Source organism: Vigna angularis, chromosome 5 (genome assembly GCF_016808095.1).
Source record: "Vigna angularis cultivar LongXiaoDou No.4 chromosome 5, ASM1680809v1, whole genome shotgun sequence".
Classification (NCBI taxonomy): domain Eukaryota; kingdom Viridiplantae; phylum Streptophyta; class Magnoliopsida; order Fabales; family Fabaceae; genus Vigna; species Vigna angularis.
Window position 1 is genome coordinate 31,056,648 of NC_068974.1, and position 72,089 is coordinate 31,128,736.

Here is a 72,089-nt window from a genome sequence, read left to right on the forward strand (position 1 = left end):
GCGACCACCTTGACGCTGAATGCTGAAATTGTTGTGAGAAGGGACAGAAACAGCTTCTAGAACCAACCTTCCATTGTCACGGCGTGAACGCATGTGAAGTGAAGGACCAGCTTGTTGATGAGAGAGTGAAGGGAGTGGAGGAGGGAAAGCACGTGTTGGTGATGAAGCCTTCTTTGTAGCCACCACTGAAGCATAATTGTTCAAATCTTCTTCTTCTTCTTCTTCTTGGATTGTTGGTTCTACAACTTTCTCTTCTTCCTCTGTATTCCCTGTCTCAGAAGAAGAGTAAGAAGAGACCAACCCATCAGAGCCGGTCTCGGATCCGAGACTCTCTGTGCAGATTTGGAGGCTCTTCTCACTCAAACAACTCTTGGACCTTTTCACAAGAGGATGAACATAAGGTGACGCAGGAAGAGATTTCGAGATTTCATCTTTTCCTTTCAGGGATATGATTGAGTTCCACGTATCAAATGACCCTGATTTCTCTTGCTCCTCCTTCTTGTTCCGTTGGATGGAACTCCAAATCTCGAGCCTCTCTCTTTCAGCTTCATCGTCAAGCTCCTTGTTATTGCTCTCATCATCTTCCGAGTGAGCAATGGTTTTGGCATGCACGAGTTCTTCGGAAGGAGCAATGGTTTGAGAGAGCCAATTCTTTGAGGACATGTCTGCCGAGAGAGTTCTTCGCAGAGAAGAAGCAGAAGAAATTGTGTCTGTGTTTGAGTCCAAAATGGTGATGATGCCCTGCTTCTGCATGATCGTATCTTCTTCTCTCCTCACAGAGGAAGAAGAAGAATATAGCAGGCTTTGGCCTTGGAGCTTGTTGTTGACATTGTTGATGTTGTCGTTGTTGGTCATGGCAATAGAAGGTGCTGAGGTGTGCAATATAAAGAGCTGCTTACTTAGCTAGCTGCACATAAAAGTCACAAGAATTTAGAACAAAACGCCAAGTAGCAATAACATCATAAACACTTCCCTAGAAGTGTACGTGATGATAACTATAAAGTAGTGAAGTAAAAACAATAAAGTTTTCAAGTTTCAAAGTGGAGTCAAATAGGCAACATGCATGAGGTGTGGGGAAAATACATGCACAAAACTTATATACATTTTCTAAGTGATTTTAGTGTTGTTTTCTTTTCAGAAATGAAGTTTTATCTTCAATATGACTAGAAAAAGACAACAAAATATGAGTTAAAAAATTGTATATAAATTTTGTACGAGAATTGAATTAAGAAATATACCTTGAAGGAAGCAAGGCAACAGCTTCCAACAGAGGTCTCTTAAGAGAGACCACTGTGAGAGGAAGTTGCAAGGATGAGGGTTGGAGAGTGTGAGTGTTGTGGTGGTTGAATGGAATTGAATGGTATGATTTGGTTTGTGGTTGATGATGATAAGAATGGAGGGAGGGGAGAATGAGGGTATTTATAGGGAGGTGAAGGAGAATATTTTACAAGTTATTACTTAGAATAATTTAAGTAACAATTTATATAGTTTCAATCGATTGGAAATTAATTATAAGATGTTATTAAAATAATATTAGTATTTTTATAATTAGATGAATAAAGTTATATTCTAAGAAAAATATTCTACAAATTTTACAGGACATACGGTGGATCATCGGCCCGCTAGAAAGGCCGGATCTTTTAAAGGCAGTGGCCCCCAAACAATATATTGCCTCATGTTAATAACTCTTTTAACTTTTAAGACTATTTTGTGAGAAAAAATAATTACTCACATATGAAATTAATTTATATAATAATCTTTTCAATCAATAAAAATTCCTATTTTTCTACAACCAAGACTATTATTATTGGCCTTATTTGACTGTTTGTACACTTACTCGGATGTTGGTCATACTTTTTTTAATGTGTTAGTTTTTTCTTGTTTTATTATATTTTCCTCTTTATTTCAACCCTTTATTACAATATTTTCGGCATTTAAATAATAAATATGATTTTTGACTAAGGAGGGAATGAAATTTTATGTAGAGCTCAACTAGACTTACTTTCTTTATTCTTTTTCCATTTTCTATTGGAATAAAAATAGAAAGTGACAATGCTTCATCCTAGTCATTTGAGAGAGAATGAATACACATAGATGATAAAACTTCCGCGGAATTTTTCTTATGCGTGGATATATAAAACTTAAACATCAATTACTTTTACCAAAAGGCTAGCTGCAAATTTTTTATAAAAAAAAAGGAAAAAAAAATCTCATATTCAAATACTTAAATAGAAAAAAAAAGAATTTTGAAGTTGTTTTGATTTTCTGTTTTCAAATTGCTATTGTTTATTTTCTTTCTTATCCTTCCTATTTTTTAGAATTAAAAAAAGATATTTTATAAGTTGAAACGTAGACAAGCAGAATCAAATTAAACTTAAAATATGTATAACTGAATACGTGACAGTTAAGTTGTTGAGTTATACATGTACCAAAGTTGATGAAAGAAAGAGATGTATGTAGAATGGAGGAATAATTCATTGATGCATGCATGCATATGCATGATGTATGTGATATGATATATATGTGGTTGGAGGAATATATATAGAAATAGAGTATATGTCACTGAAAAGTTTAACATGCAAGGATATATACGTACGTCCACTCATTTACGTTAGACTACGACCACTTTTGCTAAGCAGCTGAAAGAAGCAACATGTGAAGCAATGTTAATGTTAATGTTAATGTTATTGTTAATGTTAGTGGGATGGATTGACTAATATTTAGCTTACGTACGACAATTCTATTTGTTGTATTTCCACAGCTTTATCCAAAAAGGTGGCCGACATTAAGAATGAATGCTCCTCAAAGCCTTTTAAGTGTTTTTTCTTTTCGGGGTAAAAACATATACTTCATTTAGTTACCCAACCCTAGTTCGTATAATACTATATTTATAAATGCGTCAAATTATTGAAAAGAAGGGAAAAATAAACAGGAGCGAACAAAAATTAGTGGCTCCAACAAAACATTATCTACACGTGCTGCTCTATTTTCCATCCAATATTATATACGGAAAATTTCCTTCAACACTATATATCCTTCTTACGTTCTATGTTGGTGGCAAAATCTAACAAAATCTTCTCCTATTATCACATCTCTTCTTTCATTCACTCCACACAAAAATAAATGTCAATCAACCAAAACGTTGATCCATTTCACGTTAAACGGGAATTCATCGTCATCGTCCAACTTTAAACTGCTTTAAATAAATAACTTTTAACGTTTTTAGGGACTAAACGGTATATTTATTATTTTTTATATCTAATTTATCAAAAAATTTGAATAAAAGAAAAGAAAAGGACAGTGGCCTAATGGTGTGAGTAAATTTGAGATGGGTGGAAAGTTGTGAAAGATATGGATGGGGTGGTGGGGGAAGCAAACAGAGAGATTTGTGAGTGGATACTTGTCTTCTATGGTTGGCCCATTAACGTTTGTTGTCATACTGTTTGAGTCATTAACAGAAATTCTTTGTATCTAGGCTCACTGTCTAAATTAATTCCGTAAAATCTGTCGGTTCGCCAATTTTCATGCATCGTGTCAAGCGACACAAATTATAAAATACTTTATTTTGTGAGTAACTATTATGTTAGATTCATTTTCTTTTTGTAATAATGCTTAACTCATTTTTAAGAATAGAAAACACCTTCAAGCTAGCAAAATGATGAGCGAGCACAATCTTATGTTCGCCGAATTGCAATTCTTGTGCTATTTATTGCATTCAATTTATTAAGGGCGAGAAAAGTATAAATTGTGAAATTAAATTCGTAATAATTCAAATTTATATAGTATATTTAAATGAATTTATCTCCTATTCAAATATATATTTTTGAAGTTTAGGTCCAATCCATTTGATTGGATTTGGATAATGCTTTAAATTTTACAAATTTAAAATTAAGATGCATTTAAAGTTCAGACAAAACAATTTAAAACTTGGTTGAGAGAAATTAGTTCAAGTTAAAGGACAAATTAAATCAATTCAAGCTAAAAGATAGTAGGCTTAGGTCAAACGTTGAGTCAAGATGGCTTAGGTTAAACGAAGTTCGAGCTAAAGAATCGAGTTGAGTTAATGTAGGCCTAGACACAACCCAAGTCAAAGGTCAAATTAATTTCACTCAGATAGTAAAGCTAAGCAGACTTGGGCTTAAAATCGAGTTGATTTAGCCAAGATGAAGGTTGAGGCGAGTCGGCTTAGGTCAAAAGGTTAATCCAAGTCATCTTGGACCTAGGGTTGAGCTGAATCGATCCAAGTGAAGAATTGTGTCAAATCATCCCAAGTCATACCAAGTCTACTCGTTCTTAAAGTCAAATGAGTTGGCTTGAGGCGAAGCTAGAGTTAAGGCGACCAATTCTAAAGTTCTACCTAAGTTGGTACAAATACAAATCCACTCAAGTCAACCAAAATCTAAGTCAAACCCACGCACAAACTCTAGTAGAGTCTAGTAAATATGGGTCAAGGTCGAATTAAGTGAGTTTGAACCTAGGTCGAATCAAATCAACTCTTGCTAAGATTGAGGTGAAGTAGTACAAAACCAAGTCAAGCCAAGTGAAACAAATCTAAGTCGATACGAGTCAGTATGAATTTACGTTAGGTTAGTTAGCGTAAGACAAAAGTCAAGCGAAGATGATTTGAGATAAACTTCAAGTCGAGTCAACCCAAGACAAAGGTTGGATCGGGTTAGTCCAAGCCAAAGGTCAAGCTCAATCAGGTTGAACCCACCCATAGTAAGCCAAGTTGACATGAGTTCATGTCTAATCAAGTCTGCCTTGCCCATGTCTAATAAACAGGTCTACTAGGTCAATCTCAATGGACTTAATGTAATTAACATACTAGATTTAATCCAACTTAGATTGGATTGAAAAAACTCAAATCTAATTATTAAAATAGATATGGATTATAAATTCAATCTATTTTATTAAATCTAAATTGAACCTATAATGAATTTTGAAAAATTCAATCCAAAATTGCATTTATAATTTATCCATTTTATTATTGTTTATAGAGTTCAATATGTTTTTGGTTCTTTAACTTTCACCAAAAATTGGAATTAGTTCCTATTTAAAAATTTTAAGCAACTTAATTTCCCAACTTTAGAAATGAATGGATTTATTCTCAAAATAAAACCACGTTAAAATTTTGTTGAGCAATCTAACGACCATGGAATATAATGTTTAGACACGTCATTATACATGTGTCAAATGATTTTTTTTCAAGTGAATTAAATGAAAAAAAAAGAAATCCAAAACAAAAACCGCAAAGAGGATTCCTCCCTTGCATAGACCCATTGATGGTTAGGGCATCGCTAGGCATTGCTAGGGGATTTCTCTGATCACCACGTCGTTCCATTCCTTCGTGTCTCTTTTTGTGCTCAAGAGAGAAGCAATACCATCCCCTACATTGCATTTCCTCCATTGTTGGTCAAGGCTATCACGAAACAATGCCTAATACTAACCTTCATGGTCATGTCGATCCTCTTCAATAACAATGTTTGCAGATTGAGTCTCCTACCCTTTTCTCAAATTTTTGAATCAAGGTTTTTTCATAGGTGCCTTTTCTCTTTTTCAGTTGCATTTTTCTAGTGATGTTGTTTGGTTAGGTGAATGATGGTATTGTGGAGGACAAAGAGATAAAGATGACAAATGAGCTACTGTGACCATGGTTTTGTGCAATAATGGAAAGGTATGGAACGACGACGATGCTCCAAATGGTGACTGACGTCGTTTGCATTGCCCTAACCAACCATAAGGTGGCACGACAATAGTTGTACCAAAAGGGTAGGGGGTTTCTGCCTTTAAATCTTTTTGTTGAATTCACTAGAAAAAAAAATCAATTTAACACATGTATAATGGCTTGTCAAAACAATATATTTTATAGTAGAACACCATTAAACAACTCAACAAAATTTTAATGTCGTTTCACTTTTATGGCTAAATTCACTCATTTATGAAGTTAGAGGATTAAATTGTCTTAGACTAATTCTAATTTTTTTATAAAAGTTAAGGATCAAAATTATATTTAATTATTTTCGGTACAATGATCAACTCTATAAAAAAAACAATTTTCACTCTAATTAAAAAAAATCGTTTATTTCTTTCAATTTTTCACCGTTGGGTTTCAACTTGTGACTCGTTGTTCCCCTTGTTTTGGGCCCAAGCTATTGTATGCTTAAGCCATTGACGAGCCTACATCCAATAACATATGAAAAGAGTTTGGTCAAACGTAAACTCTACGACCATGAGTTTTCATTTGTTTTTTAGTTGAATATTTTTCAACCTATGTGGTTTTGGGTACAAGTTCCATTGGGCTGACTCTATTATGGCCATTCATTCTACAAAGAAGGCCGAATCATCTTGTTTATCATGAACATGCCAATTTATGATATGATATTGATGGGAGAGTTGAGATCAAGAGTTGACTTCATTAAGTTTATTGATTATTCATGGAACCCTAGCTAGTATTCTAAACTATTTTAAACATCTTAGTGTTAAGAGTTTATGATTTAGATAGAAATAGAGGAAAATTTATTTTATTTTATATTAAAATAAAATATAATTAAATATATTATTAAAATGAATGCAAAAATATCATTTTTATACCATATTAAAAAATAAAAAATAACAATAAATTTATGAAAACAAAATATATTTTTATATAAAGGTGATAACTATATATAATAACAAAACATATTAACAAAATAAATAAAAATAATAATACAAATATTTAAAAACTGAATAATTAATTATATATAATATTTTATTCTAATACTCTAAGAATTGAAATAAAAAGAAAACATTGAGTATCATCGTCTGATCCATTCATAGTAAAAATATGTTTAATAATTAATAGTTATTGAATTGAAATATTAAATAGTGGACATTTTTTAAAGTCGTGAGTAATACGTTAACAACTCTAATATATTGACGGATAGTTAATTGAATATTAAATTATGTGGAAAATTTGATAATCAAGTAACGTAATTGCGTTTCTTTAGTAACCCGGTCAAATGTAAGGTGGTAATAACGACTTTCTACAAATTTATTTAAATTTGGATCTTACGCTAATTTTATCTTCATTAACTGTCACTTTTAGAAAGGTTTTTTGATAATCACAATCTTAACCTAAAAAATTAATACACATTATCCTTGAACATGCAAAAGCAACTGGGTTATTACACTTCAATCACGAAGCTATGTCAAAGAAAATGGGTCACAGAAACACTCATAATTGTATTACTTTTAAAAACATATTTAAAATATGTTCATGGGTGTTTCCAAAAGTAGGTCAAGCAACAAAATTGATTTTAAGCTTACATCAATGGCCCTTTGTCTTTATATCAGTACCAAGTGGATTAGGTAAAACTAATACTTCAACATTGAAACATCATGTATAGCTAAAAGCTCAGCACAACCAACCAAAATCAATCTCACCTTTTCTGTGGGTCAAAGCATATGAAAGAATGCACATGACAATCCAGTGAAAACTTAATTACAGTTCTTGAGCTTGATGTTCACAAACATGGATACTGGGATTCATTTTCCATTCACAACGCTTGAGAGGTTCATTGACATATATATAATTCCACGATAAACAGCAGAAAACATCATGGACAAGAACAAACATATATTTCAATACTTTAACCTTGATAAATGACAAAGCCATGAGATCATGGATAAGATGCAAGCAAAGGAAGAGGAATGCATGTGGAGCTCCTCCAGACTAGAGAGTGCAATTTGAGTGTCTCCTTTGCCCTTTCTTTGGCCTTGAAACAACCCTCCACTTGAAGCACCAAGCACAACTTTGACACTGCTCCAAACAGCAGCATTTCATGAAGAACTCTTGGGGTGGCTGAATACCTACAAATGGAGGTCAAAATTTTCACCCCTCTATCACTTGCCACTTGTGAAACCCTCAGAATTTTCTTTGCCACAACAGCAATTCCAGCTCCATGGTTCACCAATTCAGCCCTTCCTTCTGCACAACCACATAGTTTGTCCAAAGCTATCAACATGAGTTCACATGCTCTCCTATCAGACACGTCAACAAGTAGCTCAACGATGACTAAAACTCCACCACTCTCAACTGCTTTGATCTTGTTCCTGCCCCATGAACACAACTCCACCAGAAGTTTCAAAGCTGCCTTTGAAGCCTCTCGTGAAATCTGATCCCTCAACACTCTAATTATCTCCAGAAACAGCTCTGTGGTGACATTGTTCAATTGGGTTGGACTAGCCACCTTAAGTGCTGACTTCAATAAAAAAATCGTATAACTTCGAGATTGGCACTTTCCAAGCTTCAAGACATGAAGCAAAGACTCAACAAACTGAATCCCTTCGTTGTTCATCAGGTTTTTAAGCTGAGATTCAGAAGGGTTTAGGTGAAACATGATTTTTATAGCTGCTTCACTCATACCGGTTGAATTTATCATCATGGTGGAAGCCAAGAAATCTATTGCCCCTGCAGACTCCAAACAGATTTTGTTACTTTCACTTTCAAGAGCAATATATTGAAGCCTACTAAGACACTTGAGCTGTTTTTCTGGGAACTTCTTTGCCTCTAAGAGAAGTTTGACAATCTCGGTTTGATCAATGGTTGGGTTTGGAGATGAAAAGGTTTCATGTCCAAGGCAGGCATTGTGGTCGCACCAAGCTTGGATCAAACGTCGGAGAGTGTGGTTTGGAGTAAGATCTGTGTGTGACAGTGATTGCCTAGTGACAGGGCAGGTTTTGTTGTTCTTGCATGAAAATAACCATCTCTCTATGTTTTGTCTGTCATATGTGATTCCTGTGCACACTGTCACGGGGTCTCTCATAAGCTGCAATGAAACTGGACAGAGGAAAAGAGCAGGAACCTCCATTTCATCTATTTTTGGTTGGATTGAACTGAGTTCTACCTAAAAAGAAATGACATGAAAGAAATAGTGTTAGCTTTGGTCTTCCTTTGAATTCTATTATGGAAGAGTCAGAGAAAGGAACAATAAATAAATGACAACCATAAATTAGCTACAAAATAAGATGAATACTATAAATATATTATATCAACTCTAAAGTATACGAATTCACATTTTAATATATTTTCAATTTTATGATTACAATTTCAACATATCACGTTATTTTTTATAACAAAATAATGTTGTTTGAGTTAAGGAAGATTATTTATAAACAAGGAAAAGATAAAAATAATTAATTAATGTAGTTATGTACTAAAAACTTAAGTTAAAAAATACCAACTAAATTAGAATAACGTATTTTTTATTGTTTATTATTATTAAAATTCGTGAAAATGCATAGATAATATATACATATATATTTTATGGTCCTATTTAGTGGAAATTGAGTAATTTTAGCACACAATATAGTGAAAGTATAAAAAGTGTGTTTGATAAATCAAGATTTTCGCTTCACTCCCCGTATGGAAACTAACTCAATATTTAAGACAATAATATGGAATAAACATAAATATACTTATTTAATATTTATTTTATCAATAGATGGAGTCACTGATATTAATATTATAATTAAAGTAAGTAGAAGTTCATAGCTAAAACTCATAAACCAATTTGGCACATCATAGACTTGAGACGAGTTAGATTAAAAAAATTATAAATTTTAATATGGTCCAAAATTAAATTTAGTTCACCAAGAATCTGATTTACGTGAGTGTTCGTGGTTAGTCACCAATTCATTATAAAAAAGTATTGAAAACAAACATCCTAACACTGTCGAACAACAACCAACATAATTTGAAAAAAAAAATGGATGGAAGATATACATGATCAACGAATCCTCTCCTTTCCATTTCTGATTCTTCCTAATTTCTTTATTCTTAAAATCAAAATCAAAATCAAAATCTCAATGCATTTAATATGATGTTTCTTTTTTTCATAATCATTTCACTAATTTGAAATTTAGATCAATTAGAAAAAAATTGATCAAAGGAAAAATAATAAAGCTAAAATACTATAATAAGTCCTTTTTACCTGTTTTAGTAACTCTAGTTTATACAAAATTTATTTTATAGTTATAGAGTAGACATTGCAAGAAAACAATATTTTTTTTATCATTTGATTAAATTTATTGTTAAATCTATTAACTTATTCTTTATCAACATTTAATAATATACGCAAGAGATTTTATCCAATAATAAAAATAATTAAAAGAATGCAAAAATATTGTATTAGCCTTTTTTTAATATATGTAGCATATGTGGTACATAAGGTAGGAATATCTTATACAAGTTGTTGTGAATGATAAGGTCAACACATGGAAATTAAAAGGAAGAGATGGTGATGGTGAAAGTTAAGAGCTTTAACGTGGGAGATAGCATATTAAATGATGAAATATAAAGACCTTCGTTTTTTCTTTATTACTATACCAGCTCCCGTTGCAAATTGCAATTGCAATTAAGCCCTATTTTGACTTCTGTTTAATTATTCTCTTTTCTTTTTTTTCAATTTTGAATGAAAATAAATTGGAGTTTGGTATTCTTTCATCTCTGCTTATTACTGCTCAGACCTCAATGCCTCCATTCCATCAATGCTTTCTTTCATTGTTTATGAATATATTTTTTACTTTGCTTTTATATACATTACATTTTTCTACACGTTTTCTTTTGTTACATTTTATTAAATTTTTATGCTGTATCAAATAAATATGAAAATTTTATGTGTATTAAAGTATTATTCTGTTTTAAATTTAAGATACCTTTTGAAGGAAAATTACATGGGCTGGGATGTTGTCCAGAAGGTAATACAATAATTTCTCAGGATATTTAATTAATCATGGGAAAAATATAAAAAAATAAAACAAATAAATGTGTGTGAAGTCCGAATAGCAACAAATTTAAGTCAAAGAGACGCAGATGTTAAAAAAAGAAAGAAAAAATAAATAAAGTGGGTTTGACTAAGGACTTTTCTATCTACAACAACACTTGGGTACCCGTGTCATGAGGAATTTGTATATTTCTTCTTTTATAATGTTTGTTATACTTAATAATTGGTATTAATATCTCCATTTATATTACACCCTCATAAAAGAATATAAATATTTTGAAATTTTTTTTATCAAAAGTGATGTTATTTTAATATATTTCCACTAATTATATTTTCTTTTTATCATGTTTTTTTACCCTCTTTATAATGTTTTATATTTGGCGTTAGTATCATTACAGTATTTTAAAATATTATTGTATCAACATATTAGTACTTCTTTTATAAGTATTATCTATATTTCGTTAGTATAGGTATCGCTAATTCTTATACATATTTTGAAGATGATTATATAATATAATATATATCACTTATTGTTATTAATATTTTTTTCTTAAACTACAAAATACTTCTTAATATTTACATCAATAAAATTTATTATCATTATTATTATTATTATTATTATTATTATTGAATTTTAAACATTTTTACAGCATTTTAATACTATTTATTTTTATAATATTTTAATACTGTTGTCAGAGTCCTTTAAATTACTTTTTCATTAGTGAGATCTAATTTTAGAGCCAATAATAGTTAGGGATTATTATATTTTTAGGAGATTTTTATTTTCAATTCGCATTTCAAAGTGTTTTTTTTGTGTGTATTTTTTGAAGTAAATACAATCCCGTTCTTTTTTCTTGTCTGTCAAAATATTTTAATATATCAATTTTTAATATACTTTTTAAAGTATTATAAATGATGACATTCTCGGACAACTTTATTAGTTTTTCATACATACCACTAGACTATAATTTTATTTTTTATTTTTATCAATCATATTATATTAGTTGTTAGTATTTATTTGTAAAAAGAGTTGAATCGGATCATTTTTTATTTTTCTTCAAAATAATTAAGTGTCAGTTTTTACAAATAAGATAAGAAATTAATATTTAGCGACTGATAATTTATTTTTATTTAAAAATTATCAACGTGTCAAAATAATTATATTATTTAATGAGTTTTGTCTGAAGAACTATTAGTATAAAATATTACTAGAAAATAAATACAATACTTTAGATGTTGATAAATTTCTAATTCCATGAGCCAATAAAAAAATATGGAAGAATTGGGGGATAAAACACGTTCGGCGGCGTGATGTTTTAGAAAAATGATGGAATGAAAAGATTACAACAATATTATGAATGTGAAGAAATTTAGACGATTTTAATTTAAAATACTTTTGAAGTTAAATCATAGTAATGTGACACAATTATAATTTAGAGTATTTTAAATTAAAATTATGTCTGATATGATTTTCATTAAATTTGAACCAAAATTATATTATCCTAACATATTTTCAGTTAAAAATATATTAAACCAAAGTTACGTTACATTAACAATACTTCAACTTAAAAATATGTTATACTAAAATTATATTACTTTAACATAAACTTTTTCTTAACAAAGTAATGTCATGAGTTATTTATACTCTTAATTTTTTCAAATATAAGTAATTTAAAAAAATTGAAGAATTAGGAGAGATAATAATTTGTATCCCAATTAAATGAAACGACTTTGTTTGATCTATTTTTCCTTAAAAAAACAAAATAAAATTATATATATATATATCTATATATTTACTATTTCTTCGATTTTGTTATTTTTCATTCCAAAATTGAGATAAGGGGTGCTCCTATGACGCGCTTTGATAGTTACAGGACACTGGAAACCGACAGTTAAAGTATGGTAAGAGATTAGAAACAGTCAAAAGTGCAACGAAAAATGGGAAAGCATTTAATGCATATGTGGCGCATTGCTGTCACTCAGAAATTCTCAAAACATCAAAAAACTGGATTGGACTTCACATACAGTTATAACTTTTTTATTTAAGAAAACTATTATGAACATACATTATCGTTTGTGGAAAAACTGAAGTTCCCAAGAATGTCTTTTCGTTTCATATTCTTTTATTATTTTTTTTATTTAATCTTTTATTTAAAGTTAAAAGAATGATTGATTCAGGTACTAGTATTCATTTTGTTTTTTTTTTTTAATTTTAGATATATGTATCAATAAAACCCTTTCAATAATACTGTTTTTTAAAATATTAATTATTGTAAAAATGTTTGTACAAGACATTCAATATTTGTATATATCTTAAATAAAGTTTTCAACTTTTAAGTAACAATATTTTTTTAATACTTCACTTTTAATTTTCATCTTCATAATAAGTTTAGAATTCTTTTTTACTTCACTGTTCAAGATGCATAAATAATTATTTGATACATTATACAATGATATTTAGGAGTTTTCTGTTAAGCCTATTATACTAATATTAACTTTTTAATCGGATGTTTTCTTCAAACATAAATTTGAAGTTACTAATATTATAATTTTTTTTTCAAATGATTAAAATATACTTTGCGACTAAGGTTAAGTGTTTTTGTCTAACAATTAAAAAAAATTGTTCTTATTGATTTTTTTAGTTGAGTAAGACAATCTCCATCAATTTTCTCCATGGACAAAACTCCAAGAGAAAATATCAATATGTATTAAATCTGATTGAAGCTTTATTTTTACAATTCAAGTTATCAATTCAACTATGACAAGTGTGTGTCCAAATATTACATAGTGTGTCTAAATCTGAATATCTCGGATGTTTGGCTTATACAATGTTGTCTTATTTCAAAATCAAATTAACTCATTTGTGTCATTTTATCAATTTACTTTTCAATACTATAACACAATTCATCGAGTTCTATGGATCCAGACTTAATTATTAGTTGCTTCTACAGGACCAATCGAGTGCACACAGCTTCAGGAAGATAATTCCTTACTTTCCTTTTCTCTTATTCGTTTGGTCTTGTCCTAGGTCTTATTATATGTTCATTTGTCTCAAACTGCTCAGATAGTACTTGTAAAAGGTACTTCAGATCTTAAGTCAGAATGCGGTCCAAACGCTTAGGTATTAAATGCAATAATTAATGTTATCAATTACCTTAGTTGGACCTTCTATTTATACAAATTATAACGGGCTTTTAATTACCATAGTATTAATTATGGCTCTGTCTCACACTAATCCTAATTACAAAGCTGATTTGTTCTAATATATGCATATGCTTTCGTGAAGATGGTGCGATTTTATTTGTCTCAGTAATTGTTCTGTTGAATCGGTTTGATTGCCCTATTTCAAGGTTAACACGACCGATCTACATTGAACTAACCAAACTTGTACCATACACAAGTCTTATAAGCTCGAGCGGTCGAGGATTGGCTACAATGAGATGAATGTTCTCTAGAAGTAATTTGGTAGTATTGCTAAGTATTAGAATTTTATCGGATGTATTTGAAAAGGTTATTGAGGGCTCGAAGAGTTGTGACGCCTCGTGTCACGTGCTATCAGCTTTGACGCAAGATATAAAGTGTAATGTGTTTTTAACCATTAGATGTGTCTAGGTTTAACGATCCAAATTACGCGACGGTTCTCGCATTTCATTTTCAGATTTCTTCCTACGAGATTCTACATGTATCAATTGATCTTCACATTTTTTCTTCTCTTAAGGTAAAAAAGTTTACTGTGGGTATTTCTTCTTCAAGAGAGTTCTCTGGTCGAAACGGTTAAGGGTATACCCCGTCGTCATCATCACCGCTTGGGTCATCATTAGGGAGCCAAGCATTAATCGAACAAATTGTTTCATCAGTTAACACCATCAAACATATTTGAATATTGTTGGCAATAAGGAACAAACATGAAGGGGTTTGCCCATAATGCAACCAGTGGGGTCAAAATTGATGTGCCGGTGGAGAGGGCTGAGTCGAACCTACCAGAGATTCTGGGTTACGGATGGGTGTCCCATGATGTTCATGAACATAACTTTCAGTACCCGTCGGGAAGTGTTCGGACGAGACATTTGTTCAAGGCGACACATTTGTTCCCTTAGTTGAGGGTATTTTTGGTATTGAGTTGAAACTCAGTAAAAAAGGTATCCTTTAATTTTATTTAATTCAGAAGAAATTGATAAAGGGTCTCTTGGCGGTCGACGCATGGGATGCTTTAGTCGAGCTAAGCGTCGACCGACCTTGCTTAGCAAGCGAATCGCTCTCGACAAAAACTAGTTTAAGGTTACCCGATTAGAGAAGGTTTTGAATGACTCATAGGCGAATATAGATGTCTCCCTTAAAGCCATTTCCATTTTGATCGCACACGGTTAAAAGACGCGAATGCTGCTCAAGCTAGTTTGGTGCAACTATCATCCATTACATCTCTCACCTTCTTTTCACTCTTTTCTTACTTTTACTTTCATTCATTATGTATTTTATCCCATTCATGGAGGGCTAAGTTTCTGGGGTTGGTTCCACTATAATTTCATTATGGATTTTGAGATTAGATTAAAATAATATTTTTATTCTTTCGATTATTATTTTAGGTTATTTTTTATATACATCTTTTATCTCTCTATCACATAAAAAGTAATGATTTTTACATCATAGCTATTAGTGAGGTGTTTTAATCTATATGCATGTTGATCATATGAGTCTAAATGTTTTTAATTTTGATTGTGAATATACTTTGATTAAAGTTAGGAATTTTCATATAATTGAATTGGTTTTTAGTATCAATTGAGAATGTACTTTGATTACTGATAAAAACTTTAAGAATAATCAGTGAAGAGTGTACTTTAATTAATTAACCCTTAACTTGATAATAGATATGATTAAACATAATGTGATTTAATTAAGAATGTACTTTTGTTAAATTTATTATGAATAATCTAAAAAAGTATTCTTTTATTTGAGAATATACTTTAAGATCGCCAACAAATTAATTAAGAAATTACTTTAATTAATTTAAAATAAAAATAATCAATTGAACCATAATTTATGGATAATCGATACTTAATTTTGAAAAAACATTACATTTAACTCTTTTACGGTAATCATTTTAAGGTCTTCTATTAATTTGATATTTTATTAAATTCATATATATCGATCTTTAATATTAGTTCTAATATGATAAATTTTTATTTTTATTTGTTAGCATTTGCATTTACATTGTGTTTTATTAATATTTTGTATAAGATTTCGCAAGAGTCAATTATTGAAAAACAATTTCGTATTTATTAAAATACAATTCAAAATTAACTTAATCATATCTAATTAGTTAACTGTTAATACTAAAGTTGTCTTAATTAAGTAGTAATAATTTAACAGTATAAACAACATATCAAATCTAATACTTAACTAACTTGTATATATTAGTGAAACTTTTCATTACATTTACTGTATTTATATTTCCAAAATTATTAGATATGATGAAGTAACCTTAAGAAAAACTTGGAAATTTTTAAATACTTTCTAAATCTACGTATTTTCATACATAAATTCGACATGCTCGTATTGATTCTTAAACTAATATTTTAAATGTAAACAGTCCAATTTTTCCTGTCATTAAAGACACAGTCTAAGACTTAATAACAATAGCTTTCTTCTTCATAAATGGTGACGGGCTGAGTATTTATGTGGCGTTAGGAACCATATCAACTTGAAGTTAGCGGTTTGGAAAGTAAACTTATGTCTATCACATGTATGGGGAGAGTCCAACTCATTAACCAAACGGAAAAATTGCTCAGAAACCGTGTATGGCCTGAAATATATGAATTACAAAGGTGTTTCATTCAACACAAAATTATCCTTTTTCTATTCAATTCATCATCTTCTATAACATAAAAATGAACCTGTTAAGTTTGTCCACTAACACTTGCCTAAAACTATTCTAAAACTATTATATAATTGCCTAATTTAACGAAATAATAGATTATTTGAATTATAACTTCATAATTATTAAATTTTATTAGTTGATTAAATTATAACAAACAAGTTTCATAATTAGTTTGAAAGGGACATTCTTATAAAAATATCAATTTTCAAAATATAGAACGTACGTGTGTTTAATACTTAAGGGTTTTATATAGCAATTATCTAAAACATATGTTGCCCCAATGCTGTAAAGCCCGATATGAAACTGGACCATAGGAATTTCTTCCTGCACACCCATAATTTCTGCCCGGACTCCCATAAATTTGGAATTCCAAATTTACTCTCTTGTATAGGATTTTCACTTTCGATTTTGGATTGGGTAATCCGAAGACGTATCCAGTGTTAACCATCAATATTTTTATGTTTCGGAATCTATATTTTGAAATATAAAATAAAATATATATATTCCGAATTACAACATTCATATTATATTTTATAATAAGGTAATATATTTGGATTAATTTAAAAGGCACTTTTTTATTTAAAATTGTATTCTGGGTTATACATTCTAAAAACTTAATCAATCTGGAATAAACATATACAACAATGACAACCAAAAATGTCACAAAAACTAATCTCTTCAACCAACATGGTAGAGCAACGAGTGTACAAGAGAGTTCTTGACAACGGCAAAGGATTTCGAAGTGGATCTGAAACATAAATTTAAGGAGAAATAGGGAAAATAAGATGCACAACTGGTGTAGGACGAAGAAGAAGATGAAGTGGAAACTATAAGGACAACCTAATCATTTTATACACGGGATCCAGATTGAAATTGTGGGGAATTTTGACCGCAGTCTATGGTTCAATGTTGTAATCCAAGACTCATCTATAAATAATACAAATCTATGGAACATAACAGGCAATTTTTTACACATGTCACAACCACAAAAATTTTAGGTTTAATAATTTCAGTTGTATCTATTTTTAGTTGAAAGTTTCATATCACTTCCTCAATTTTTGTCTCAATTAAATTTCTACTTTAAAAAAATTGAAGCAATGAGATCCTTTTCGTTAATATATTACTAACACATTTAAATATTTTTAATTATTTTTATTTTATTTTTTATATATATTTTTTTAAAGATGAAAATTTTTTATGTGTCAAACTGACATTGTGTCACGTGCCTATGACATGATAGTGGCAGTGTCACATGTCACTATCATTCCATTCATCTCAATTTGGTCATGTATTTTTATTTTGTAGGTCAATTTTGTCTTATTTTCTTTTAAAATTAAACTATTTTGTTCATTTCCAAATTAAAACGAAATTTAGTTTGTATATAAATGTTATACAAATATTTTTATTAAAATTCATATTTTTGTTAAATATTTTTAACAAGATTAAGTTTATTTATATTTTACATTGAGTTAATTGTATTAATGTGAATTATGTTTTTAAAATATGCCTATGAGAGTTAAAAAAACAGTAACGTGACATGCTGGTGTGAATTTTTCAAATTATGTGATTCAACGACATAAAATTTCAATTTTCTAAAATAAAATATTGGAGAAAATTCCGTAGAAATCATAATTAAACGTTGTTTGTGCTACTTCTTTTTTTTCTTCCATACTCTTCCACACTCTTTCACATTTTATTTCAACTCTTACTTTTACCAATCAAATCATTTTAACTCTTATAGGTATATTTAAAGAACAGAATTAACATTTATATAATTAACTATATATAAATATAAATAAACTTAATCTTATTAAAAATATAATAAAAATATCAATTTTAGTAAAATTATTTGTATAACATTTGTATACAAATTAAATTTTGTTTTAATTTGGGGAGGGAATTTTTTTTTTTAATTTTAAAAAAATTAGCATTAAATTGAAACAAAATAAAAAAATACAAAGACTAAATTGAAACAAATGCAATTACATATATCATGGTAGTGACAAGTGACATTAGCATTACCACATCACACTGTAATTGTCATGTAACACAATGTGAGTTTAACACGTGACAATTTTGTTTATAACAATAAAAATAAAAATATTTAACAAAATAAAAAAATCACGAATTGACACATGATACCCTACTTAACGATGTTAGTATTGTATTAAAGGAAATGACCTAATTACTTTAATTTTTCAAAAATAAGAACCCAATTGAGATAAAAAAATAATTTAGGGACCAATATGCAACTTTCAATTTCAACCAAAAATGGAGACTGCAGGAATGATTAAACCTAAAACTTAATTAAAAAAGGGAAAGAAATATAAGTAGTTTAGTACCTTTTAATTTGAAATTTAAACACCAATAAATAGATGACTCCTTCTTATTATATTCTTTTTATTTTCCTACAAACAACCTTTTCTCATTTCTTGCTAAACCCTGCCGTTTCAAATCATATTTCTCTCACTTTTATCCTCTTATAACATTCAGAAGACAATTTTCTCCATTCCTCTCTCTCATTTCCCTAGTTTTCTTTGATAGTCTATCTCTTAGTATTAGTTTCTCGCTTTGTTGATGTCTCTCTTGGTCTCACTCTCTCTCATTTTAGGTCTCATTCCTCACTATCAAAGGCTACCTTTTCTACTATCTTCCCCCATTATTCTAGGTACTACAACCCTAGATATCAATACATATTTTATTTTCTTTTGTGTGTATAGTTTTATTTAATGTTGTTTTTGTTTAGATCTATTTTTAGTACAAATGGAAACCTGAGAATGATGCAGAGATCTAAGAAGTTGTTGAAAGAGAAGAAATGAGAAAGGAGAGGAAGATGCAATGAACACCAAAGAATGGTAACTATGAAGGAATCAAGATTTATGTTTTTTTTAGGTAGATGACATTTTTTTTTATCCAAGTGTTTTTTAAGGTAGATGACATTTTTTTTTATCCAAGTGTTCTTTATGTTTTTTTTTTAGATATAAATGTTTTTCTGAGTCTTCTTTTAATACAAAGGTTATGTGATGTCTTCTTCTAAATGTTCTTTGGGAAAGATGATTATCTGAATATTAATAGATTAGGGTTTCAAATCGTATCAATGTTCCTATTTTTGGTGTAAGATATAAATAGTTGAGTGTTTGGTTGATCAGTCTTTGAAATTTTATTTAACTTTATTGTTTTTTATATGTTTTTTTTTCATTCTTTTTTCAAATTTGTTATTGATTTGGCCAAACTCTTCTTCACCCACTAGTGTTTAGTCTTGAATAAAGGGGTAGGGGCATTGCAATCTCCAATTGATCCACTCATGTTTTGCAGGCACATTTTTCTCATTTTTTTTGGCTATTCATATTCTTTATTTAATCCTTAATTTCATTTTCTTGGTACTCGAAAAGTGCCTAAAATAATTTAATTTTGATGTCAATTTGGCCTTTATCTTGTTTTGATTATGTTAAATATTTGTCGAAATCATCCTGATTTGTTTTGCAGATGTTGATGACAATAGAGTCAATGGAAAAAAAATCAAGAAAATGAAGGAATTCTAAGCAATTGCAAAACTAACTTTGGCGCGACTGAAGTGAGAATCTTGAGGCTTGAGCCACACTAAAAAACTCACCTTTGAGGGAAACCTCAAGCATTGAACCTGAGGCTAAGCCGCGAAGACTCTTTCTCAAAGAAGTTATCTTAGGGACTAGAACACTAAAAGCATAAGGCTTGAGCCACAAAGGAACCCACCTTAGAAGGAAACCTTTGTAGCTGAATCCACGCTTTCACCGTTAAAGTCACACATTTGCTCCTCTATTTTGAGAGACTTCACACATATCTTAGAGAGAGACTTTTAGAGAGTTTCTCATACACTTTCCTCTATACTTTAAAGAATATTATTAGAGGTTGAGGAGATGATGTCTTTTCTTTGTATGAATTTTGTCTATCCATTATGAGGAGCTAATTCTCCTAAAGTGTTTAAGAAGGATGTAACCCTTTGAAACTCTCTTGTAATTGATACTATTTTATTAATGAAAGTATGGTTTTATTTACATGTTTATGAATCAATTTGTACTTGTTGTTGGATAAATTGATCACTCATCTTATTTCACTAGCTTGGGATTGAGTGGAAATTAGTTCCAATTTGTGGTCCAACTGATTCTCCTCATACTTTTAGATGCATGGAATAAATATAAGGCTCTAGCTGGTTATAGAGTCCTGATTTTAATACATGTGATCCATTCAAGTATTCACTATAAAATCGTATTGAAGTTTGGTAATCTTAGATTCTAGGTGTCATAAATGGATCTTGAATTACATTCAAAGAGAATTATCAGAACATGATTGACATCTTTATAACTAGTGATTGAAAAATAGGACAAATTGGTGAAATCTAGCTTCAACATGTTTTTATCATCTTGAAGTCAATCTTTTTCAACTCCAAACTGTTTTACAATGCATTTTACTACTAAAATGGTTATGTTTTCATAAATTAATCCTATTTTATACTTTATATACAATCCTTTTATTGTTTTATTCACAGTCAAGCTAGTTAGAACGTTGTATTTTCTATCAAATCCTTGTTGATGCAACATTTGTTATACATATACTATAAACTATCCAATATACTTGTTAAAAAAGTTTGATTGCTTTGTAGCATCAAACAATACCATCTTCTTCAATTCCTTCATTTCTTTGTATGTTTTGGTAAAATACATTTAAGTATTTAATTTAATTCATTAGTAACAAAAGACACAAATGACGATATTAAACTAAGGGATTAATATGAAGACATGTTGTTGCATCAATATTATTAGTGAAAGTTTTTCTTAGACTAAGTGTCGTGGATTTTTCTTTTTATTTTTATTATTGTTTGATAACCTTTTGCAATTATACCAAATCGTTCCTAGTAAAGAGTAAGTTCAGAGCATCGTTCTCCCAAGGGAATTGAGTTACGCTATTTAATTAAAATTATTTACCAAAGTCAATTTAATAACAATGAAAATTTGATTCATGTAAACTAAACCTAATGAAATTAACAAAATATTAAAATTTGAATTTAAAGTTGAGTGTAAGCTTCGTTGGAATTCAGTTCATGACTACATCACAATCACTTTATGAGCAATAAAATCTGTGTTCAAAAATTAACATCACTATATATTGGTTTAATCCCTTAAAACAAGTTCTAAACATTTATGTTCAATTATTAATTCCTTAAGTAATTAAACATAACCCTTGCATTAAAATCTGATATTTATAAATGACCAAAAGAATTGAGACTATTCCTAACATTGTTCCTTTTGGTTGCTTTTCTTACGTTCATACTCAATTTAATATATCATACTCTCGTATAATGACAAGTAAAACAAGAAAAACATATGTCAGTCATACTCTCGTATATTGAACAAGAAGATTACATCAAATGTCAGTCATTACATTCAATTCCAACGAAAGAAAGAATTAGTTACTCCTAGTCATCTAGAACGTACACAGTTTTGCAATCCCTTGCATACAATGTTGTCTAAATGCCTTGAAGTAATCTCCTGATCGTCACCTGAAATTCTCCAGTAATTTTTGTGCTATGTATTGTCAGGAGTTACTTTCTTTGCTTTTGTCTCATCTTTTAAAACCAACTTCATTTAATTAATTTGCTCAATGCACAATTATGCATGTGCTAAGCGAAAAACCTCAACTGCAAACCTCAAACTGCCACCATTCGCTAAGCGCATAGTGCTGATGCGCTAGGCGAAAATCTTCATTTTGGCTTAGCGACTGATGGCGTGCGCTTAGCGAGACAGTGCAGTCAACACTCTAAATAATGTAGAATTTCCTATACAAATTATTACACAACTTTCTTACTTCTAATTAAAACTTTTCAATGAGAAAACACAAGAATAATTACAACTTTAAACTCATTTATAAATATGAAAACAAGTATACACTTATCATTGATTGTTTTTTTTTCTATTTACCTATTTTATTGTTTTACATATTATTTATATCATTTATAAAGAGAAGAATTAACATGGATTTTACTTTCACTTATTATTTTTATTATTTTGTAATATATATATATATATAATTATAAATTTGAAATTAGAACGAATCAAATAAAAAAAATGAAAAGGAAGTCAGCACAATATTAATAAAATAATGACATATATTTATTTGGACTTGTACATAATATGACGGTTGTTTCTAGTTTATACTGGAACTGTAGTAAAAACAATTATAACTAGGCAACACGTATGACAAAAGTATAAGAACAAATCAACAAAGATGTATTCTATTCGATGAGTATTTGACTATGAAGGTAATCATGATTTTTGAACCGTTATTTTATTTTATGTCATTTTCTCATTATTTTTAATCAAAATTTTTTATAAGAATCCAAATTATCTTTCTTCGACTTTGTTAAAAAATACATTTTAATTTAATGAAACTGATTTATAGAATAAGATTTATATATTCTTAAGTTCAATATCCGTTTGTTATTTGAATTTTTATCTAAAATCTTTAATCTATAGCTCATGCATAAATGATGGCAAGAACTTTTTCCTCCAAAGATAAACTTCTATTTAGCAATCGTCTATATGATTATTATTTGGCCATGAAAAATAGGGCAACATGATGCGATGTTAGGTTAGAAATTGGAGACTAATTGTTTTTATCAATAGTTTGCGGACTTTATCCCTCCACAAAATACAAAAATATTGACCTTTTAAAAAAAAAATGGAAGGGTTGAAATTCATTAATTATTTATCGAGTTTCATACGATATTTTTTAAGTTTTTGATTGAAAAGTTAGAAGATGTATACCGTTAAGTCTACACCTACATCTATATCTTCATCTTCTTCTACGTAGAGGAAAGACCACTGGAACAGAATAATATATATATATATATATATATATATATATATATATATATATATATATATATATTGATAGATACACTTGCACCACCATACCCATATTTTTTTAATTAATCTTCGCCCATTCCAATAATTTCCGTCACATTAATTAAATCTGAGAAGTTCAATAATCTCAACTGGTATGGAAGTTTATAAAAAGATATTAAGAGGTCAAGAAATCTGATAAGTTCAATAGTTTCTACTTATATGGAAGTTTCTACTCATGTAGATGGATTTTTCTTTTAAGGGTTCTTGAAAGTTATTTATTTCATTAGTAAATAGATTTGGAAATATTAATTTATGGTATTACTAATATATATTATCTTAATGGATGGTTCAGGTTGAAATCATTATTGTTTACCATTATTTAACCTGTATTTTCCAATATATATATATATATATATATATATATATATATATATATATATCATAGGTGCAAAAGGGTTTCTAGAATACAATTCAACAAAGAGAAAAATGAATTCAAATAATATTAGAGGTGGTCTTTTCCACTTGTTAGAATTTATTATTTTATTTCGTTAAATGTTCCTTCTCATAGATGTTTCTCACATTAAGTTGGAATCAGATGTATGACCTCTACAAGGTTTGAAATGTTGATAAATTTAGTAGCAAAAGTAATTTCAGCTTGTGATGGAGAAGATGTTCGTTTCATGCATAAAAAATGTGAAATCGCAGTAGAGTGAAAAATCTAACATTCGAATGGAAAATAGTTGAAAAACCATGCAGTTTAAAAAGATAATTCCTTTGAGAAAAGACTGCTACTAATAATATGCTTTGGAAAGTTTCAAAGTTGATACATGAGACATATTGAAAAAAGAAAATATCATTTGTAAGCAAATGCTTTATATAATTAATAATAGAGAATATAAAAAAAATTAGATAGAAATATGGATATTTTAATTTTATAAAATCCTTTTGCAATTAAATTTTCTTAATTAGCCTGATGGCTAAATCTTTTAAAAGAAGTAGTAAGTATCAAGCTTGAATTTAGCACCTCTATTTCTAAAATATAAAGTTATCCTTGTGTCAAAAAAAAACTCTCAATTATTAACTTCTATATAATAGAAATTAAAATAATCTCCTAATTGGTTATAATTAACCCAAGAATTTTGTAGATTTACTTTGTTACAATATGTAATATTGTTCATTATAGTTGGGTTACATATAATAATAAGTTTATATATATATATATATATATATATATATATATATATATATATATATATATATAAAAGTAAAGTGAAGAATATAACTAATCTATAGATTTTAGGTTAGAGGTGTTAAAAATATTTATTATAATTTTTAAAAAAGATAAATAAATTATCTTGTGGTTAGTCATGCTTGCTTTTATGAATTATTAATTTTGTAGATAAATATATTTTATGAGTGAACAATTTTTTATCTTTATTTATTTGAATCAAATTTATTACGACTTAGTATTTTATTTTAAGTAGATTTATTTATTATAATTTATTCTCTTCTTCCTATTAATACAACCTATCTAAATAAAAAAAAAGTGAGAACAAACAAAATACTTACAAGGGTTTTCATATATTTCTTTTATATTATTTTTTAAAACATTAGTGATCACACGAATTATAAAATATTATTAATTAACAACCAATTTTAAAAATACCAATTAATTAGTCACTATATTGATTAATAAAGATATTATTTTATAAAGTACAATTCATTGGTATCTAAATAGTCTCTATTATAAAATAAAAATTATAATTGATTTTGAATTAGAGTCTAAGTTAATATCTAATATTAGCTAACAAGGTTTAAACTATTAAGGATTAATGTTTAAATTAGTCTCCAACTTCCAGTAAAAGATTAATTTAGAATCAATAATGATAAGTATCTAAAATTTGGTAGTTAATTTTAGGATCACTCTATAATTCACAAATCAATTATAATTTTTGATTCATAATAGAAACTATTTTAGATAGTAATGGTATCTAACTTAGTTCATATAGTAACTAATTATTATGGTCTTTAAAATTGATTGTTATGTAATAATTTTCTTGTAATGAAATGAACACATTATTTTGTCTTCTTCCTTTGTAGTGTGTTTTCTCTTTAAAGACAATACTCTATTTTCCTTAACCCAAACTCTTTTTATTCTTTTTTTTATTTATAATTTTATTCTATATTGTTAATATTTGTTATAAGTATTGTTTGACTTGATCAATCTTCTTTTTATCCATATCTTTGTCTTATTATAATTAGTGTTTGTTATTATTATTATTTATAACAAGAGGTGAGATTAATCTCTTATATATGAAATGAATCATGGTACGAGACTTATTGGTTTACTTATTGGATACATAACTTTCCTTATGGGATAACGATTTTGGGTTGTGTAAGATTAAAATGGAAGTAATCTTGGTGCAAGAAAGGTTGGCTTGAGGCTCTAAAAGATTGTGTTGAGGCTCTAAAAAATTTGAGTTTGAACGAGTTGGCACAAATTCAAAATGAAGAAGTTGTGCTATGTTGATACAACTTCAGTTCTGTAATGAAATGAATTATAGTTGTGTTATACTGTGACAACTTCAAATTTATGATGAAATATTAAACAGAAGTCATGTCATGCATTAATGACTTTAATTATATAATGAAATGAATTGAAGTAATTATGAACTAAAGTCATCACGAACTGAAATCATTATAAAATTGAAGTTGTCACAACATTATATGATTTCACTTCATTTTATTACAAAAATGAAGTTATATCAACATGACACAACTTTGCTTTTGGTTCAACTTTTTTTAACAAAATTGTCATGACTTGAAATTTAATTCATCTATAGTAAAGTCACTTCATCATAACATGACTTCTTTATTTTGAAGCCGTGTCAAGTTTTATCCAAGTTCAATTTCTTTTTAAAATTTATACTATTTTTATAATTTTATTGTGAAATTACACTAAAATGATAAAAAAACTCAAAAATTAAGACAATAGAAATTAATTATTTTAATGTATTTGGAGGTGTAATATATGGTATTATATGTGAAGTAAAAATTGAATAACAATATGACCTAACATGAATATAATGTCATCATCAAGTTATATAACCCTTACAAAAATGACATATATAGATCTATTGTCTTAATAACTAAAATTATATAATGAATATATCACATGATGAAAAATTGATAGATACTGCATAATATTTGTATAACATTTGTAGAATTTATGCAGAGAAATCCTCTAATACACGTAAGTAACTGTTAATGTCATGTAAACTTTAATAATGAGTCAAAATTCTCAAAGTAGACGTCGTCGGCCGGTTTTCTAGAAGTTATTAAGTTTGTAAATACATATAATTTCTTAATGACTTTTATTGATACAAGGAATTAAAATAATGGTTTGAGAGTTTTACATAATACATACTTATTAAATTAAATAAATGGCATATTTTTTTATTTAATAATTTACCATGCGTACATTTATGATAAGATTTTGATGATGACGGCGTGATAAATATATAGTATTTCTATGTTCATATAATTGTGAGAACCCATATATATATATATATATATATATATATATATATATATATATATATATATATATATATATATGCTTAATATGTTTACATTGCTTTGAATTTATGTGTATCACTTTACAATTATTACTTTAAGTCATTTTAATTAGTCTTCTCTTATTATTTGTAATTCTTCTACGTATGTAGTTCGTCTTTTTCAAATTCTAACATTTTTATTTATTATCAAATTACAAAATAACAAAAAATGTTAAGTTTTACCTATATTTATTTAATCAACATACAGACAATTTTTATAATTTGTAAACAAATTTTTATTATTATGACAATAAATTAAATACATAAACACTAATCACTTTTTAAAATTTATAAAATCTCAAAGAAGTTGAAAACTAGAGTTATTAGTAGAAATAAAGAAAATTATAATCATGCTTATTTATGGTTTAAGAGATATTTAAATTATATTTTTATTAAAAACAATAGGACTTCTATATACAAAACCTAATGCATATCTTTCAACTATAAAGGCTATTTTTTTTTTCAGATGACTGAAAGGTACATAATTTGGTGAATTAGTCCATAAGCTTGCATGTTTATTTCGTTATGAATGATAACTCAGTTAACAAACACGGGATTGGGTTACAAAACGATTTTCTTAGTAAATATATAATATAGATGATAATATTTTTTACATCTATAGAATAAAATACACCCACTTTATAACTTAAAATAATAATATTTTAATTTATAATTATTTTATTTTGACACCTTTAAAACAAATACATACATTTTTAACAACCTTTTATTATAATTGCACGTGTATGTTATTCGGAAAAGGACAAAACATTGACGTGTGTTTTGGCTAATTCAATTATGAACATAATAAGCAGGTAAAGTAACACATGAAAATTGACGAACGTGTTATGTGAGTATATTCATCCATCGACATTAAATAATCTTCTCCTTTCTTTCGGCTTTCAAATCATTCACACCACCGATTTACCTTTCTCCTTTTGATGCAAAAGTTAGGAATTAGGTTTAAAATCAACTTTCTAAGTATATCTTAAAAAATTGTCGTAATCAGATCAATTGCCTGTACCAAAATAATAAAATAAAACCTTAAAGCTGTTCCCAAAAAATCACATCAAAAGATGAAATATTCTATCAATATTTTCCAGCATTTTTTTACCATAAGCTTCTAGATACACATAATTAAAAGAGAAACTATAACATATTTAATACATTTAATCACTTCATTAAATAATTATGTTTTTCTCCAATAATATGCTCTTTCGTCACCCTGCCCTACCCCCTCAAAATTCAACTACTGTAAGACCCATGAAAAATATTTATAGTAGTAAATTTTAGCATTTTATTAGTAATAATAATTTTAGTGGATAGAAAAATGTAAATTTTGGATATAAAATTATAGTAATTTTAGAAGGAGAGGTTCAAATTTTTGGTAATTTATTTAGTATTTTTTTTATTGAATAATAAAAAGTGAATAGTAAATAGTAAAAGTGAATAGTGAATAGTAAAAATAAATTCTTATCATGAAAGAAATTAGGATTCCTTAGCATGTAAGAAATTAGGATTTCTTAGTATGGAAGAAATTTGATCAGAATTAATAAGTAAATTATTAAAATATTTTTTTAAATAATATTAAAATAATAAATAATATTAAAATATTAATGAATAGTAAATTTTTTTACCTATAAATAGCCATAAGAGGGAAGGGTATTTTGCACCAAGAAAAGAGGAATCAAGTGAGAGCTTGAGAAATAGAGAAGAAAGAGTTAGGGAGAAATTTTTAGTTGCAAGAAGAGTAGAGGTTCTGAAGGGTTTCGGGAGAAACAAATTCGGAGCAAGAGATTAAGTCTGGAATAGAGGTAGGGGAGCTAACTTTTCTAAGCTTTTATATTATGATTTAGTACTGTTTTATTACTATTCATGTCTTGAAATTATGTATGAATATTGTTAATGCTTAATGTATGTTTATCTATATTGATATTCGGTGTAAATATTATATGTTGTTGTTTTGAATCTGTTAATAAGAAATTTGTTAAAAACTAGTTGAGGAACACTTTGGCTAAGGAAAGACTTGGTACTTAAGTTGTCCATTGTGACGCACCTCTCTTTCCTGGAAGTCTACTCGACAGGTTTTTAACTTAAATCTTGTGTACAGATTATGTACTGTTAAATTATCATGTAATATATCTTGTTGGAATATATTCAGTTTGTATGATTTCTGAAATGATTGAAGTTTATTTGATTTGAATTTATGCATCTGAACATGTATGAGTATTACGGGGAAATGTCGTAAGGGTATAATATGAGTCGAGGAATGTGAGTATGGTATGAGTCTCGCGGAGAGATTCTGTAATGTCATGGTATGTGTATGAGGATTATGGGTAGATTTCGTAATGGTATAATATGAGTTAAGGAATGTGAGCATGGTATGAGTTTCGTGGAGAGATTCTGTAATGACATGGTATGTGCGTATATGTTGATGTTGAGGGTCATGAAGTTGGAGGTTATCCTGATACTCTAATAATCATTCAATCTCAAGTAGAGAATGATGAATTATGTGGTGAGAGGGGCAGGAGGTCCTGGTCTATGTGCCGGTTTAGGACATAGTGAGGGGACTAACCTTGTGAATGGTATGGAGGGCAGAATGTCCTGGTCTATGTGCCGGTTTAGGACATAGTGAGGGGACTAACCTTATGAATGGTATGGAGGGCAGAATGTCCTGGTCTATGTGCCGGTTTTGGACATAGTGAGGGGACTAAGAATGACATCACAAGTGAAAAACCTTCCGTTGTATCGCTCATCAACATATCGTTGGGATAAGTGCCTATTGAATATCGTGGGGATAAGTGCCTATTGGGTATTGTGGAATGAGTGTTTATTTGGGTATTGTGGGATGAGTGTTTATTGGGTATTGTGGAATGAGTGTTTATTGGGTATTGTGGGATGAGTGTTTATTGGGTATTATGGAATGAATGTCTATTGGGTATTATGGTATTTATTGGGTATTGTGGGACGAGTGTCTAATAGGAATTGTGGTACGATGGTATGAGGGTGTCTGACATAATTATTATATGATGTTTGTATCGAAGTAATTATGCATGTCTTATAAATGAGTTGTTGCATGTTAGCTCACCCTACTTGTTTGTGTTTTTGTGTTTGGGTATGTGCGATGATCGTATAATTCGTTATACGGGAGCAGATGAAGGAATGTCGCCTCACATAGTACCAAGGAAAGGGAGGAATAGAAGAACTATAATTAGAACCTTTTTACATGTATAGACTTATATCAACTAGGAAATTTTAAAGGGTGAGATTACGGAATGTTATCGTAAATGTAATGTTAATTATCAAGTGTGAAAATTTGGGATGTTACATTAATGTGAAAAGTTGGGATGTTACATTAATGTGAGAATTTGGGATGTTACAACTACTGTTTTAAAGTTCCACCTACAAATACTTTGTCTGTATTTAACAGCCATTTTTATAGTATCAATAAAATGTTAAAGTTTGCTATCACATCCTCAATTATTTTATTATAGAGTGGAAAATTAAAAATATATATATATATATATATATATATATATATGTGTGTGTGTGTGAAGAGAATGCAATTAATATAAAAATCGTAGATATATAACAAAATGAGAGAGACACAAAATGTTAACAAATACAACAAATCAATTAAAATATTCACAAAATGTTATCATTAACCGTGGGTATATCTAATTATTTATATGACATTAACTCTAAAATTCTTATAAATTAGTAAAGAAATGGAAAAGACAGGGAGGAGAGATGATAACGGGTTAGGTCAGGTAGGGATACTATTTACTCATAAAAAGATCTACAAAATTAAATATGACTCGTAACCTGTCCGTTATCCGTGAATACTCACTAAAAAATATCTTTGGATATTTTAAAACCCGCGGATACTCGCAAAAATTTTAAAAAAAATTATTTTATATTATTTTAAAATAAAATAACAATCTATATATAATATAATATAAATTAAATTAAATAAAATTTTAATTTTAATTAAATTTAACCTAATAAAATATAAAATAATCTTATTTTTAATTAAATTTAATTTAAAAAATACCTGTTATCCGTTACCCGTAGATAATAAATATCTACGGATAGTAACTATCCGTTAAGGATTTTATTCGCGGATACCCGATTTTGTACTTGACAATTTTTTTTAATTTTTAATTACATAATTACAATAATTATAGTTATAAATTATTTAATTAAAATCATTTTATAAAATTTAATTTAATTACAAAAATAATTAAAACCATGAAATTTATTCATTTAATAATATTAAAACACTTTAATTATTAATTATATATAATTTAAAATATTTTATATACATTTAAATACATTATTTAAAAATTATAAATTATTTTAAACAAAAAATAAATAAAAAAAGTGAAAGTGTGTAGCGTGCACGACTTCAAGACAATAAGTCGTCAACTCTACAATTTTAATTATTTAATATTTTTATCAAATTAAATAGTTTATATTTAATATTTTTATTAATTTAAATAGTTTATAATGAAATTTTTTTTATTAATTAATTATAATGTGTAAAAAAATATACTATAATAATAAAATTCAAAAAAATAAATTATAATGAAATATAAGTTTTTTTGAATTTTTAATTACATAATTACAATAATTATAGTTACACATTATTTAATTAAAATTATTTTATAAAAAATTTAATTTAATTACAAGAATAATTAAAACCATGAAATTCATTTGTTTAATAATACTTAAAAACTTTAATTATTAATTAGATATAATTTTATTTATTTTAAATACATTCAAAAAAAATATTTACAAATTATAAATGATTTTAATTAATAAAAAAAATAAAAAAAGTTAAAATGTGGGGTGCACGACTTCAATTTTTTTATAATTTTTTTATGAGAAAAGACGTGGTAATCGATTACAAGGTTGGATAATCGATTACAAGGTTGGATAATCGATTACCATGCCCTAAAATCATTTTTGGAGTGCACGATTTCACCTCTGACCACTATGTCAGGGTGAAGTCTTTGCAGGGACACAACTTCTTCATTTGAAGTCGTCTAGGTCTCCCACGACTTGCTTATTTTTGTAATTTGATATTTTTTTACCTAAATCGGTAATTTATACTTCAAATTTGTCTAGTTTCGTACATAAACTCGAAAATCCGCACCCATGAATTTTTTTTGTCATTCCTAATAAGGAGTTAAGAAAAATCAAGCCACGAATTTCCCAAATTTTAAACACTGTTTACCAGTTTTATATAAGAAAGCATTGGTAAATTGGCAATATGTTTATAATGAATACATTTTATGATAATTAATTATATTAATATTTTAAGTTTAACTTTTTATTTTTAAATTTAATTATTTATATATTATTATTAATAAAATAATTTTATGAAATGAATGTTTATTTAGGAAAGTGCATAAAAATGTAATTTATCATATTTTTTTCATGTGTCCTTGTCGTTCTTTGTACAAAACTTCTATATACATTGATGATATTTATATTTTTTATGTTTACATCAAATTTTAATTTACCAAGTGTATTGGAGTGTAAGGTTGAGATCAACATCTAACGCTTATTGTAGTATAGTAAATACAATTATCTACCTTAGACCTATATTTATAGATTTAGATGTGGGTTTTTGACTAGCAACGACCTAATTGCAACCTAATTGATGATAATCACACTTTATCTTAAATTGATAAACAATTAGAGTTAATCTTTTTAATTGTTGACCATTTGGTCATCAGATTCTATGATCTTCTGATCACAAGAGTAGTTTGTTGACGTCTGATTAACAATTGATCGTCCGATTTGTAAATGAGTGAACGATCATACAATATACTAAGTATGGTATCTTTTTTTATTTTTAAGCTACCTAAGGTTTTCTCTTCTAAAAGAAAAGAGAAACGTTTCCTCAATTCAAATAAGAGAAAGGTTTCCTCAATTCAAATTACATAGTTGATTTATTAGTTTAAGCTCAATCGGAATGATAAAATCTTAGCCTAGGTGTTCAGGACCTAAGAAAAATAATTTGTATTATACTATTTTGTTTTTCTCAACTTTAGGATTAATCTACTAGAATTTCTCCAAAGTTTATAGGACAATTATTACATGGTTTCTCACTTTTAATGTTTATGCTTTTAATTAATCTTCACATATAATCGAGGTTTTTAATTTGTAAAACCGTTAATAGTACTCAACTACAAGTTACATGATTGGTTGAGGAGACTAAATAATGATCTTGGATCATATAGTAATATTTTCATGTAAACGACATTGGGGTTCAATTTTGATCACCTTTGGTGCCTAGTAAACAAATACAGTTGTATACAAGGAGAATTGTTCCAAACTTTGGAGTGCAATCTAAGGATGTCTCTTGCTTTCTCTTTCAAATAAGCACCACAATCTGCTTGCATCACCATGCAAAGCTTTGACACAGCTCCAACCCTTAGCATCTCTAGAACAACCTCGTTTGATGCTGAAAACTTAGCAATCACTGAAAACACATGAATTGCTCTCTCATCAGTGGCAGCAGAAACCCTTAAAACCCTCTTTGAAACAACTGCAATGCCCGCAGCATGTCTAAGAAACTGTTCTCTCCCGTCAGCACAACAACACAGATGAGCCAAAAGGTTGAATATGAGCTCTGTCATGTTCTTCTCTGGCTTCTCAAGCTCAAGCTCTATGAGTTCTGTCACTGCACCCGCCTCAACAATCCTCGTTCTGTTTCTACCCAAAACGCTGGTTTGTACAAGCACATGCAAAGCAGATTTGATAGTTTTCTGAGATAGTTCTATTTTCTTCAATACTCTCACCATTTCCTTGAAGAATTCAAAGCTTAAATTTCCCAAAAGGGTTGAATCAGCAACCTCGATTGTCAACTTCAAAAGGGGCATTGCTTCGTTTACCACGTTTCTGTTGCTGTCATCCAAATGAACCTTCAAAACCCAAGTCAACGAGTTGATGAAGTCCAAGCTCTCCCCAACTAGAGATTTCATGCTGCTGTGGTTGTTCCAAAGCAGATGAACAATTCTCAAAGCTTCTTCAACGGAACTGGCGTTTGTGTTTCCATCTTTGAAACTGTTGTTAATCAGTTTGACCATGGCCTTGGCTACACCAGCCTCAGCCATGCAGGTTCTGTTCCTCTGGCTTTGTGTAGCCAAAGCATGCAACTTCTCCAACGATGTTCCAAAAGAATGAGGAGCCTCAAGACCCTTCAGAAGCTTCTGAACTTGGATCATGCTTAAAGGGGTTTTCGGGGTTGGAATTCGATCAACACCATTGGCAGTGTTTTCCGAACACCAAGCTTGGATAAGCCTCCGAAGTGTGTGGTTAGGGGTTAAGTATTGAGAGCTTCTTGGAAGTGGTTGTTTGCTAACAGGACACACACAATCGTTGGCCTTGCGCAACCACTCTTCTATGCTTTCTCTGTCATATGTAATCCCTGTCACAGTAGTCACAGGATCTTCCATGATCTGAAACGAAATGGGACAAACAAAATACTGAGGGATTTCAATTTCTGCCATTAAAGTTGAAAATATGTGTACAGAACTGAATGATGGTTCTGCAGAACAGGAAAAGGAGTTGCTTCTTTTGGTAAGAGATTGCTGTTGAATAAATATTAAGGTATGAGAAGATTTCTATATATATATATATATATATATATAATACAGATTATAGCATAGAAGGATAATATCTTATGATAAAGTGATGATGATGATGATGATGAGAATGTGCAAAAGCATGGCCCATTTTTTCCTTTGGTTTTACCAGTCATGGTCATATATGCTCATCATCACTACTTTATGTTTGTCAATGTTGTGTTGGATGGTCAAACCTTAATGTGTGTAGTAACTGCATCAACTACTTTATTTTGTGGGTTTTGAATTGAATTTAGATGCATGAATGAATCTTTCAAGGGTGCAATGTGCATCATGCATTGTGACGTGTCGTGTTCCCAATGGCTGTTTGTTTTTTTGGTCAACTTTTTCTAATACTCTGTTGCATTGCCTGCTTCTGTTTCAAACCACCAACGTCACGAAATTTCTCAATTTTCGGTGGTGGGGAGTTAAATTCGCGATAAAATAATTCTTCTTCATTATTTCTCTTTTAATATTTTTAATATACTTTTATTGTTCTTTTTAACCTTTTAAAAATTCCGAGATTATGAACCAAGACACTTTGAGTGAAGATTGTCGATAGTTTTAATGAGTAAATCCAATATTATTTATTTATTAGTTTAAATCTTTGGATGGTTATCAGTGAGAATCTCAGTTGTGTCCTCATATTTGAAACTGTCTTAATTGAGTCATAATACTTGTAAAATTGAACAAATTTTATCCTATCAGTTAATATGACCGAATTGAAACAGTTTGAAATATAAAAATCCAACTGAGATTTCGCACATAAATACGAGGGTTTGAATCTTTATTTATTTATTGAATTTCTCCCTCTGTTGATCAAAATTTCAGTTTTTAAAAACTGCAACCGTATAAATTGTACTACAAACAGCGTCATTAAATTTACAACTTTTTATTTATTAAAATTTAGTATTAATTAGGTGGAAATGTGGTAACAAATTATAGGATTAGTTGAATATTTTACCAATAAAATAATTAAATAGAATAAAAAAATAATTAAGCCAATTAGATTTCGATACGTATGTTGAGATAATTGTACTTGTAGGATTATCTTTCATAGTGTTTAAAAATATTACTTCAAGTTCAAACCTAAAATTATGATTGGTGTAAGTGCTTATACTATAAACAGCATTGTTTAAAGATTAATTTATAAATTCTATAAATCACAAATTAAAGTTATTCATTTTTATCAATTTTATCATTAATTGTAATGATTTTTTCTATTTGGTACTTAAACTTATGTAATATTATAAAATTTATATATATATATATATATATATATATATATATATATATATATATATATATATATATATAACTTATTTAAACTTTATTAGATATGCTAATGATAAGGTGAGTGGATATGCTTCTAATGTCTTAAGTTGACCAACTAAAAGAAAAGTTGATAGAATAACGTAATTAAAAGGAGAGATTAAGCTATTTTAAAATTCTTTTAAACGATTTTATTTTCAAAGAAACTAGTCTGATCGAAATTGTGTATAGAAGTTTAGAAGAGTTTTTGTGCATCTTTTGTATGTTTATTTCTGTAATTTTTTTTTGACAAATTATTGACCGCAATACATAAATCGTATAGGAATTTATTAACCAAACTTAAATTGAAAATCAAACACCATAAGTTGTTTGACGCCTATTTTCTATTATATATATATATATATATATATATATATATATATATAATTTGTGTTACAAAATTAATGGGTTGTATTCATTATTCATTATGTCTATTGTGCAAAAATAATGTCACTCCATATCTGAATTGAATCCTAAGAGTGAAAATTAGAATATTATTGTTCGAGTGATGAGATTATGGTTCGTTAAAGATTATACTAAAAAAAACCTCTATTTTCAATGGAGATTGTACTCCAAGACAAAGAGGTATAATGCAATACAAATTGTTCACGAAGTATTGTTAAAATTTACAATATTATTTTTTAATCGACAAAGAGCTTTTTTTTACTAACTGAAATTTCTATCGCGATTTTTATTGACCACACAATTCACAAATTGTGTAGGAAAATTTTTCACCATTTGGCCAACCCTGACAACTCGCAGCCCAAGTTATTCACTTTGATCTAAACGCTAGTCGTGAATACAAGCTCAGAAGGAGAAACATTGACACAAGTTCGATAGGAAATAAACTCTGAAGAAAAAACATGGAGACAAGCTTAGAAGGAGACAAAGTTTTATTGTTTTCTCATATGTTCTTGTCAAAGTTTTATTGTTTTTTTTTCGTTGACCATTGTACACATTTCTACATGGGATCTCTTTCCATATATCTATCATTTTTTTCACAACATTTTTGCATCTTAATCGTTATAAAGAAACTTTTTACATTTTTTTCAAAGATTTTTAGTTCAATAAAACTAACTTAATAGTTATCTAGACCAGACCAACCATCTTGATAGTCAACTAGACCAGAATATACTATACTGACTAGACAGTCATCCAAACCACACAAAAACAACCTAATAATCATTCAAACCAGAACAGAACAACCCAACAATCATGAAATTAGCAACCTGACCATCATCTAAACTTAACCAAACAACTTAACAAAACTAACAATAGTAAATTTGATGACAGAAAAAAATCAAAACTAGGAAGTCAGTCCACCAACTCAGTAGTGATGGGTTGTAAATTATAACTTTATTTCAATTGTTCTTATAAAAAATTAAATACATTTATCTTATAAATGAATTCAGTGCGCATTGCACAAATCAAAATTCTAGTTAAGGATATTTTAAAAATTAATTTATAAATTCCATTGTAGAATCACAAATTAAAGTTATTCCCTTTATCAATTTTACCATTACTCGTAATGATGGTTGTATTTGGTACTTAAACTTATGTAATATTATAAAATCTAAAAAATTAAAATATGTGACTTATTTAAACTTTACTAGATGTTCTAACAAGTATGACACGGTGAGTGGACATGTTTCATATGTTTGGGATAAATTACAAAAAATTGATCGAATACCATAATAAAAAAAGGAAGGATTAAGTTATTTTAAAAATCTTTTAGAAGATTTTTTTTGTCTTTCAATTTCTTTTAATTCCATCGTTGCTAAAATCATTAGATTAAAAGAAATTAAAAATAAGAATAGGTCTCCCTTTATGAATAGATTAATCTTATCATATTTAAAAGGAAAATTTAATTTTAATACATATTACAAAACTTTCAATTATAAGACAATTTAATGTGAAAGGACAATATAAAAATATTTGTAATGCGAATGTATTGCAATTATATTTTTATTAATTATATACTTGTTTATTTATCATTATTAGTATAAAAGTTACTATCAATAAGTAAAGCATATGCTAGGCATATCTTTTAAGACTGTATTCATTTTTTTTCTATAATAACAAAGAATAATAAAATCATTAAATTAAAAAAAAAATCACTTAAAACATATATTATAAGGAAAAATATAAATATAAATAATTTTAACAATTTTATTGTAGATAACTTTTCTTTATTTCGAAAGATAACTTTTTTATTATAAAAAAATATTTTAGTTTTAGAAAATGATTAAATGTGAAAAAATCATTAAATTTAAAAAGAATAACTTAATTATTATTATTATATAACTTAATTATTTCAAAGGATTTAATTTTACTATGATCCTAAACACACCATAATTAAAATATCCTTCTACACTCAACCAATGAAAATAGCGGCGGTCATAAAATGTTAGCAATAAAAGTGTTTTACATGCACACATCATTCCGTGAGAATATGACTTCTAAAAGGTAAAATAGCTTCCGAAAAACGTTAATTTTCATGCAATGAATTAAAAATGAGAAGTATACTTTTTGACCCAATCGCTTCAGTGTGAGTTTAAACTTTGCAGCTTTTAAATTCAGATTTGGTTTGAATTCAAAACCAAATTAAATTAACAAAACAACAAAGTTAATCGGTGCTATATACAATCTTATCCAACTTTGATTTTTCTCTCATCTTCCTTTATTTTTTCTTTTTTTATTTTCTTTACTCATTATCGTCTTGCAGTATTTTTCTTTCTTTCACTCTTCTGGATGCTAAGCACCTTTGAAAATACGAGAGATTGAACTGAGTAACACGTGCTAGTCAAACAAAATTATGTTTAGATACACACAATTTCCATTGAGACCTAATAAAATTTAAATTTCAGGTTTATAAAAAAATAGTATTTGTGATTAAATTTTAAGTGTAATTGTCCTTCTAATCTTTAAAATTTAGGAGGAATTTTCTCTTGGATTTTTTCAAATAATTGTTTAGTTTCTCAATTTCAAAAATACAGTTGTACTTCAAATATACTATTTTGGTATTTTAATTCTAGTGTTTACAAACTAAAAGTGTTTTTTTTTTAAGTTTAACGGATTATTATTTTAGGTGTTATTTATTATTAGGTGGGCCTATTATGTTGATTAATTGTGGTAGGTTGTCTTTATGTAAGAATTTGTGATTACCAAGTCAGAGATATGTTGCAATGAAAGAATAAAATAAAGAGAAAAATGAAATATATAATAAATTAATTGATCTCCGAAGACTAAAAGTGATTAAGAGGGAGAAAGAGATGGAGCGAAGCATTTTGCATAGAGACGAATGAGTGTCAAATCTTTGTTGTGGGCCTTCATTTATTTAAGGAAAAAGTCAATCGTTGTTTGTAAGAGAAGAGAATGAGCACATGAAAGACATGCATCCATGGTTGTTAAAAATGGAAACGATTAACAATGCCAGACATTGGGGGACGCCGTAGGCTCAAATATTCATTTATATACATTATATTTTATTAACATATGCTCAAATTCACAACTTTTCTTTTAGAATCTTTTACTTCTCACTGTAGAATGCGAAGAGTAAAGGGACTCGTCGGTTTCGATTTGATGGGTTAGTTTTCAGTATTCAATTTGGTAAACTAGTTTAGTTTAGTTTGTTTCTCTTCGTTTGTAAAATTAGAGAGTTGGTACGAGATGAATTAATCTAATTTTTTAAAATTATAAATTAAAATAAAAAGTAATTTAAAAGACACATATTATTTATATATATATAAAATAGTATTATAATTTAAATCATTAATATTTATAAATTAAATTTTAATTATTAATATATGTCTAGTTCACCTAGGTCTAGGAGGTCGAAGACACTTCCACAATACTTTCGACTAACATATCTTAATTTTTAGAGATTAGTATACATATATGTTTAATACACCTCGGTCCAAGACACTTGGACAAGTATTAAGAAATGGGTTTTAAGACCTAACTCATCCCCATAAAACTGACTTGTGAAGTGAGATTTACACTCACTTATATATTATAAATTGACCTTATTTTTAGTCTATGTGAAACTTTCAACTACAAGACTCCCTACTAATAAATTTTCATCCTAAATGGTCAAGGATAAATTGACCTATACCACAAAGTTAAGTGAGTAATCTCATTTGCAGGTTTCCCACCAAGGTTATACCACCCTTATCAAAAGATAACATCTTGACATATGTGATAAAAAAGACTTCTTATTTGAAAAACAAAGAAAATGGTAGACATTAAAGTGTATCCTCAATATATCTCTATCTAATAAGAATATTTAACTATAATAGAGGAATTTAATATAAAAATTAATATTTGTTTTAATTTATCTAATTAAAGATATTAGTTAATCAACTAAAATTTTAGAAAATATTTTTATAATTAAATTATATATATATATATATGTTTATATATATATATGTTTATATATATATATATATATATGTTTATATATATATATATATATATATATAAGAAGTTGGAGGGTTGGATCAATATTTCTTATCCATTTTAATATCATTGACTAATATGAATCGTTTTGATAAGCTGAGAAAAAAAATCAGATTAGTTCATTTTATCATTTTATTGAAGAATAAACTTAATCAAAATAAATTTAAATATTTTTAGTTGATATTTTAATAAATAAATGTATTTTATTAAATATTTAAAGTTTTTATATTTTTAATTGTGTACTCTAATTTGATTTTATCTTAATTTGCTTAAGCAGTGTTATCATTATTTACATATCTTCACAACAAAAATAAAATATTTAATTAATTTTAAGTTCCTGATAAATTTTATAATTTTTATAGAAAATTTTATAATTGTAAAATTATGATTTTAATCCAAAAATTAAAAATATATCATGATTATGTATTTCATTTTAAAAAACATAACACTATAAAAATCATAACACTTTAAGAATATTTAAAATTAAAAAGTTAATAACAGTATTATTAAACTTTAAGCTCTTAATAAATTTAGCTATCTTAAAATAAATCTCTATTAAAAAAATCATTTTATGATCTAAAATATTTATATTTTGCATTAAGTCGTTATTATCTCGTGTTGTTATAAAGTAAAATAATGTGACCATTAGATTTTACAAGTAAAATATCACAGTTTTGAATAGTAAATCCTAATTTTCTTTGTAAAATAGGACATCATTTTATTTTTTAATTAACTACTGAAATATAAAAAAAACAAAAAAACATAAAACAATGTTGTTTATAATTAAGGTTTCATAGTTTATTTTTTTTATTGTTTAAGTTCATGATATTGTACTCAAACAAAAGTATAAAAGTATAACCCTGACATCTTCCTTTATCTTATGTAATCATTTTAAAAGTATAAAAATTTTGAGTCATTAATATAATTAATTTTTTAATAAATACTCAATTTAAAATATATAATAAACTTGAAACTTAATTATATATACTTTTTAATTTTTATATGGAGTTAATAGTAATTGTCAGATCTCATTAAAACGCACCAAAAACTTCATCTGAGTGGACGTCAAGTGTCAAGGGAGAAGATCTAGAAATCAGAAAGTGGAAAATAGGTAGCTGCAGGAGAGTGAACATTCGTTATTGATGACGGCAATAGTTAATGTCAAATTCCAAATGTCGTGCCACTTCTCTACATGCATACTTTCTTCTCCAAAGCTCTGAACCATTTTCTCCTCCTTCTCTCTAGATTTCTTCATCTTCTCTCTAAGAAACACTCACTTTTCTTTTCTCCAATCATCACTCAGGCACCATTTCCACTCTTCCGGTGTCAAGGGCTTTCGATTGAACCGATCGGTTTGTGAAGCTGAACTGGTAAGTTCTTCTTTTCACTCAGTCGTGCGTTTTCCTGGATATGCAAACCAAGTTCTGGTTTCATGTGTTGATCATTCTTCTCAAATGAGTGGCTCTGATAGTGTTTGATTTTCACTTGGTTTAGTTTGGAAATTGTTGACCGTTAAGGGTAGAAGGACTTATAAAGGTGAACCATATACCATATCTGGAAGCGTTCGGTCACATTAGAGGTAAGTGAAGCTTATATAGTTTGATTGTATGTTCGTTTCTACGTTCATTTTGAATGGATGCATGTCGTTGAGTTGCTGATTGAATATGATGATTGCTATGTTTTGATTGTATGAAGTATGAAGATTTACTATGATATGGATGTATGACTTTATGAAAATAGACGTTGAGAAATAAATTGATATAAAGAATTCTAAGTATGTAATTCCATATGAAAGTTTACGTTCGTCACTGAATGGTCCTTGACCGTTCGGTTTCCCTGTGGACTCGGTTGGAACTGGATCCTTTCATTTGGAAAGAATTCTAGTTTGAAGACTGAGCGTTTTCGTTTTGTAGTGTCTGTATATGAGCGTTCACCCAAGGGTATTCATTCCTTGGTGTTTGATGGTAAACCTAAGTATATCTATATATAATTGTATATCTCATTCATTCTTGAATACTAGTTAAATAGTAATCTTATATTTATCAAGCCTTTATTCTATAAGTTTAGTAGTACTCGGTCTTACACCAAGCGCTCATTCTCCTTTCTATAATCTATTTTGATAATAAGAACATTCGTCCAAACTCAATAGGGTTCACTCTTTATGGTGTTCGGTCTTTGACTGACATTATGATTTCTTAATGTTTAACTCATTCAAAAGCTAAGTATATATTGACGTTCGGTTTCTTCACAAGATTTCATTAAGTACTATTAATTAAGGTCCTACAGTGTCTGTCTCAATTGGTTTCGGCCAAGAGTCTTAGTACTCTGCCTAGGTTTGTTGGCGTTCGGTCTAACTCTTGTGAGTCAATTCATTCAATTGGCTCACATAGTAAATAACGTTTAGTTTTATTCGTCCTCGAGAAATATTATTGTAATCAGTCTCTTTCTTAAACCCGATATTCACTCCCTCGGTTTTGATCCGTTTTGGAACTAGAGACCTTTGGTCTCACTCCAAGCGTTCGATCTTGTTCAGGGTTGAAGTTTAACGTTCAGCATTTGGTATCCTAAGAGATCTTTAATCAAATTGGTTTCGTTGAGGTCTTAATAATAAAAGATGATAGAATATGATATGGATGAAATAACTTGAGTTATGAACGAGCGTTCCGGGGAGGAATAGCTCATGAATGTATATTGGAAATTGTAAAGTATGAATGTGAGCATGTTAAGCTGACGGTTCATCCTGATATTCGTGATTACTTGTTTCTCACTTAGAGAAGGGTAAGTCATGTGTGAGAATGGCAGGAGGTCCTCGTCCTTATGGTTAATTTGGACGGAACGGACTAACCTCGGGTGGCAGCTGTTGAGGGTATCCCAGTTACTACATCACCCGGGTGCACGAACATCGTAGCTACACAGAAGTCATATAGTCCGGACAGTCAGAGTCTAGTATTAGGATTGACATGTAAAGTGAATGAATTATCTCGTTTATTTGCATTGTGTGAAATCTATGTTGATGCTTGAATTGAATTACATAAGCTTACCCTATTTCCTGTTTTGTCCGTTTTGCACGTTCGGTGGTTGTCCTTCTGTTGCAATGATCATCCGTGTGGATGTGAGCAGAAGGAGAAGAATTGCTGGAAGAAGCATTGGAAGAAAATCTGGTCGAAGTGGAAGTTAAGATCGAACAGTAGAACCGTTCGGTCAACTGTTGGTTTTCTTTGTATGACCGTTCGATCATCTTTTGGCTACTTCTTTTGTAGGACTGTTCGGTATAGGTCTTTTGTAAACCGTTCGGCCTAGTTGTAGCTAGTGTGCAGTTTTAACTCCTCGTTATGTTGTAAGGCCGTCCGACCATATTTGTACTGAATCTCTTTTGAAAGACTGAGCTGTAATATTATTAAATGTGATCATTCTATTATATGGTTTTACACTGTATTTTTGGATGTTACAGTAACAATGTAAGATAGTAAACTAAAACAGTTAAAACTGAATTAAATAATATAAATGAAATTTACTGTGTTGAAACTTAATTAAGCATTGGTTTAGGAAGTTAGCAAATTTGTTAAGTCTTTGTTTCATCAAAAGTTATATATTTGCGTAAAATAAAGGACTAAATAATAAATGTCCTTTTTATAGTAACGAGACTAATTGAAAGTTTTACTTGCTGAGATGGTGTTAAGGATTTATCCCATTGAAACTTTTTTGGCGTGATAGATATTTATTTTTGGGAGAGGGAAGTTCAATGATGTGTTTTTCTTATTTATTGTTGAAACAAAAACCCATAGCAAACCTTTAAGTGGTGTTGATTACTGAGCTTAATGGGCTTAGCTTTCTTTATTATTATTTTTTTCCTTATTCATGATAGACTTTGCTTTAAAAAGTCAAATTTCATAAATATATATTTCTAAATTTGCTATGCACTTTAACGAGTGAATTTTTAAATCAGAGGGTTGAGGAGTGAATCTTTTTTTCTTCTTCCTGCACCTCAATAAAACTCATAAATTTCAAATTATTCCTCATTAAAATTATATTAAATAGTCCTGCATTCCATTTTATAATTGAAAAGTTACCTTTTATACAGAAACATATTCCAAAAATTATATAATCTGAAATATATTTAAAAAATATAATCCAGATCACAATAAAAAATATAATTTAAAAAATTATATTCAAAATTGAGTGTTTCAGAATGCATCTTCCAACTAAGATCCACACCAGCTTCATCTACCTTCATGTTTCTTCTCCCCTAAATTAGAGACAGTCCTTCAGTGTAAAGGCTATTAAATGTGTTTCTGATATCTAAACACATTCCTCTGTAACCTATTCACTGTTCTTATGACCTTTCCTCCCTAACCAAAAAAATAGATTTTATTGAGGGCACATATATCTCGTATAGAGATGACAATGGGTCGGGTCGGGTACAGATAGTACATATCCGTAACCTGATCCGTTAGATAAAATTATACCCGTTACTTGCTGGATATCTGTCTTAAAAAATCTCGTAGATTTTTTCCAATCTGCGGGTACTCGTTGGATACTCGTTTTCAACTCGCGAATATTTAAAATAAAATATTTTATAAATTTTTAAATGAAAAAAATCCAAATTAAATTGAAAAAAAAATGTAAATAATATTTAAAACATATATAAAGTAAAATCAATGGATAAGTAAATAAAAGTTAAAACTTAGATTCAAATTAATACAAATTAATAGTAAAAATAATTCAAATTAATACAAATTAATTCAAATTAGTACAAATTAAAACTTAAATTCAAATAATTGTTCTAAAAATAACACTGCAAGATTTATGTTTGTTCTTCTACATCTTCATTTTGACCAATTAATTCCTGAAACAAATAAATACAAATAAAGTCATCAATCAATGACAAAGTGACACTATTAATAAATTAGATTAAAATATTATAAACAAAACTACTAACATTATCATCAATTATCTCCTCTAGTATATCAAGCTTCATGTTATCCACTTTCAATTTTGAAGAACCTGAAAAAGAAAAATAAATTCATTTGTCATAGCCAATCATTTGAATGAATATAAATATGTAATTTGAATTGTTCACTTAATTACCTTGTATGTCACTCCATAGCCAATCTTGAACACACTTCAATGCCTCTAAAGTATCTGGGTGTAATCTACTACGATGTGGAGTAAGAAATCGACCATCAGTGCTAAAAGAAGACTTAGAAGCAACTGTTGAGATAGGAATGGCTAGAAAATCTCTTGCAATCAGTTGTAAGATTGGATATTTTAATCCATTAGTCTTCCGCCAAATTAAAACATAGAAGAAATGATGTAGCAGAGAAAAAGAGGAAATGTAAAATTGTATGTTCTGTGTGTATTAAACTGTGAAAATATACAAGTGGCTTTATATGCACAGTGAATGGAAACAGATGTAGAGTTGTTATTAAGACAGTTGTCCACTTAATGTTGTGTTGATGGAAACAGATGAAGTAGAGGGATCCGATGACAGGGAAGATGAAAGTTGCAAATCCACTGAGTAGTAGACTTGTGTGGGAAACACGTTTGAGTGAGTTTAAATCCTTGGGGAAGATTGTAGTGAGGCTTATTTTTCAGCACGCAACTTCATGTGGGTTTAAGAGTAATTGGTCTTTTAGGAGGAAATTTTCAGCTAATAAACAATCAAGAGTTGCCTTGGAGAGGGCTCAAAAAATGATATACATTGCAGCTCATGCCAAGCTTGAAAGGAGAGACTTTTCCAGTGAGGAAGAGAAGGGTGCAGAGTTGTTTGCTATGTCTGGTAGTGAGGATGGCATGCTGGCTGAAGTTTGCTATGTCTGGTAGTGAGGATGGCATGCTGGCTGAAGTTTATGCTGATGCTCCTTTAGTGTAATGTGCTTTTTTTCAACTCTTATAGAATTGTGTAATTTTAGGATTTATCATATTCTTTCCACAACTCTTCTATTATTCCCTTACATCTAGTTGAAAATTTTTCATGACTTTTGGGGTTGAAACAGAAGGAATATTAGAAGGGACAAAAAACCATGTTGTTAGTGATCGTGTTATGATCAACTTTGATTTTAATGAATCATCAATCTTGCTCTTTTATCAGCATAACAACAATCCAGGAAAGGAGCAAGACAAATGTCATGTCCCAAAAATTTTACAGGATTTTCTGTAATGAGAATGATTATTGAATCCTAGTTCTAATATCAATCTTCGAGATATCAGTTCAAAGACATGTACTTTTCGAGGCTTCCAACTAAGTTTAAAGACATTTACTTTTCTCTAAATGATAAATCTAGATTATGAACTGCAAGAGGACGTACCTTAGACAAGTAATCAGTAAAAACAAAATTAAACGAAAATCGTAAAAATCTCCTCTTGTGCTTCCTTGGATGCTAGGAGGCCAACAACAAAACAAAGCATCAATTTTCTTCTCTACGAAACCCCCAACTGATTCTCTGCTTCTTCTAGCTTTATAGCTGCAATGAGAAATATTCCAGGCATTACGAACCCCCCCCCCCCCCCCCCCCCCCCCCCCCTCCCAAACACAAAGTAACATAAACTCCTAAACAAACCAAACACAGAAATCGATCTCATCCCCAAACCTAAAGCCCTATCGAAAAGAGGTAACAGAAGAGATTTAGAAGTACATTACACTGTGCGTCCTGGTCGAGAGAAAGATTTTGAATATTTTCTTTGACGCTTTAAGAGGCACAATTCACGCATGGAGCTGCAAAGAGACACGACACAACACGACACGCGGATGCAGTATGAGGAAAGAAGCAGAACACATTCATAAAACCTAATTTAAACTAAGGATAAAGATGTAATTTCAACTTCTAAGCGGGTAACGAATACCCGTAGGTACGGATAATGCAATATCCGAACCCGACCCGATAACGAGCGGGTATTAAAAAACCCGCTACCCGCTATCCATGGGTACCTATTACCCGCAGGTATCAACTATCCACAATGGGTTTAATCCATGGATACCCGTCGACACGAGTTTTTTTGTCATCCCTAATCATATATATATATATATATATATATATATATATATATATATATATATATATATATATATATATATATATATATATATGAAAGATTGTGTACATACTCCTCAAAAATTCTTAATCATACAAGGTTTCTTAGCTTCTTCTTTTTTTCGAATTATTTATTAATTTTATAGACATAATTTAGTTTCTGACATGGATTCTTAATTTACTTTTTTCACATGAAAACTTGTTAGATATATTATCTTTATTTTATATTTATCTTTTATCTTTAAATAGGTTGTTATTATTTTTTATTTATATTTTGAGTTTAGTCCATTTTTCTATTATAAATAAAGGATCCTATGTATATTTTCAACACAAGGGAAGATTAATCTCATGTATAGTTTTCATTATATTCAACACAAGGATCCCGCTCTAGTTTTTGTCTCGTTGGTACTGCTGTCTGCCACCGCCCGTTCACCGTTATTGTTTACCGCCGTCCACCACCGACCGCTGTCACAGTTTCGTTTGTCAAACCCTTAAGGTTTTCTTGTTCCTCGCTGGTGCGATTCGTCTTCTTCAGAGATCGCGTTTGGCAGTACTCTTTCCTTCTATGAAAGTCCATCAATTACCTCCAAAAAGCTAAATGGAAAAAAATTATCTATCATGGTCTGCTGCCGTTAAAATGTGGTTCCTTGACCAAGTGCATTATGACCACCTTGAGCGAGATGAAAGTCATGTGCCTATTGAAAAAGCTTATGAGTGGAAACAAGCAGATTTTCAGTTGTGTGCCCTGTTATGGCAATAAGTGAAACCCAAACTTCTTATATTTCTGAGGATTTTCAAAACTTGTCACTCATTTTGGATGAAAGCTCAAAGCATTTATGCCAAGGATATTCAACGTCTTTATGACACTGTAAACAAACTTGTATCTCTTAAAAGAGTATTTCATACACCTCCAATATTTCATCTTGCAGCTCCAAAAATTACAATTTTAACATTCTAACATCTCATCATACACTTTTAGCTTTTTCAAAAATTTCATTTTGAGTGTTTTACCCTGCACCTCCAAGATTTCATCTTACACTTTTAATTTTTTTAGATTTTTTTTAAACCTTAGTAAATGATTTTTTAAATTTTTCTCTTCTTTATTAAAGTAATCATACAAATCTTTAACACTGCATCCCTCTAACAAATTTTTAAAACTTTTTTTTTATTTATAATTTAATAACTATTTAATTTAATTTAAAAATCTAATATAATTTAGTATATTTTAATAAAAGTAAAAAAAAATATAAAATCTGATTTAATATATATAAAAATATGAAATTATATTAAAATATTAAATTAAATTAAATTATTATTAAATTTTAAATAGAAAATAAAATTTAAAAAAAAATAATCATCGGATATTCCGATATCATAGTTATCGGATTTCCAATTCCGAAAAGAAAATTTTTATAAATTTGTTTTTTATTTACAACTTATTAACTATTTTATTTAATTTCAAAATTTAATATTGTTTAATATATTTTATATTTAAATAACTATTAAAATATAATTTATATTATTATAATAATAATGTTAAAAAAATTAAAATTAACATATTCATAATTAAAAAATCTAAAAATTTTGAAATCTTATTTCATTAATTTAATATTTTAATATAATTTAATATATTTATATATACTAAATCAGATTTTATATTGTTATTTTTATTATTTTTGTTTCTTTATTTTTATTATTATTACTTTTATTTTAATTATTTTAATTTTAACTTTTTTAATATAACTATTATAATAATACAAATTATATTTTAATAATTATTAAAATATGAAAATATATTAAATAATATTATATTTTTAAATTAAATTACATATTTATTAAATTATAAATAAGAAACAAAGTTTTAAATTATTTTATGTGCAGGGTTACTTTAATAAAAAAGAGAAAAAGTTAAAAAAATATTTACTAATTAGAAAATGATTCCTTTTGAAAAAATTGGAAGAGCAGGATAGAGATGAGATGTCAAAAGGTTAAAAATGAAATTTTGAAAGGTGCAGGAGATGAGATGTTAAAAGGTTAAAAATGAAATTTTGAAAGGTGCAGGAGATCTTGAAGGTGTAGGATGAAACACCCTTCTTAAAATGACAGATCATGATATGGTGTCTTTCATGACTGAAGCCCAATCTACTGTCAGAGAAGTCAGGATGTTTTTGGAAGACCCATTAGAGGATATCAATAAAAAAAACTAAAAATTTTACATGGTGTTAATCCTTCATGCCCTACATCCCAATTTTGATCATCTTAGAGATCAACTTCTGACTAGTCATGAAGTCCCCTCCATGGAAACATTGACCACTCGCCTTCTACGTATCCCAATACCTCAAACTCAAAAAGCGCATGAACTAGTACAGTCATTTGTCATCGTTGTCACAAAAGAAAGAGAAGAACGTGACACTAGAGGAGGACGACGAGGAGATCAGAAACATCCTCAATGCATATACTCCTTACATGTTTTTTCTTTCAAAACTGTCAATATTTCAAAAACTAAAATTTCTACTTCCAAGACTAAAACTTCCACTTCTAAATTAACCAAGATTATGAATATTAAGAATATCTACAATTAAAGTCTAACAGTTTGACACAACCATCTCAATAAACTTACTAAATCGATTGTCTTAAATACGTAAGTATTACTGATTTAATTTCTACACTAAAATGAATAAATTATTGAGTATTTAGATTTTATACTTTGAAGTAAGTTTTAGAAAATGTAATTAGAAATTTAGCGGGTGAACAAGAAATTCCTTGAATAGGAGGTTAGAAAATTTGAGTAGTACAACAATTAAAGCGGAGTAAAATTATAAGATATTAATCGTCTCCCCAAGCCTCGTCTCTCAATTTTTGCCTGGTCACTATACGTTCCTTCCTATCATTTTCTTGCTTTCTATATTCTCGGGACCCTACGCTTGTGGATGACAATTTTAAGCCCATACCATGAGCAATAAGCCTCTGCGCTGCTTGGGCTGAAGTTTTCGGCCGTTGTCGTGGTGGTTCCAGGTCTGAATGAACAATAAACACAGCTAACACATGTAAGGAAAAATACATAATTCTCACATTAATTGATAGAAAGAGCAATAAACACGTAATTTGCTTTTCATTCATCCAAAATTTAAAGATTTAATATCTAGCTTTTTTTTCTATAGGTATTATCACTTTATAAATCTCATTAGTTTCTTTATCCAAAATACGATAAAAAAGAAGTTATATAATAAACAAGTTTAAATTAATACACTTGAAATCACTAAATCAATCCTTAGATCAATTCAATGAAATACTACCATACGGAAGAAATCACACAATATAGGCAAAACACACTAATATTATGAATTCCTAAAAGCTTCATAGCCTTTTAACATGACTATTCTCAGGTTCCCAGCATTTCAATTTTAAAAGTAAATCCATAACAGAATTTTAATGTAAACTTGCAGAAACACAATTTTAGCGCGCCTATCTGTTCACATTTTTATTTTATTATTTTTCTTTCGTTCTACAATTTACTTGAGAGAGCACAGTGGGCACAATCAATTGTAACAGTTAGTAAGTTTTTTGGTAAAAAGAGCACATAATCATTTCTAAGAGAGTTACTTTGTACTCATTTATATTTTGTGTTCACATTATTTCCTATTTTATCCTTTAAATAGTATAAATAATGTTGTACAGTAAAATTTAGGAACAAAGACGTCAAAGAAAATGTGTACATGAAACATGGATGCCTTTATATATCGGTAAACCACCCTGAAAGGAAAACAGTTAAGTAAGGTACCTCTTGCTTTAATTGAAGTAAGGAGAGTATCATCTTCATCAAGTATCCTCGTGGTGAATGAACAACGAACACTGTTTAGAGCCTCAAGTGCTGCATTGTATATTAAAGGTATTGAATGGCCACCTGATCAAATTAAAGAGTATAGAGACCGAAAACAATGTACCAAAACTGATGCACTATTAACAGTAAATCACAGGAACTCATTTCTTTTAGAAAAAATAATGTAGAAATCATTAGCTTACAGAAAATTCAGCCATTCATCCGAAGAAGAAAAGGAAAAGGTCATAACAATATGTCATGCCTAGCTTCTATTTGTTGGTGATCAGCGATGACAAAGATGTCGTTGAAGGGAGAATCCTTTTAATTAACACTCTTCTTAATACACAGTGCTTATATCATCTCATATTTTTACAGAAGTGACTAGCATGATAGCTATCTTGAAGAACTGTTACATGATCCCACAACCACTCTGTTTTTCAATATGAAAAGTAAGTAAGAAAGTTCAAAATCTCTTTCTTTTGAATGATGGTGGCATCATTTAAATAATGTGAATCTTCAACTCCCATGCTCATCAGATCAATGCAAATTTCAGATTTCACCATTTACAAAGTTATTTACACAAACAACCAAATATTAATGTTCATTTTCATAAAGATACATGTATCATCAGTCCTCCAATTTCAATGTTATTGTATCTAAAACCCAACTTTAGCCACATGCAACCTAGTTCACCATCATAATGCATACAGAAAAACACCCATATTTTTGTAAATATCATGATAAGTATTGCATAAGAAAAACAAATTATAAATCAGGTAACTTTGCAATTACCAACTGAGGGTGTTCGAAATACTGCAAGTGCAACCGTATCATTAACCCAACGAATCACAAATCCACGGTCTTTGAAGTCCTCAAAAAGCTTCTCCAGCTCTGTTGTCCTAGTACTTGGTGAAAAATCAGCCAGAACAATAACATGGCTTGTACCATATTTTGCTGAAATGACCAACCAATAATCATAACCCGAGAATTTTATACAATATCTTGTAAAGCCTAAAGCTAGCAGAAGGGTAGATTACATCTTAAAAGAGCACTGAAACTCTGGAAAAATGAACATTATGATCTGGTGTAGTAGAAGGAAATAACAATCAAATCAACAAGCACGCTACACACCATTGCATATGCAAAATAGTTGCTGTGGCACAAAATACGCATATAACTGGTTTTTTCCTCATAGATTGAAAATCCATGACGTATTACTTACTGCTTTGTACATCTCTATTATCTTCTGAATTACAGGGTGTCTCGCCCTGCTCAACATCATCGACCGATCTATCAAGTAACTGATCACTATAAAGCTCTTGTTTCTCATAAGAGAATGTCCCTCTTCCACGCCTTTTTGGGATTCCACTTTTGGCATTCTCCAATTTAAGATTTAATTTTCCAGATACACTATCTGAGGATACCGTGGGAAGTAACTCATCAGGTTCAAGATCAGCTATTGCTTCCCAATCTGTAAAAACAGTTCTCAATACCATTTACATTGCACAATTGCAATAACACATGATTGTAATAATAAATACAATTATTCAGATGACGACTTTCAATCATTACTAATAATTATTCAGACTCTCGCACAACTTGCTATCATTAGCTTTCCTTTCTTTATTTCACACTGAAGGCACAAAAACATTCGAAATACACACGATAAAATGAAGAGTACTTTGAGAATTGTTTCATTAATTAGTTACGGTTTGCTTATATTTTGTTCTAACAATCCCGTACAATTTTTTCCCACTTTTGAGATAATTATGAGAATTTGGATTTGAACCTAATTTAATTTCAAAAGTAATCTCACGAAACAAGAGTTATCTCCCAATTATATACATTGTTTTAGCCATATTACTAGTTCATATGAAATCTTCAGCTCACTCCATTTTGACGATGTAAATTTTGTGATAGGGTACGTCCATCAGTAATAGAAAGATAATTGCATACCGTATAATTTGAGTTTTACCTAATTTAACTCCAAAAGCTAACTCCAAGTAATGTCTCTACTTATATAAACTATGCAGCCAAGTCCATGTGTAATCTGAGACAGCAACAAAAACATCTCGTACCTTCATCGGAAGAACCGCCGGCGGCGGAGGTTTGAGCAGTCAACTCCGCATGGTTTTCTACGTTTCCATCAGAACGACGCGAAGCAAACGTGGTCGGTTTAACGACTCCATCCTCGTTGGAATCTTTCGGAACTTGGTCGCCGCTAAAGGAATTGAAAATCAACAAATTCGTGAGTCGAAGAAATGGAAATTATGAAACAATTGTAATACATAGAAGATATAGAGAGAGGTACGAAGAATTGGAACTGTGAAGTTGTTTGAGGACAGAAGCGCGAGATTGAAGGTGATCGGCTTTGAGAGAGAAGCCTTTGGAAGAGTAAAGGTCGGCCAAGTCGGAGAGAGCAGAAGCCAAGGGAAGTTGCGAAGCAGAATCGGAAGGGTTTAGGGTTTGGACCACTGATTCGAGGAGTGAGATTGCGGATTCCACGTCGCCGGCGTCTACTAGGTCTTCAACCTTTTCGCTCCAGTTTTCATTTCCTTTCTCTTTCTCCATTGCGATTCCGATTTCCAAACTCTCAGCAACCAGTAAAATCAACACGACTTGTGCTGCAACTGTGGACGAATGAAAAAACACATAAACAAATATTTTATTGTTTGAAATTTTGAAAGTTTAAAATGAGTGAAATATTTTCATTTTTTTTAATTTTTACGGTGATAAATTAAAAAGGATTAAAAAGTGTCACGATATTTTTATTAAGGAAATATGATCGTTAATATGTAATTAATTTTACAAAAATAATTAAAAATTTAACAAAACAAATAACAAAAATAATTACTTTTTAATATTGATCATCTATTAATGTTCATTATTTTATTTAATAAACATGTAATATTATTAAAGACTAAATATTTATTTAATTATATTAATTATTAATGAAATTAGTTTTTACATCATAATTATATTTTTTGTAATTGTATAAAAAATAAAATATATCAATAATGATTATATTAAATTGATTATTTATTTAAGTAAAAAATTAACTATGATAAATTTATTCTGTAAATGGATAGGTAACTTTTTTAATGTATAACTCTATATTTTAATAAATAAAAAATATTTATTTAATAAAATAAGCAATTAAATAATTTTTTGGTCATATTTTGTGGGTTTTCTTAGACACACTCCACTGCTATATTGGGTCTCATTACATGGTTATATTAAAAAAATGGGTGTTGCTTCTTCCACCACCACACCTTTCTTTCTTTACCTCCTCTTTATTATTTTGTCCTTCAGTAAAATTTTATTTTTAAGATTATTATTTTTTAATTTTATTCATTCATAACCTATTTCACTAATAACCTATTATAGTCCCGTACATGAGTAAAATATTTTTCTTTTATTTTAACATTATATTTCTTCCTCTATTTCTTTCGTCGTTGTGAGATACTACAAGTTGCAAAGGTTGGTGGTGATGGAAAGAATTATCAAGCAATCTCCCTCTCGTGGTGCAGTGTCGCTCTCATGGTGTAGTGCGTGGAGTGGTGCAGTGCGTGTCGTGCTTCCTCTAGGTGTGTATTCGAATAAACCTTGAAATAAAACCCTAAAATAAAACACGTAACCTTTAAAGGTCACATCCTTCAACCGATGTCAACATCCTTCAACGGATGTCAACATCCGTTGAAGATGTCACCTCTGTAAGTTACGTTTTTTATTTTAGGGTTTGTTTTATTAGGGGACATCCGTTGAAGGATGTCACCTCCGTTGATGTATACTTCTTCACGCTGGTTGCTCTTGGATGTTCCTCCAGACCACGGCGACGACGCTCACACCACGGCGGCAATGAAAGCTTTCAAACCAAAAAAAAACTGGGAAGAAAAAGGAATGGAAGTGCGGAAGGTGGGGAGGTGAAACGAAAATGGAGAAAGGGGAAGAGAGTTCTGTGGGTGGGTGCTGGGAAAGTAAAATTAGGGTTTCAAATTATTTAAAATAGGATAAAAGTAAAAATATTTTTAACTTAAGGATATAATTGTATTTAAAATAGTGTGGGGAGGTGGAGGAAGTATAGGGTGGTGATGGAGGGAGCAACACCCTAAAAAAATTTGTAGATTCAAAATATAGGCTATTTCTCTCTGCACCCCATAATTGTTTCCTACATCTCATGCTTTCTAAAATTGGTATCCGCTGTGTTTCAACTTAAAAAAATATCTTAATTAGGTCTTTTTTTAAGAAATTACTAATGGTATTAATGAGACACCCCCTGTTCATGTATTTGTGTGACACATCCGTGCCAAATGGCATGATAATGTCATGTCATAACGTTGAGTCTTCTTGTTTTGATTTTAATTTAACTTTTATATATGTCTTTTTAATTTAATTTAGTTTCAATTACTTTTTAAAATAGAGTAATATTGTTTATCTCTTAATTCAAACTAAATTTATTATTTTCATAAATGTTATATTAATCATTTTTATTAAAATTCACTTTTTAACATATTACACTATTATATATTATTAAGTCATGTTTTTTTAATAATTTTTAATATAAATGTTATAAATTAATTTATTTGTATTAGGTCATGTATTTTTAATTTTTTTTAATAATATATTAGTTTTAAATACTTACTTTTGTTTCGTGAAAAACTTATACTTATTAATTTTAATCTTATAAAAAAACATGATGTACAAAATATAGATTAATAATATACAATAATACAATATGTTAAAAAAATATTTTGAGTAAAAATATTAGTATAATATTTATATAAATAATAAATTTGGTTTCAATTTGGAGAGATATTATTTCATTTTGAAAATAATTGGATTAAATTGAATAAGAAAGACATAGAGATATTGACTAAATGGAAATCAAAATGTAACATTTGATACTAATAATGAAGCATACCATTTGGAGTTAGTTCTTAACCAAACTAAAGGAAAAATTCAAATGAAAAACAAATGATATGTAGTTAATCGTCCTCCATTGTTAGAGGGTGAAAACCTTGATTATTGAAAACAACGCATAATTACATTTTTTGAATCATGTTAGAGATATGTGGAACGTGGTGGAAAACAAAAATTACATTCCTCTTATGAGAAGGGTAAGAAACTGTCAAAAAGCAAGTTGACTGACAAGCAAAAACAAAGGTTGGGGTAGCTAGCATAAGACCTTTGTCATCCTTTTCTTGTTGAAGAGTATCGTTCTCGGCTGTCAACGTCCTTATTTCCTCCTCATATTTACTTTGCATTTCATCCATTTGTTGATGCATTCTTCACATTATCTCCATCAGATCCATTTGATTATTCACGGTCTTCTGTTGTGCTTAATTGCTCCTCATATTCTTTATGATCACCATGTAGGCTTAAAAGGTTTCGCTCGGTCACATGGTGAGTGTCAAAATGTTTCAAGTGTATGGGATGAGATGTCCATTTCAAGTGGTTTTCTTAATTCCTAAATTCTTTTCTTTGTTCATGTTCTCTCGCCGATTGGGTGTATTTGCTAAAGATATTTTGATACTTAAGTCAATTCAATATTCAATCGGTTTAGCAATTAATGTTGTAATAAATGCATCGCAAAAGTCCTAATAATCATACATTTTACTTATATTTATAGATTTCCCTATGAACTTCTGATTAGAATCGGTCTAATCACGACCAAATTTTGTTAAACTTGATTACTAATTGATTTACTTAATCGTATAATTAACTGAATTTGATTGATACTGATAAGTTTCATATTGTTTAACATAGTAAAAAACTATACATGAATTAATATCCCTTGTGTTACACATATAGTCCTCTATTTATAATAAAAAAAATATAGACTAGCCCAAAATACAAATAAAAAATAATTACAAATTAATTAAAGATAAAATATAAATATAAAATAAAGATAATATATCTAACCCATTTCTTAAACTACCCGTTTGGAGTAATTAAGCCAATACATACCAATTAATACACATCTTAGTAAAATATCTAGAAATTAGAAGGTGAGATCAATTGATCCAAAATTATTAGTTGTAATAATCTTTCTTTAAACAACACTTTTGTATACTGTGAAATATTTCAAGAATTTCCTTATTTATATGTTCTTTTTATAGATAAAAAAATTTAGTGCAAACAAAAATTTATTAATATTTATTTATTTCATTTATCAGACATAAAATTATTTTATTTTATAACAATGTTTTTTAATAAAATAAAAAAAATTAAATAACACAATGAAATTTATATAATTGAATAGTTTAAATACCATTTTCTTTAATTTAAACTTATCCCAATTATTTCGGTTATTTTATGTATGTACTTGCTTACTGTCATGTGTAATATTTTTCAGTGTTCATATGTAAGAAAAGCCATGGTTTTATGAGTGGTGTTATCCTATTCTTAAATGAATAATATATTGAATTTAAAATTAAATAATTTACTTTTATTTTTGATGTAATTTTTATTTTTATTTCTTATTAATGCATGGTAAAACTCTTTCGGAAATTGCATGGACAACAAATTTTGAATACACAAATTCACATTTTCTTGTTATTTTTAAGAGAGTCCTACTTTACATGTATGAATTCCATTTTATTATTATAATTATTTTTAAATGTATTCTTTTCGGGTAAACATTTTTCATAATTTCATTAATTAATTGAATTTTAAATATTAAAATATTGTTATATTTTCACATATATATTTTTAATGAATAAAATTTACATACATCATTTTAATAATTAAATTATTCAAAAAATAAAAAACAAAAAATATAGTCATATAAAATTAAGAAAATAATAATAATTCACTAATGAAATTATTAAAAAAATATCTCAAAATAACATAAAACATGATTATATATAAAAAATAAAAAACATAAGAATTTAAAAGGTTCTATAATCAAATTTTTGAAAAAAATCTGATATAAAAAAAAAAATTGAAACAAGAACGACGTGGTTTGTATGAAATATGTATAAAAAAAAATAGAAGATAACATGTGCAATGAGAACATGTCTTCTTCACCTTCATTTGTTAGTATAAAGTTGTGTTTCTTCATTTTTGAAATCTTGATTTCACATTTTTTTTTCATTTATATATATATTTTTTTAAATTATATATTTAAAAAAATTTCACCCAAAAAATCACCAGTTTGATAAATAATAAAAAATCCCATCTAAACATTTACTTCTGCTATGTACACTATAGCATGTTATCGAAAGTAAGCACCAAATGATTAATCCTAATCTAATGCATACATCCACAAAATTTATGTAATGCATGGTACCTACTTATCACGTAATAACCACAAATGCAGATAAATTTACGCATGAAACAGAAACCTCATGCAGAAATAATTCATATCCAAAAAACATACACAAAATCCAATATATATATATATTTATATAAACTATCCAAATAAATCATCAAATTCCTTGTATGAACCTAGCTACTTTCCAATACCATATACAACAATATACCTTCCCCAACTCAAGTTGAATAATTCAATTATAAACTATTTCATATCAGACCATGCATGTAAAGCTGAATCCCTGCAAGTTCATATACATATATAATCTTAGAGCAGTTTCCACTTTTATACATTGGAGCAATTTATTTCCCTCCCATGCTAGGACATGCACGTGACTTAATTAAGCAGTGCTCGGGTTTGAACAGACATTCATATATGCTTCTCCATTTCTTTTGTTCTTTCTTTTTCCTTGCTAACTTTCTTCTGCTAAGTTAGTGTGTCGTGAGAAAACACCCTGAACTGCATTGTGTTGTGTGGATTGCAACATCAGAAAAAGAAAATTCTTCATATCCTTTGTGGGGTATCTCATTACCCTAGCTAGCGAGTTAATGATCAATTCTCAGGCCACGAAATCCCGCAACAACTGCGCAGCGAACCTCTTTCTGTTTTGGATGTCGATGTTATCATAACTGGTGGCTGAATGAGAAGAAGGTGGCGTGTTGATGGCACCACAGAACTCATTTTCATTGGTTGTTCTCATTCCCAGGTGCATATTCGGAGAGAGGAATCCATGCTGAGTTCCCGAGAGGGTAAGATTCTCACTGTGTGGAAGTCCAAGAGTGAGAGAAACTCCGTTTCCATGAAACCTTGGAGCCAGCTGTTCAGTGACATGATGGAACCTTCCAATATCTTCCATGGGAAATGCTCCAAAACCCCCTCCATGGTTTTCAATGCCAAACTTTATGTTGGTTCCTTCTCTGGTGTTTGTCTCTCCATGATGAGGCTTCATTTCCATGTCCACTGAAAGGATACTACCAGGAGAGTTTTGCATTTCAGAAGTGCTTCTTGGTTTGTTTGGACTTTGCATGTCCCCAAGATGGAAACCAGATTGGAGAGACCCTCTTCCTCCTCCTCCTTCTCCTCCTCCACCTCCCATTGGAGATGTTGAGAGTGAATTAGAATTGGAGATCTCTGTTGGGGAAGTGGTCTGGTTATTGTTGAAACTTTCTGCCTTTGATTGGAGAACATTGATTGGATTAAGTCTCATGCCACCAGATTCTTGTGTAGCAGCATTAGCTTCTGACCATAACTCCTTGTTGTTTTCTTTTGATCTATTTGTGGTATTGTCTTGGGAGCCATTGTTCGGTTCTTGCTTCACCTCTTCCAAGTACATTTCTTCAACCATTGGCTTCCATAGCCGAACTCGAGCATTTATAAACCAGTTAGACACCTGTGATATTATAAACTTATTATAGCCATCGTAAACTCATCTCACTCTCAACAATCCTTTCTTAATGATTTCCATTTGAAAATGGACTTCCAAATTGGAGTGAAAATGAAGCATAATGCTCAATTACATAATTGTCACCGTCAAGATCCGTTTGATAAGAAAGGAAAGAAGAAAACTGTTGAATGGATGTACAAACTGTAAATATAATAGCTAAAAAGGTAAAGAGAAAATAGAAAGTGGTTGAATTATGAAAAATATAAAAAAATAAGATAGATAAATAAAATAAAGCAAAAAATAATTAATGGTATCACGTTGTTTTATTTCTCTCTCTTTTGTTTTCCTCCATCAAATAACTATGATTTTTTTTATCTTCATCTAATTCTTCTTCGGTGAATAAAGATTTACTATTTATATGTATATATATATATATATACCTGGCTCCGAGTAAGTCCTGTTTGTTTCGCAAGCATAACCTTGTCGGAGTCCTTAGGATAGCTGCAAGCCACAATAGCAAAATTGAGTAAGAAAAAACAGAAGAAATATAAAACTAAAGTGTAAATACTCTTTAAATTTCATCTGTATATATAGAAACTATAATATCAAGTTTTATATATTAGTTCATATATAAGTTTTATTAGCCAGAAACAAAATGTTAGATAGGAAATACTTACGGGTGCAGGAAATGCTCAAAAAGCCAAGCACGAAGAACAGAAACAGCACGTTCAGGCAAGCCTCTTTGGGGCCTCCAAGCATTGTGTTGGATCATTCCTAGTTGCTGCAGCGCACGTTGTTGTCTCAGTTGATGATCAACATACCTAAGTCTTGAACCTTCTACCTTAACTCCTAAGCAATCATCTTCACCCAAGGTCTTGCTGGCTGTCTTGATTTGCGAAGAGATAGCATCTTTCAGACACCGAAATTGCTTTGAGATTGTCCTTAACGCAAGGGATGTATAAGACTTTGCCGCTCCAACACCCGCAGCCTGTTCAAATGATGTTACCACAATTTGCATTTGGTGGTGATACTGTCGGTACCTTTGCTCCACCTAAACAATTCGTAACAAAACACTTGTTAATCATGCTAATAGCTATAGCTTGTTGATTTTTGGACCCATGCATGTGTGCATTTTTTTACTTTTACTTTTTACCCTTTTGTTGTCTTCCCGCAATTTTTAAGTGCAAAAATTCGTATGATTAAAAGAATCTGATTGACGAAGAATTTTTTTTTTATGTAAACAGTGGAAGTTATCAATAATGGGTTCAGAGTTTCAGATATAAACTGGGAACAGACCCAAATGGGCCCAAACTGAAATTATTCTCTGACATTCATCAGACCGAATGTGACTTTCTTCTTACCAGTTTCCCTTTCCCTAAGATCAAATAATGAGTGACAATCCTGTCAATTTCACAGTCCCTCTTGCACTGTCACATTCTTTATTATTTCCTCAGTCCCACAGTCAAAAGCTGAATCATACAAATTTTATTCAAGTACTGAATCAACCATGCTCTTGGACTGATGAGCAAATGTGACATAACGTAACATACATAACCCACCCCGCACCGCAAGGAAGCGATAACACACTCAAGTACAGTAGTACTTTCCGCAAGATCAAACCAATGCATTTGTAGAGTCACAAATCATAAATTCGAGGAAATCAATACCAAATCCCCAAGCATCATTAAATGGAAAGTTAATCATTACTATACGTGCATGCATTTTTATTGATGTAAACAAACATATGATATACCTCATCGAGCATGCTCACAAGCTTGGATTTCTTCATCTGAAGCTCTTGTCTCTGTGCCGTGCCGAGCTCACCTCCTTGTTTCCCTCCATCATTGTTCTCTCCTCCACAGCTCGAACCTTCACCAACCCCAGAAGTTGATTCAATATTCCCCTTCATCTTCTCTTTCTTAGCCCCTTCCATAGATTCCTCCCCTTTCGAGATTCCCCTCCCCACATTCACAACTTCGTCAAGAAGCTCCTGTGTTGATTTCAAATACTTGGAACCCAAAACAACACTATGCATGTTAGAAACCCCGCTCTGCAAACCCCTCATATCATCGCCGCCGAGGCTCGCCGGTGATATAGCATGAACGTCCCCGGATAAAGACCTGTAAGGTGTTTGCTGTGAAGAAAGGCTTAGCGACAAATGATTCGGCCTATGGAAACCAATCTGGGTCGATGGATTGACAGCGGAAGCAACACACCCTATATTTTCAGATGGGGTGTTTGTTGTTGTCACCATATTCGAAGCAGATTGATCGAATATGGAACCCCATAAGTTATAGTTAGAACGAGAAGTTGACGCTGTTGTTGCCGCAGTAGCACCGCCGTGAAAGCCGGAGAATTCATGTTGTCCAAGGAACGATGGGCGAGCGTGATCTCCGGCGGCGGTATTGGATCCGATGATGTTTGACGAGGGAATGGTAAGCCCAATCAGGTGGTGGTGGTGGTGGTTGTGTTGTTGGTCACGGTGGTTGTTGGGAGATGGCGGTGGAGGCGCGTGGGAGAAGTTACCCAAGTTGAGCGCGTTGGCGGAAGTGGGGCTAGTGTTACTAGCGTTATTGGGATTGACGAGGAGCATGTTTTGCGCTTGGTGTTGCGCCGCGTCAGAGTACGGTACGTAGTTTGGATTCATAAGGTAAAGTGTCTGCAACCCTTCAGCGGAGGAAGGGATTTCTGAAGTGCTACCATGAAAGTACGTCGCCATGTCTGTCACAAAAAATTCTGTTTCTCGTGACCGCACGACAAAAACCTGCCACAATGATGATGCACACATAACAACATATACAGTTACTCTTTCTTTTTCAAAAGTCTATGCAAAAAAACGGGTCAAGGCAACAAAACAAATCAAACAATCACAGTATCAAACCTTCTTTATCTTTTCAACTAGTTTGTGTTTCTTGATCTGAAGCCTCAATTAGCCTCTTAAAGCTATACCAGTTTACACATGCGCCTCCAGATTATGTTTTAGTGACAGATCCTAAAAAACACACTAGAAGACAGTTGTTTCAGTTATTGAAGCCGCTAAATTGCCAAAAAAAAAAGCACCCAGATGAAAAGGAAACGCGAAAACTTGAAATATAGGAACACCGGGAAGAAAGAGAGAACCTTTAGAAGGAGGGGGTTGTTGAAGAGAAGAGAAGAGAAGAGAGATGGAAAAGACTGACAGAAGATCTTATAAGAAAGGGAGAAAAATGAGAATATGATATAAAGTAAAGTAAAAACGAAAGATGGCATGAAAAGTGGTATATGTATAATATGTATAATATGTATGTATCTGTTATCTCGCGAGCGAAAAGAAGAAATTAAACGGAGCAATTTTGATTGTGGCCGTACCATTCGATGTTAATGATTGATAAAGGAAGAGGTTGCTACAAGGTTTGGTTTCTCACACGAGGGAGGGAAAATGAAGAAGCTAGTTAGGGTGGTAGATAAAAGGGTGCTGTCTAGCTAGACAAAGTGTCCATCATCGCGGGGCATGGGAAGCAAAAGCTAGCCACCCTTTTGCTTTCAAAGGGGATTGGATTGGGTTGCAACTTTGGAGAGTTTCTGCTGTTCTTTCTCAGTATTCCATTCTCTGCATTTTCTTCATCTCATTTTTCGCTATATAAATTTTTTCAAGATATTATTTATTTCCAAGAAAAGACAGCTGGTGGATGAGTATGAGTGATGTGAGATTAATTTAATCATAAAGTGTGGTCCGTTTTATAGTTTCTAATAATAATATCGACAATTAATTAGTCTGCCTAATTACTTTATTTATCAACAATAATATATATAGACAGCTCGCGCGTAATTTTCTTGTTTTGTTGTACTCTCTCACGCCTTGTGTTAGCTATACCTCACTGCATCTTATATCCTCCACAATTTTTTTTTCCTTTTCTCTCATTGCTAAACATAATAATTAATTAGCATGCTTTATATACGTCATTATTCTTTGACCTTATAAATAATTTATGAACCAAACTCTTTCGTACTTTGAAAGAAGTTTAATTCACACAATTAACCATACTTTGTTCATGAAATTCTGTAAATGAGAGAATATATATTTATATTTGTACAAATACTATGGAAAGTGGAATATGAGATGGAAGAAAAGGGGTTGATCATGATCGATATCTGGCCCTTGGCTATTCGAACCTTAGCATAGTTTCTACCCTTTGCTCTCTACTACTTTTCTTTTTCTCATTTACTCTTTTTCTAAATTCATAGTTTTAAGTCAATGTTCCTTTTCCCTTTTCCTTTATTGTGTGGTTGGAAACAAGAGTTAGAAGATAAAACGATATAATTAGAAACTAATAGGAAGCATTAACCATATGTACTCATTCTCGATGGTGTAATAATCCAAAACAACACAGGAACAAACTAGCTTATTGCGCAGTATAAAAACTGAAAGGTCGTTATCATATAATTAAAGTTATGAAAATAATTTTAATACACGAGTTATATTAAAATTAAATTTCATATAATAAATATGTGTATTTAAGTGTTTAAATAACATATTGGATACTTTAAATTGTGATATAATGTACTTATCAAATAATGATAAATTCATTTTTAAAAAACTGGTGACATGAAATTAAAAAAAGAGATAAAAGTGAGTAGATAAAATAAGTAGATGATTAAAATTGTCTATTACCTTTTATATTTGTATCGAACAATTATAACTGTTATATTAAGTTATAAGGATATTAAATTTATTTGAATTAAAATAGAAGATTATGTATTAAAAGAAAAAAAGATAATTAAGAAAAAAATAGGAATGATTTGATATGCGGTTGAAATTGTTTTAAATTCTTTACAGAAGCAGAAGAGAGTGAAAATTTTATTCCTGAAATTTTATATTACAATATTTAGTATAAAGTTATATTATTTTGAGATATTGTTATTAAGTGGTATAAATTAGATTCGTAATTAAATTGATTAAATTATTATTAAATGATGTAGAAATATTGTAATTAATATCTCAAGGCATGCTTATACAACCACTAATGATGCTCGTGTTATGCACTATACATGTACAGACACCACTAAGGACTTAGCATGTGCCACAGAAATATGTAAACGAAAAATCGTATTTGTAGAAACATATGAACTACAAAATTGTCCCCACAAAATGTCTGTGTCGAACTTAATGAACCATCACCCACCAATGAATTCTTATCTTTGCTTGGAAAGGTAAATAAAAAGTTGGACTCAATTAATTACAAAGAGTTTAGGGCCACATTTGTTTAATTGCCTTGTCGGTCTCTAAAATATCCACCAACTAGTTAATTAATTACTATAAAACATATCTAAAAATTACTTAAACTTTTAATGACTTTTAACTATCACTAATTCTACTCGAGTTGCTTTGTTCTTGATTTATGATTTCATGCGTACCCTAAACTATATAAAGCCTCTATTGTTCATCAAATACATTCAAACAAGTTTCACATTTCTCTTCCTCTCTTTTCACTGGATGATTTTAGGAGTGTTGGGATCAAGTTAATGGGATTAAATTCAGTTAAATTCAAAACTCAATCCAATAAATTTGATTAGGTTAGATTGCATGAACTTTGTGTTATTTAAAAACGAAAAGCTTAACTCAAATTAATTCAACAAACAATAGTTTATTTGATTGGAGTTAATTATACGTAAATATTACATATTAAAAAAAACAAAAGTGAAATTGAAATAAGGACAACAAAAATCGTAGAAATTTTGTTGAAGATTACTTGATGTTGAATGAATGGAATGTGATGTTTTCATCGTTTACCGAATCAAAATTATAAAACTAAAATATTTTTATTTTTCTATGTGGACTTTTAGATCAAGTGGACCTCTTACCGATTACAAATAACTTGCGAAAAAATTATTAATCCACTATAGAAATCTGAAATTTATGCAAGGAAATGATAAAGTGAACGTGTTATCGTAAACATTTTTCAACTTTATATATAATAATAATTTTAATTAAATCAAATGTCGTGTTTATAAGTCAGAAAATTTGATTCATAAATGTTATAAAAATAATTTGTTTGTTCCTTGAATTTAAAGAGAAATATGGTTATAAGATGTACTCAAATCACTACCACAAGAATAATCAATTTTAATGATAAAAAATAATTATAAATTGTCGTGACCAATTTAGTACTAATTTAAAAAATTTAAAATAATTGATAATTAAAATAGACACTAATGTAAATAATAAATTATAATTAGTTTGTAAATTAGTCAATAAAATTAGCTATTAAGTTTTTTATTACCAAGTGAATTAGTTCTTAAATTGATTAATTCCTTTGGCAGTTAAATCTTTAGTATTTAATTTCATATACCAATTTACAAATCAATTATACTTTTTTATTCATAATAATGATTATTTTAGTAATCAATAATTTAGTTTTATAAATATGTATTTTTATCAATCATTATAATTATAATGATTAATTATTTTTTGTTACTAAAAAAGATTATTATGTAGAGATTTTTTTATAGTGAACATACCAATTTTAAACACATTTATATAGAAAACATTTTATGTGTGGTAATTTAGTTGATTTTTGGAATGTTAATTAATAGACACAACTTTTTAGGTTTATGCTTTTGATGATAAAAGAAAACTTGGTTTATAATTTGGCTCTTGCTATGAGTTTTAGTTTTCGTTGAAAATATTTGATTGATTTGCTTTTTCGGAATAGTTAGCTTTTGCACAATTTTGGTTTAGTTTTTACATGTACTTAAATACTTATATATTTTTTTAAAACATTTTTAACATAAATAACATATGATTGATATGGTTTTGAGATGTAAGTCTGAGTGACATATCAAAGTTTGATATAATGCCTGCTACATGAGTTTTAATATATAAAAAATTGGATTTATAAATTTAAAAAAGAATACGTGTAAAAGTTTGTTTATTATATTTGAGATATACTTTTCAATGAATAAATAATGAACAAGTTTTCTAAAAAAGTTATAAATAAATGTATAAAAAATTTATTCTTCATTTCATATAAGTATAACTTTTATAAAAATACATTTTCTTACATTATGTCTAAAATTATTAGGTAATTAATAATATGTTTTAGAAAAATATATAGTACTAGTAAGGAGAAATGAGTAATAATATCAAAATAGCAAAGTTAGAACCTTAAGCTTAGTAAGTTTTAGTTTTTCTAAATTAAATTCTATCTCTTTTCTTAGGATTTGGGAAAAGTTATAAACTCTAGTTTTCTTTTTAATCAATAGGCAATGACGTTGGTTGTGTATAGGGTCAAAAGTTTTGGAATTTGAACGTTTGTGGAATTCTAAAACTATTTTTCTTGAGACATGTTACCTCCAAGTTGAAAAGTGATAATCTATATTACATAAGATAGTAGGTAATAAGAAATTGAAAGAGATCGATATATTAGACTTTGTATAGGTGTAAGAAACAACCTTAGCATAAAGAAACTTACGTGAATTGCAATATTACTTTTTTTATTACGTTAGATTCTAGTCTTTAATGAAACATATTTATTAAATACAAAAACTCAAAAAGAAAATAAGATATTTTAATTTCACCAATATTATTAGGAGTGACACGTCATGTTAACTCCTCCATTTCGACACAAACTCAAACTCTCATACGAAAGCTATTTTTTTAATTCATATATATTTTAAATGCACACTTAATGATATATATATATATATATATATATATATATATATATATATATATATATATATATATATATATAATTTTAAAGTTTTTAATTGATATATGCTAAATTATTTCAATATAAGTAATACTTAAAATTAATTTATAAGTGTTAATAATTTTTTAAATACTTTAAATAATTTTTTAAATACTTTAAATAATATAATATAAAAATTTAACTTTTTAGATGATTAAATATGTTTTTATTTATAAACTTTGGTATAAAAGGGAAATTGTCTATATTTCAAAATTTGAATTATTTGAAAGTTTAAACTTTAAAAATAAATGAAGATAAATTATTTAACTTAAAAAATGTTAATTCTTTGATATTTTAAATTGTAAGAACCTAAAAATATATATGTATATATTAAAAGAGGATGAGGGTGAAAACATTATTAAGAAAAAGGGGAGGGGATTTTTATTAAAAAGAAAATAGTTTTATAGTTTCTGCTAAACTTTTAGAAAAAGAAGTTGAACTCATTTTCTTAAAAGTGTTCCTCTCTCTAGAAAACTTCTTCTTCTTCCTCTACCTTCTTTCTAATCTCCACACTGCACCAGCCATTCCATTGTCATTTAGGTGGCGTCCCCGCGTTCCTAGAGTCGGGAGCTCCGTTTTGAACCGAACGTTTTCTTCATTCCTACTGGTCCTGTTGAACTTGATTCTATGTGAGGGTTATTGTTTTGGGGCTTCTTCTAAAGTGTTGTGCTTATAACCACCAAGGTAAGGGGAGCTAATTATTTTTGTATGAATTTATTTTATAAAAATATATGCATATTAATGTTGAACTGGTGTGCTCTTGTGAAACTGTTTTATGACTTTTATTGTATTGGATGTTATAACTGAAACTGTGAAATTGTGCATGTTGTGATGTGATGAATTTAATCTGTTTTGAATGAGTTTGTTGGCTGAAATTGATCTTGTTGGAAGGTCTGGAGTAAGGGTTCTATAATAGCATGTATATGGGTATTAAGTAGATGTACATGTACTGTTTGAGGTTGTTGTGAGAGGAAGTGAAAATATTAAAATTAGGCATTTCAAATTTAGAGCATAAGAGAACAAAGTAGATAATTTAAATAAATTAATTGTTAATTGTTGAGAGCCTTTCTTTGTTGGTAGGATAGAGGAACCTTAAAAACCTGAGTTGGCACATCCCTGATCATAGAGCAGCCCTGGCTTGGTCCAGTCAGTTGTGACTAGTCATATGTGCTGGCGTCGAAGGTGAGTTTGATGCGTTCAGACATCTGGGTCCTCTCCGGTGACCAATTGAGGTAAAGAAAGATCTCTACTAGGATGAAAATAAAATAAGTTGATTTGTATTTGCTGGATGCGTGAAAGTTGTGTATACATGATGTGCTGAACCTTGTTTGACTTGGATGAGCATGTGTTGGTTGTACTGGTTTCTGGATTGGAATAACAACTCTGGAAAATAGTTAGAATGGATAGTGAGTGAATACATGAACTGTTGCAGGTTATTGTGAGGTAAGAGGAGCTAGATCTTTTGTTTGATTGTTGAAATATACTGAATTTGATGGAAATCTGGGAAGAAGGGATGAAAGAATGGGGTTTTTGGGTTTCTGGAAATCTGGTGCGATTCTGCAGAATTCTGCAGAATCGCGCGTTCGTCCAATTTGCTCGACCAATTAGTGGTCGGCCAACATAGCATGAGCGTTCGGTTTTGTGTTCTAAAGTAACGAGCGTTCGCGTTCGTCCTTAGGCAACGTTAGTAATATATTAGACGTTCGTCAAAACAGTATACAGTGAATTAGTTATTTTAGGCGTTCGTCCTTAATTAAGTATTCAATCTCGAGCGTTCGGTCTTGGTAGATTAATGATTGTGAGCGTTCGTTCTCAATTTGCTATTTTAGGTTTCAATCTTGAGTGTTCGTTCTTAAATTGATATTTTGAGGTTTCAATTCTAAGCGTTCGGTCTTCGCTTAGTATCCTTAGGTTTCAATCATGAGCGTTCGGTATTAATCTGAGGTTTGGATCTTAAACGGTCGGTTTTGATGTATTAGTGATTATAGCGTTCGGTCTTAATTTGATAGTCTTAAGTTTGAATTTTGAGCGTTCGTCCAATCAGTATGGGATCCATTATGATGTTCGGTTTTAGCGTTCGGCCAATTGTGTTCAATCTAATATGATGTTCGGTTTTGAACGTTCGGCCTAGTATGGTTTGATCTCTCAGTGTTCGTCCAGACAATAGTCGACCTGCAGTAAATAGTGTTCGGCCAAATAGGTCTCGACCAATAGTGTTCGGTTCTAAGTCTATTTGCTCTTGTTCTAGGTTGAATTGAGTGTGCACAATGTTTGGAATATATATATTGTGATGTGATTTATGTGAAAAGTATGTGAATGCATGATATGTTGGATTTACTGTGATAATATGGAGGTATCTGGTTATTCATGACTTGAGTTAAGTTTCATAGTAACAGTATGATTCATGGACGTAATTCCATGATCCTCAAGGAGAGGATACATGGTGGGGATTTGGGGGTGTACGGAATGATTGCATGGTAGCTCAGTCTTGGGGGTTTTCCTGACGCTCCAATGGTCTTTCATTCTCAAGTAGAAAGGATTGATCCATGTGGTGAGGAGTAGTAGGAGGTCCTAGTCGTGGAGGCTTCCAGTATGCTCCAGGGCGCAGAATGGACTAACCTCGTGAGGGTGGTAGGGTGGAACCCATTGGCAATGGCTTTGCAAAGCAGTAGAGGCCACCACGAGTGCATAACCCGCCATAGCTCGGTAATCAATCTGGTTCGGACGAGTCGGTCTATAAAACAATGAGTCTTGTGATGTCAATGTATCATGTTTGAGTGGCTTTTACATGTCGTGTGTGATTGAATACCATGATTTTTATATCTAGCTCACCCTTGCTTGTTTGTATTGCTTGTGTATGTTTCTTCTTGCGATGATCATCCTTTTGGGATGGGAGCAGATGGCGAGGAGGTTCCTTTGGAGACAGCTTTGGAAGTTGAAGACAATGCTGCTACCTAGTTCCCTAGGATGTTATTAGTTTGATATTGTACTCTGAAATGCTACTTCCCTTTGAGCTTACATTTTCGATCTCCTTGAAGTTTAAGCTTATATTCTGAAGTTACTTAGAGGATGACTGTAATCCTATTTACTTTCAACTGCTTTCCTATATTATGCATGTGGACATCTTTATTATATATATGCTCTCTATATAATTGGGATGTCACATTTATGGTATCAGAGCCTAGCCTCTCCCAGTACGGTGTGGTTCGAGGACGAACCAAGCGGAAGTTGGTGGGCATGTGACATCCGGGCACTGACGAGGGCGGGGAGTGACGCTGGTGCAGGGAGCACGAAGTATGGGGAGCACTGACAATGAGCGGCTCCTGACAGGCTTCCAGTGGAAGAGGCACATGGACGAATCGAGCATACACCGGAATGAGAGGGATCTGGAGACTGTATAGGTATGGGACTATACAGTTGAAGGATATCTTAAAGGGATTGATTTGGCTACTCATATCACCAAATGCATTTGCTTTAGCCTGACTCATAAGAACTCCATAGTTAACGTGTTTAGCTTGGAGTAATTCTGGGATGGGTGACTTCCGGAAAGTTTTCCCAGAAAGTGTGCGAGTGAGGACAAAGCACACTGGAAAGTTTGGTGGTGATATGTGGGAAAAACAATTTAGACGTTAATTTAAAATATTATTTAATATGTCAAAATAAGTTAATATATTGAGCTATGAAAATTATATTAATTTTGTTTAAAATTTTAGGATCTAAATATATTAAAGTCTGAAACATAAATAAATTATAATTGTACATAAGAAACTATATACATATTTAATTCTTTTTTAAAAATAATTTTTAATTAATTTTGATTTTAGAAAAACATGCTAATGAAACTAAGCGACCCATGTCTAAAGATAAGATAGTAGATGCGTTAACGTTGTTACTTCAATATAAAATATAAATTCAGTGGGAAAATATCTAAGCAGACATCATTATCTAAATGACATAAAGTTAAATAATTTTATTAAACGTACCTTTACGTTGGGAAGAGACATAGAGGAAATTAACGGTGGGAAATACATGGAGTTCACACAATTCAAACAATGGTTGTTAAAAGTAAGTCAATTTTACTCACCTGTTCTACTATCAATTATTTAAAAAATTAACTAAACCAAACTTGATTATGTTTTTATGTTTTCATATTTTTATATTTTTTTAAAAATTTTAAATTAAATTATTTCAAAATATAAATGCAGATGAAAAATTAATGTTTAAAAACAATTTAAATCAAAATATTAAATAAAATACAAATACAAATGAA

General features: G+C 29.7%; 5 protein-coding genes across 11 annotated transcripts in view; all 5 read right to left on the reverse strand.

Annotated features, from left to right (window-relative positions):
- Window positions 1-1,372, reverse strand: part of LOC108339780 (protein FAF-like, chloroplastic) — a 2,380-nt gene extending 1,008 nt beyond the window's left edge. Inside the window, exons 1-2 of the mRNA XM_017576988.2 lie at window positions 1,239-1,372; window positions 1-907 (exon numbers count right to left, since the gene is read on the reverse strand). The exon at window positions 1-907 is cut by the window's left edge and continues 1,008 nt beyond it. Coding sequence (XP_017432477.1) covers window positions 1-855 — 855 coding nt within the window. The 5' untranslated portion in view covers window positions 856-907; window positions 1,239-1,372. The remainder of the gene's footprint in view (window positions 908-1,238) is intronic.
- A 6,008-nt stretch (window positions 1,373-7,380) lies between these two features.
- LOC108340160 (E3 ubiquitin-protein ligase PUB23) lies at window positions 7,381-8,925 on the reverse strand. The gene has a single exon (XM_017577378.2). It carries the CDS (start codon window positions 8,847-8,849, stop codon window positions 7,659-7,661), a length of 1,191 nt encoding a protein of 396 aa, XP_017432867.1. The 5' UTR covers window positions 8,850-8,925; the 3' UTR covers window positions 7,381-7,658.
- Window positions 8,926-32,195: 23,270 nt separating this feature from the next.
- On the reverse strand, window positions 32,196-34,869 carry LOC108339402 (E3 ubiquitin-protein ligase PUB24). The gene has a single exon (XM_017576536.2). The coding sequence runs from the start codon at window positions 34,654-34,656 to the stop codon at window positions 33,424-33,426; it is 1,233 nt and encodes a 410-aa protein (XP_017432025.1). The 5' UTR covers window positions 34,657-34,869; the 3' UTR covers window positions 32,196-33,423.
- A 15,440-nt stretch (window positions 34,870-50,309) lies between these two features.
- On the reverse strand, window positions 50,310-54,027 carry LOC108338984 (uncharacterized). 2 transcript variants are annotated; one of them, XM_017576088.2, is made up of 6 exons: window positions 53,702-54,027; window positions 53,469-53,611; window positions 52,613-52,861; window positions 52,183-52,344; window positions 51,352-51,441; window positions 50,310-50,587 (listed from the first exon to the last, which is right to left on the reverse strand). In XM_017576088.2, the coding sequence occupies exons 1-6, from the start codon at window positions 53,959-53,961 to the stop codon at window positions 50,397-50,399; spliced, it is 1,095 nt and encodes a 364-aa protein (XP_017431577.1). In that variant the 5' UTR covers window positions 53,962-54,027; the 3' UTR covers window positions 50,310-50,396. The 2 variants fall into 2 exon arrangements, with proteins under 2 accessions (XP_017431577.1, XP_017431576.1); XM_017576087.2 differs by having other exon boundaries at window positions 51,352-51,474.
- A 4,741-nt stretch (window positions 54,028-58,768) lies between these two features.
- LOC108340783 (BEL1-like homeodomain protein 1) lies at window positions 58,769-63,687 on the reverse strand. 6 transcript variants are annotated; one of them, XM_017578359.2, is made up of 6 exons: window positions 63,438-63,687; window positions 62,971-63,081; window positions 61,843-62,853; window positions 60,767-61,140; window positions 60,530-60,590; window positions 58,769-60,095 (listed from the first exon to the last, which is right to left on the reverse strand). In XM_017578359.2, exons 3-6 carry the CDS (start codon window positions 62,806-62,808, stop codon window positions 59,265-59,267), a joined length of 2,232 nt encoding a protein of 743 aa, XP_017433848.1. In that variant the 5' UTR covers window positions 62,809-62,853; window positions 62,971-63,081; window positions 63,438-63,687; the 3' UTR covers window positions 58,769-59,264. The 6 variants fall into 6 exon arrangements, with proteins under 6 accessions (XP_017433848.1, XP_017433847.1, XP_052733922.1 ...); XM_017578358.2 differs by having other exon boundaries at window positions 62,971-63,093; XM_052877962.1 differs by lacking the exon at window positions 63,438-63,687 and adding an exon at window positions 63,210-63,409.
- Between the last annotated feature and the right edge of the window lie 8,402 nt (window positions 63,688-72,089).

Excerpts from the sequence above, each read along its gene's own strand:
- LOC108340783 (XM_052877960.1), bottom strand. Across the intron at positions 61,141-61,842 it reads TTGTGAGCATGCTCGATGAG|GTGGAGCAAAGGTACCGACA; the intron begins GTATATCATATG and ends CGAATTGTTTAG. Across the intron at positions 60,591-60,766 it reads TTTGAGCATTTCCTGCACCC|CTATCCTAAGGACTCCGACA; the intron begins GTAAGTATTTCC and ends TGTGGCTTGCAG.
- LOC108339402 (XM_017576536.2), bottom strand. The coding sequence starts at position 34,656 with ATGGCAGAAATTGAAATCCCTCAGTATTTTGTTTGTCCCATTTCGTTT.
- LOC108338984 (XM_017576087.2), bottom strand. The coding sequence starts at position 53,961 with ATGGAGAAAGAGAAAGGAAATGAAAACTGGAGCGAAAAGGTTGAAGAC. Across the intron at positions 51,475-52,182 it reads ATTTCGAACACCCTCAGTTG|GTGGCCATTCAATACCTTTA; the intron begins GTAATTGCAAAG and ends TAATTTGATCAG. Across the intron at positions 50,588-51,351 it reads TACTTCAATTAAAGCAAGAG|ACCTGGAACCACCACGACAA; the intron begins GTACCTTACTTA and ends TTGTTCATTCAG.
- LOC108340160 (XM_017577378.2), bottom strand. The coding sequence starts at position 8,849 with ATGGAGGTTCCTGCTCTTTTCCTCTGTCCAGTTTCATTGCAGCTTATG.